Raw genomic sequence first — 72089 nt, forward strand, 5'->3', positions numbered from 1 at the left:
ATATGGAGAGTCTGCTCCATTTTGCAATTCAGAACCATGCTGGCATACTCATAACAATAGCAACCATTGTGAATATTGCCTTGGTGATACAAGAACAAATCCTTTTATTAAGGGGATTTGTTCTGTGAAATTTGGATTCAGTCAGAGGGCGAAACTTGAGGACTTAGAGGGCCAGGTGTGGCCTAAAGGCCACAGGTTCCCCACCCCTGGTAGAGGTTACAGGACCAGAGATACATTCTCGGATGTACCACAGCTTCTACTATGGAAGGAAATGAACTGGGAGGCAGTCACAGATATGGGAGGGAAAGCACATAAAGCTTTTAAGTTGAAAAAACTCTTTTGGAAAAGTAAAAATATTTTATAAAAATATTATTCCACCCTCACGAATATCAACTGATAACAGCATTATGGAAATCCTTATTTAATATGTAGATGGAATTATTATATTCAAATAATAATTACAAAGCATATTTAATTGGTTGCAAAGATGCATGTTACATTTTTATAGTAAGTTGCTTAAAATGAAAAATAAATCATTCCTGAGAAATTTCCATCTTTCCCCCACCTCCCCCATTCCCATCTTTCTCCCATTCTATGCCCATGCAGTCTTAACTTCACAGTATTTCCGAAGCTGAACACAAGTGAAAAGAATCCAGTTCTGCCACAGTCCAATAACTGCCAATACCAAACCACTCTCAGGATTATTAATGTGCTAATGTAGTAAGAGACAGAGGAGAGAGAGAAGTCACAAACGAGCTAAACCAAACACATTATTGCTCAATATCGACCTTAATGCTTGTTTTCTAGAATTAGTTTAAAATGGCTATTTTACAACATATCCCAGATACTCAGTCCAATTTTTATGTGTATATGCATACACATGAATATATACACACGTGCATAGTATATATAGCATACTTGTACACATGTGTACATATACATATATACACACACATACACAGCAGCTGGGTGGCACAGTGAGTAGAGTGCCAGGTCTGAAGTCAGAAAGAGCTAAATGCAAATTCCTAGTTGTGTGACCCTAGTCAAATCCCCTAACCCTGTTTGCCTCAGTTTCCTCACCTGTAAAATGAGCCAGAGAAGAAAATGGCAAAACTACTCCAGTATTTTTTGCCAAGAAAACTCCAAACAGGGACACAAAGAGCTGGACACAACTGAACAATTTTTATACACACACATGTATATCTGTACACGTGTGTGTCTGTGTGTATACAGATAGAGGAGACACAGACACACACACACACAGATCCTGTGACCAAATGTGGGTTGTCCCTGCTGAGGAAAAATATGACAATGTATCCAGGACAGCTAGCTGATTCCTCCCATCAGTTTAGCACTAAAGGGTCCAACCAATATGATGAGGGCCTTCCGTGATTTCTCCTGCCATTGTAGGGCAGGCACAGGCTGGATTTGGTTGTTCCTCACTCATGCCACCTGGCCAACCTATCTTCAGAGACTGTAGTGTTCCATGATTCATTGCCAAACACAGACACCATGAAGAGATTGATTTTCTAAAAAACAGACTTCTTATTTCAACAAGTTTTGTTTCATTATTAAGAGTTTTCAAGGGGGGAAGAAGGAGGGATGAGGAAGAAAAAAGATAGTCAATGAATTATTTTTAAAAATATACAGGAGAGAGCAGTAAAGTTCATATGGGGACACAAACAGGGTAATTTTGTTACTACTGGGTTACATTTAATTTATACTAAAAAATAACACTAACAGAAGCTCACTATTTCATATACATTCTTCTGTTCTTTGTATGTTGAAATGGTCATGTCTGTTGATGTCTAAGTGTGCAAGAAAAAAAATTTAAATAAGAACCCGTCAACAACCCATTCAGTTTGCTGTACATAGTTAGCTTCATAGCTAGACCCTTATCACTTGGTCTATCAAAACGGAAGCCAGCTACAAATACAGCATCTTGAAAGTCAAGCTTTAAACTACACTCAGACTTTTGGGACACATTGTACTGAGACCAGCCTCCCGGGTGATGTCCAGCAAGGCAGAGACCTGGTGCTCCAGGCATACCTCCTGCAACTACAGGGAACCTGGGCAATAGCTCAGCTGTGAGACAGAAGAGAGATCAACCTCATTCTGGGTGGGAACTTATTTTCTGTCCAACATCTTTTTGCTTCAGGAGGGCAGTCAAGGCTGAACATTGATCTGCTTCCTCCCTGGGATGCTGGAGGTTGGTACAATGAAGAGACAAGAACTTGGACAATCACAAAAAGGAATGGTTGGCTATGAACGACCAGTCTTGGTTCAGGAAGTTCCCTGTGGTAGCAGGAGGCAGGAATTCCTATAGGTCTCTCACCACTCTGAACTCTCATGTTGGAAATGAGAGATGATCCTTTCAGAGGCTGACCATTTACTGCCCTTTCTACATAGACCCTGGCCCCCCCAGCCCAAGTTTAAGGTAGAGTGACCCAAGCTCACCACATCAAGGCTGTCGCTATTCATTTAAGAGAGTCCAGCAGGACTTCCAATAAATAAAAGGAACTATAGATCATGACTGCCCAGAGTTATTCACCTAAGACTCAGTGAAGGACTCAGGGTCACCCTTAGATTAAGTTTTGCTCCTGAAACCCTATTTCCAAAAGACTTGGTTTAAAATAAAAAGAATAAGAACCATAACATTTTAGCTCTCTATCAGGGTCCTCATTCATCAGGTTTCTTCCTATCTGATTAGCCCTCACCCACTACTTTGGCTTTTGTTTTGATAAGCTGAGCACAGGGGTCTACCACCAGGGGTGCCTTACATATAGGAAACCATACTGGTTGTTATCGGTGCCTTGTTAAAATTATAAACAAATATTTCAATATAAACAAGAATGAAGAGGAATGTAAATGAAACTGAACTTCTGTTACCTTCAGGTAGAAGAGACAAAGATAATGGAGGACATACAGGAGAAAAGGAAGAGACATTTAGGCTAAGTCAAAACTGTCATATCAACAAATCACTAACAAATGATCACAGATCTCCTATTGCTCATTAGAGAAGACTGAGGTTCCCTTTCTTCTCTAATGAGTAATGGGAAGGATTTTGTGTCAACCATTTTTTTAAAGCACCTTAACCTTCCTTTAGTATAGGACCGTGCTTTCTCTGATTATGCCAGTCTCAGACATTCCATGGAATCTCTGTAGGAGTGGTTATTTGGAGCTATACCACATAAGCTAAAGTAGACATACCCATTGTCATGGGAGAGTTTTAAAGTATATCTATTAGAAAAAAAAATAGTGTCCAAGCTTAGCCCTCCCTGGGCCTTTGGGTCTCCTGTTTTACCTGTTCTCCTCAGCAAACAGAACCATCACTCACCATCATTAGCTTGCACACAAGCAAGCCTAGGACAAATGGGACTTTACCCAATTTACCCAATTTCCAAGGACAAATTTGGGCAGATAAGCTGCTACCACACTGGAACCAAGGACTGGCGGGGTTATCACCCTCTCCTCCAGCAATTACACTCACTCAAGAAAAGAGGCTCAAGTTGATACAATTCGTGTTTTTTTATATAAGTTTTAAGTTAGCTTAAATTACTTAATTTTAAATTGCACAATTCTTTTGCCAGTCTAAAAAGAGCAAAGAATTAATCAAAAAGACACACCACTGCAATATTAATTCCATTTGGTTACTTTTTACAGATCTGTACAGCAGAATAGTAAAGAATTCCTCAATCCAGACCATACAGCAATCCTGATTATGCCATCCTGTGCATAGTAGGGCAGAAAGCATCTTGCCGAGAGGCTTTGGGAATGACAGCTAGCAGGACTATGCACAGTGAACTGTGTCTACTTAAGCAAAGATATTGGGGGATGGAAAAAAAACCTAGTTCCCTTTCTTCTCCAGTGTTTCTTGTACAAAATATTACAGTGATTTTTTTCTTTATATATTTACAAACTTTGCACAAATAGAAAATGGTTACAAATTACAATTAAGCTTGGCAGTCTGACCGGTGCTCTCCTTTGCCCACTTTTCTAGTCCCACTGGGGGGAGGGGGGACCCGAATCTCCAGAGACCAAAATTGTGGCTGTTGTCCCATACCTAACTTCCTCAAAGTTTGGTTTCCTATTGATCAGCAGATGAAGTCCTTGAGGCGGGTGTGTACAATAGGTCTACTTTTTAAAGAAGCAGGCTGTACACATTAACACTAGACACACGGATTTGGGGAGTTTAAGGAACAACAGATTTTAAAAGTAAAACAAACTCTTTCTTGAGCAGGCAACATAGATCTGCTTAAAATGCTATTGCACCCATGAAACAGGAATAGCCACAATTTGGGGGGGGTGGGGAGGGAAGGAAGGGGAAAAGAAAGTATTTTGATTTTAAGACCCTTCCCTAGTTTGTGGGATGTTTTTAATTTTTTTTTTAAGTTTGAAACCACATTAGGGAGTTGTAAAAGCTATTGCATCATGGCTTTAAAAAAATATCCCTGCTTTCCATCAAGATGAGATTATGTTTCCTTAAAGTGACCACAATATGGACCAAAAAAATGACTATTACTGGGGTAGGACAACATTTTGTATTCTGATGTGAAACAAGTCTTTCCCATGAGTGCCAAGTCCAATTCTAATACAGTGCAAAAAGGGATCTGGGAGGTGGTTGCCGGGGGAGGTATCAAAGGCTGCTGTAGTAGCTGTCTATCCATTGAGCAAGTCCTCTTTCCACCAGCGTTCGGTTTATGGACACCGCCTGGAAAAGAGAAAGATCATTAAAGGCAACAGCCACAATAAACTTCAGACAACAAGATACTGATGTTGTTCTGAAGTCACACCTGTGACTTAAGGAACTGATGTATGGAATAGATTTTGAATGAAGCCATTCTCACTATATTATATACATACATACATTATATACATACATATATAGATATTATCCAAAATAATCTCTCACTCTTAAAATTTAAAGCAATAACTGAAAAACAGCCCAAAAAGAAAGTGAGGTAGTAGCCTCGGGGTGCAGATTGAACTATATATATATTTTTGGGCGCAGCCAATTCAAAGATTTGTTTTGCTCCACTACGCATATTTGTTACAAGCATTTTGCTTTAATTTTTTTATTATTTTTTTTCCCCAATTTGGTAAGGGAAGAGAAGAATAAGATTGTTTTAATTTTAAAAAATTTTCTTTAATCCAAACAAGCTTTTCCAGAAAGAAAAAAGTTAAAGTCACACTAAAATTTAACTCATGAAAGCAAAAGGGTAGAAAGCAAGGACCAGCCAAGTCTAGGCCGAGAATTGAAGCATTTTCCTAAAAGAACCCAACAGCTCCGGTGCTATTACTAGTAGTGAGGCACTTCAGTTAGAAAAATTCAGAAGCTATTACCTCATCCCCAATCATACTCCATAGCTGTACGAGAGGCAGGCCTGTGGAATTGTAATTGGTAACCTGGAGACAGAGAAACATAATAGGATTAAGACAGCCACTCACTGTAATCTTTAGAGACTGCCAGTCCAACCTAGTGCAATGACCGAGTAAGGGCAAATCTCCAGAAGACCCCAAACAGGGACATTAATCAGTAGGTTCCTCTCTAGTGGGATGCCCAGGGGATCTCTGCTTGCCCTGTGCAGTTTAACATATCAATGAGTTGGACAAAGACACTGATGCGCTCATCAAATCTGCATACAGACACAAAATTGGGAAGATAAACAGACTGAAATAAAAGAATCTTCCTCCCCCACTTAGGTTTAAAAGAAAAATCATACTGGTACAAGATGGGGGAGGCTTGTTAGATACCATTTAAGTCTGGGGTACGTGATGGATAACGAGCTCATTCAGAAATCAACAGTATAAGGCAGGCAAAAAGCTAATTTTGCCACATTATTTGCTGCTTAATAGGCTACACTGACACATAATATTCAGGACTAGGGAAGTGATAATTCCCTTAAACTCTGCCCTAGATAGACATCGGTAATAATATTGTCTAATTTTGGACAGCACATTTTAGGAAGAAACTGACAATCTTGAGAACATCTGAACAGACAGTGGCCAAGACGGTGAGGAGTCTCACAATCATGCCATAGGAGAATCATTTGGAAGAACTGGCGGGGGGGCGCAGAATTCACCTAAATAAAAGATGTGGAGGGGGAGAAGGGAAATGGAAGGAAAGAAAAAGAACAGCTGTCTTCAAAACATTTGAAGGGTTGACACACAGAGAGCTTAGAGTGCTCTGCTTGGCCGCAGAGGGGCAACCAAGAAATAGTGGGTGGCAGTTAAAGTGGCAGACCTCACTCATCTAAAGAGAAACTTTCTAACAATTAGAGAAATCTCAAAATGAAATGGGAAACCTCTGGAGGTAGCAAGTTCCTCCTTACAGGAAATCTCCAAGTCAAGGTGCATAACCATTTAATAGTAATTTAATAATAATGTTATAGAGGGGAATCTCATTCGTATATGCATGGGACTAGAGGGCTACCAAGTTCCCTTCCAACTAAGAATCTATTATTCATACCTGAGCAAGTAATGGTGTACCTCTGGTCATTTCATTTACAGCAGCATCAGCTTCTGGTGAAAAATGATCCTCATCTTTAGAAAGAATAAAGGGGCCGGGGGGGGGGGGGGGCGGGGGGGGGGAAGAGAAAGAGAATCCCAGATTAAAATCTCACTTGGAGAAAACAATGATGCTGATGTTCTGTTCCCAGTGCTAGGCGCTCAACCAGAGAAGCCTTGTGTCATGTCAAGGAAAATGCTATAGATCCTTAGGGAGGATTTGATTCTTTATGAAAAGCAACACAAAATCAATCCTTTTTGACCCTCCATCACAGTCCCTACAGCATCTATTCTCAACTGTTTCTTCTTGTCCAACTCCCATTTCATAGATGAAGAAACTGAGGCTAACATGGTTAAGTGACTTGCCCAGGATCACACAACTCCTAAGCATCTGAGGCCAAATTTGAACTTGGATCTTCCTGACTCCAGGCCTGGCATTCTATCCACTGCGCCACCTAGCTGCCCAACTGAAAGCCATCAATGACTATACATCAAATCCAATACCATTCTCTTAATCTTTTTTCACTTTTCTGAAGTACCTTTCCGACCTTCTTTTTCTCTTTCCTATTTTCTGTTCGGCTAAAATTAAAATATACCCAGAACAAGTCTTACCTTTCCTAATTCCATGCTCAAACTATTCTAAGATTAGACTCTACCCCCCTGCCCTGCCTCCACCTCCTCACTGAAATCTTATCTTTCAAGACACTTCCCTGGTAAGGATCTGCCCCTTTGGCCTTCCCTGAACTCCTTAGCTGGAAGTGGTCTCTCCCTGCTATGAATTCTTAGAACTCACTAATTTATTCTATGCTATACTTGTTTGTGTCTTCCTTTCCTCGTACAAAAAGGGAAACTCCCCAAAGGAGACCTACAAAGAAGGGTAGATCAAATTGGTAAATCTGGGCACTTGGAAATGATAAAAGTAACTAGATGGTTCGGGGATAAAGCATTGGGCCCGGAGGATCCAAGTTCAAATGTGGCCTCAGACAACTGTAAGCTGCATAACCCTGGGCAAATTACTTTCAGGGGTGGGGAACCTGTGGCCTCTGGTCCACACATGACCTTCCAAGTCCCTGGGTGTGGCCTTTACACTAGGTCCAATAATTCACGGTAATTCACACTGTATAGATGGGAAAATGAAGTATCAGAGAGACTGTGACTTGCCCAGGGTCATTCATCAAGTATCAACAGGTGGGATCTGAACCCAGGTCTTCCTGACTTCAAGTCCAGTAGCCCTCTCTGCCTCTCTGATACAGATGAATACCAACAGAAATGCTCAGAGGTGGTCAGTCTAAAGACTAGCAAAGGTGGGAGAATCTGGACTATAGGAGGAGGCTGATGCATCTCAAGTTGGGGGGATTCTAAAGTCAGAAACGTGGCAAGAACGAAGGGGAGAACGAATGAAGCTGTTTTCAACTCTTCCTAGAGAGAAATTCTTTTCTATCTAAGACTTGGAAGAAAAAAATAAAGGGAAAAAAAAAAAAGACAGCCACCAATCTATTACCTGACAGAGGTGCCACATTATCCAGTAAGACTTCTGCTCCTTGGAATGGCAGTGTGACAAAATCAGATCTGTAGAAAGGACACAGAAACCTGTTGTGAGAAACTGAAAGGCTTGGCTTTTAAAACATGCTGCTCTGCACCTTCTGCTGTATGATTAGATTTTCCTACCACTGGGTCCTGGCAAGGTGGACCGACCCAGCTCTCAGCAAGTAAACAGAGTACTTGCCTGAGCTAATTCCCCATCCCTGACTTAGGGGAGCAAGATCTATGGCAATAAATCCACAGTCTGACAAACCAGGGCTTGTGAGAGTGACTAAAATGGGAAAATCCCATTCACTTCCTTCCTATCATTACCTTTTTCCCTCCACAGGATGTCTGCTACAGAATTCTTTCTGCAAGAAGAAATCCAGCAGACAGCATTCCCTTAAGATGGGAATTACTTCAAATGAATAGGCATTTATTAAGTATCTATGAAATGTAAAGGTATCGTAATATGTTAGATGTTAGGCATGAAAAGACAAAGATAAAAAATAAAATATGTCTTCCTTTCATAGAGCTTCCTTTTTATTGGAAGGGAAAAACAGATGATGTAAACAGATAGATTAATCCAAGATAATAATCTGAGGAGGGAGAAAGCACTTAAATATCATCCAAGTGACTTCTCAAATTTTTTTTTAAGTCAACTACAGATTATCCACGAAAGGCAGCATGGCTGCCTTTCGTCAGAAGACCTGGTTCCAGTCTCGCCTCTGAGACACACTGTGTGAGACCATGCAGGTAGCACCTCACCTCTACGTGCCCCAAGCCACAACAAGACTACAAGTTACAGACCAGTTGCTGATCTGTATCTGTAGAAGGAGTTCCTGCATCAAAGATTCCCTAGACTAATAAAATGACAGATCTAGATTCTCCCTCCCCAAACCCCTCCAACTAATACACTAATGATAATGGATAGGAGATGGTTCTGAAGAGCAAAGTATCCAAGAATTCAAAATAGTGTGTTTGACTTCATATCTAGGTCCCAATTAGTGAGAATAATGAATCTCCTGAAGTGGTCACTTTACTTGAATTTAGACTGCATATTTCCATTGGGATAAAACCAATGACCATATTTTACATAATTCTAATTTTAAATAGTAAAAATTCCCATACACATAACTATTTCAGGGGGATTCATTTTGCCACTGATTAGGACCTGGCTGTATTCACAATGTTTATAATCAAGAGGGAGGACAGAATAAGAACAGGGGTTATTACTTTAGCATATAGCCCATGCTAAGCAAAATTAGCACCACAGTAAAGTTCTCTTACTTAGGCATAGCTTGTGCTTTTACTGTGCGCATGTGTATGTGTGTATACACACATAGATACATATACATACACAAAGATACATATACATATATATATATATACACACACACAGAGGCACACATACCAATGCGTATAAATATATGCATATAAATATGTGTTTAATTCAGTCATTTTTCAGTCTGACTCTTTGTGACTCCCATTTCTTGAGTTTTCTTGGTAATGATATTGGAATGGTTTGCCTTTTCCTTCTCCAGCTGATTTTACAGATAAAGAAATTGAAGTAAACAGGGTTAAGTGACTTGCCCAGAGTCATACAGTGTCTGAGGCTGGATTTTTCCTGACTCCAGGACTGGTGCTCTATCCACTGCACCACCTAGCTTCCCCAAATAGTGTGTGGATAGGTATACATAGGCATATATAGGTATATACATACATACATACACACACAGACGCACCCATATACACACTTATGTATACACATACATACACAAAATCTTAAAAGTATAAGATCTCTTATAAGAAGGAAGAAAAAGAAAACAGGGAATATGGCAGAAACATATCCTTTTTTTTTTCTTTTTTTTTTTTTGAGGCAATCGAGGTTAAGTGACTTAAGCGGCTTAGGCCAGATTTGAACTCAGGTCTTCCTGACTCCAAGGCCAGCACTCTTATCCATGGTGCCACCTAGCTGCCCCTGGCAAAAATTATATCTTAAGGCAAAAGAGATAAACTTCAAGACAAGGATTAACTGAAAAACTTTATAAAGCGCTGAAGTTTAAAGCAGTTAAATGAATGAATCTGTACTTAAAATCACAACTCCTCTTGGACTGTGTTAATCTTTAATCTGTGTTAATCAAATTAGTACTACAACACTAATCAAACTGAACATTCATGATCTTTTTAAAGTTATTTAGAATAAGCTAGGCAAGGGATGCTAGGGGAGATTACTAGCCTGGGATTCAAAGTTTACAATTCAGCAAAACTTCTGGCTCTGCCGAAAAACAGACCTTGGCTCAGATCCCAGTCAGAAGCAGCTCAAGGCAATGTAACCTGATGTAACCTGACCTGATTTGTCGAAGAATTTCAGTTTTCACTCTTTTGTATCCACCATAGTCCACGTAACGAATCTCAACTTCATCACTCTCCTTGTAGTAAGCAACAACTTGGGCACGCCACCAGGCCCCATCCACCCCAGGGGCAGCACAGATTACGGCTACTGTAGAGCAAGAAGCGGAGGGAGTTAGGGGAAAGACGTCACTAGGTCAAAGGACAGGGACAGGACAGTTTTCAAAGGGACGAATCCAAGATACCAACAACCTTAAGCGCAGATTAAAACAAATGAAGGTCTACCTCACACTCATCAAATTGGCAGAGACAACAGGAGAATATGCACACTGATGCACTGCTGGTGGAGATGTGAATTGGTCCAGTCATTCTGGAAAGCAATTTGGGACTGTGCCCAGAATGTTACCAAACTGTGCATACCCTTTGACCCAGTTACACCACCATTAGGGTCATGTCCTAAAGAGATCAAAAAAAGAGGAAAAGGACCCATATGTACAAAAACATTTATAGCAATTCTCTTCTTTGTATCAAAACCTGTAAACTAAGAGGGAAGTCACCTATTATGGATAAATTATGGTATGTGAATGTAACAGTATCATTATCGCAGAAGTACCACAGAAGTAATGATGAAAGATGTTTTCAGAGGAAACTGGGAAACTCTATAAAAAGACAAAAAGTGAGAATGATTATATAACAGCAGTAACATTAAAACCACTTTGAAAGACTTTATATTGATTAATGAAATCACAATGCCCAGGATCAAACATAAACTTGCCACTGCCCCCTTCTCCTGCCAGAGAGGTGATGGACAACAGATGCAGAAATAAGACACACATTTTAGGACTTGGCCAAATGGAAATATGTTTTTCTGACTGTGCATTTGTCATGAGTATTTTCTCTTAATTGTTCAATGTAGAGGGAGGGAGTAGGAGTAAGAGAAAATATATACTTGTTAACTGGAAAAACAAGATGTTATGTTAAAAAAACAAAAAGAATGAATGCAGAGACACACTGGTGAACTCACTGGGAGGGGACTGAACTAAGGGGACATCACTAAACAGTCTGTCTTCACCTAATTAGCTTCACTAGTGAAACAAAAAGGTGGTTGTTTCATCATGTGAAACAGCTTAAAGTGGGCTGATATTCACCTCCTGCTATACACCCTCCCCCTTCTACCCAGGGGTGGGTATAAATAGGTACCAATATCACCAATATCCCCTTTAATCTTACTTGTCAGGCATTCTATACTGGGTGACAGCTAGTCTAGTCTTTCTCCTCTGGGCTATCCAACAAAAAAAGTCAAATATTGCTAAGAAAAAAAGTCAAGCTGATACGGCTGCTTAGGACAGGGCACTGGAAGACTAATACAGCATCTTTTGTTCACACTCTTCTATTAAATGAGTCCCACCCAAAAATAGTTTTTCTCTTCTTCAAATACTTGCCCAGACCAAGGAAAGGGCAACACTACGGGCTATGTGTCTCACCGAAGGGTCTCAGATGGCATTCCAAATGAAATACCTACACTAGAAAGTGGGTTTCCTGAACCTCATATGTTCCATTGTGTGACAGGTCAATCTTATTTATTATCAAATGTGGATATTTACATAACACTGTTTCAAGGCTCACAAAGGCTACATATTTTTTTTGCTTCATTTGACCCTTGTAACCATCCTGGGAGGGGGCTAATACAAGGATTCTCTGCAACCCATTTTGTATCTCAAGAAATGGAAAACTAGAAATGTCAGAGGTGAGCATCTAACCTAGCAGTCCTAACTGGAACTGCAAACCTGACACTCTGCTAGATCATGGTACCTCCCAACATATCCTGGACTGCCCACCCATCTCAGGTGAACCTATTACTCACAAGGCAAAGGGACCCTCCTCCCCAAGGGAAAACGTGGCCACTTACCAAGCCTTTAGTTACCACAGCCTGCTGCCCCCTAAGCCTATACCATACAGTTTGGAGAAGGCTTCACTGACCTGGCCTCATCTCATCCCAAAGCTGGGCTGAAATGGTCATAATTCTACCTAGAAATCTTCTCATATTACAGGTATTGAGGGCAGACTTTGTGAATGACCTTCAAATTGATCCCCAGTACAGGGACTCCCATTGCAGGATTTCCCTCCACTGATACAAACTACTAACCTTCTGTAACTTAGGAGATAAGATTCAGGGAATGGCCTGAGGCACACAGGGAGTGACTTCCCCAGAGTGGACTCAGTTCTATCCACTAGGCCTGGCTGTCTCTATAGTGAAAGCAAGAATAGCTCAGTCATCAATTCTATCACCAATAAGCATTCCTTCCTGACAGTGATGTTTTATCTGTAATGGAGCTTTAGTCAGACATTCTCTCCACACCTTGTCAGAAGGCCCTATTTTCAAAATAGTATTTTAATTTTTCTCAATTACATGTAAAAACAATTTTTAACATTCATGTTTTAAAATTCTGAGTTTCAAATTCCCTCTCTCTCCTCCCCTATCCCTGAGAAGGTAAGTAACTTGATACAGATTATACACATGTGCAATCATGCAAAACATATTTTCGTATTAGTCATGTTATGAAAGAAAACACAGACCAAAAAAAAACCATGAAAAAACTGAAGTGAAAAATAATCTGCTTCGATCTGCATTCAGACTCCATCAGTTCTTTCTCTGGAGGTGAATGGCATTTTTCATCGTGAGTTCTTTGGAATTGTTTTGGATCACTATATTGCTGAGAATATCCGAGTATTACCATCACTGTGTATAATGTTTTCCTGGTTCTGTTCACTTCAATTTGCATCAGTTCATATAAGTCTTTCTAAAGCTTTTAGGAAAGCATTCTGCTGATATTTCTTATAGCACAATAGTATTCTATTATAATCATATACCATGACTTTTTTAACCATTCCCCAATGAACGAACATCCCCACAATTTCCAATTCTTTGCCATCATATAAAAAGAGCTGCTATAAATATTTTTGTACAAATAGGTCCTCCTCCCAACCCCTTTTATTTTAAATTTCTTTGGGATACAGACCTAGTAATGAGTGGTATTGCTGGGTCAAAGGGTATATGCACAGTTTTATAGTCCTTAGGGCATAGCTCCAAATTGGATCCGTTCACAACTCCACCAATAGTGCATTAGTGTCACAATTTTCCCACATCCCCTCCAACATTGGCTAATATGACAGAAAAGTAAAATAGTAAATCTAATAGGTATAAGGTAGTACAAAGTTGTTTTAATTTGCATTTCTCTAATCAATAGTGATGTAGATAGAGCATTTTTTTATATGACTATAGACAGCTCTGATTTCTTCATCTGAGAAATGCTTGTTCATATCCCTTAACCATTTATCAATTGGAGAAAGTTCTAATTTTTAAGAGAGGTTTGAGATGTTGCTTCTCATTCTCTTCCTTTGCTAGGTCTCAGGACCACACAATTCCTCATCATCTTAGAACATCCTTGGCAAGTACTTGCCTTCTACTGGTGTAGGTAAGGTTGGAATCCCTGGCTGAGAGTAACAGAGGTACATCTGCTGGTCCAAACTACGGAGCGCATGGAAAGTGGGGTGTGTATGCTGCTGCACAAACATGTGCCCAGCATTCACCTGGTTGACCACAATCACTTCCACTGTGACACCATCAGGGAGCATGAGCTGCCAAGATAAGGAGAAAAACAAGAATGGATTGAAGAATGCAGGTGTTCCAGACCTGCAGGCATTTAGGACTTGGGAGGCAGCAGCCCTATAAACGTATAGTTAGACTGAAGAGTCAGCATCTCACTTTTTCAGACATCAAGTTTTCAATCCATTTGTCCCAAGTCTAAGTTTTTATAAGCCTTCCAATGGATTGGGCACCATAAGCACAAGGGAAATGGATCCAATTTCTCTTGCAAAGTGTCCACTCCTCCCAAAACACATTTAATGCCTTATCCCCTTAGAGATAATATTTTCATTAAATTCTCATCAAGAAAGAAGAGCCAAAGGCTCCAACTTAGCCACAATAGCAAGACCTCTCATAGTAGGCTTGCTGATGACCCAGGATGCTCTTTCCTTCCCTGGCATCCTCACTGCTGCACAAAAGAGTTTATTGCCACCTTTCCCCAAGATGGGAAGAGAGTTCCATTTGAAGATCTCCCATCTGGCCTTGGAGAAGATGGCAAGGGACTAGGACCTGGCTGGGCCCTCAGAGAACATGTGGACTTTCCTTTGGATAAATCACTAAGCAGTTCAAGACCCTCTTAAGAAGTTTAAGGTATAAAGGTTCTGTGGTGGCATTGGGCAGTGCTTTTACTGACAGGAGCATGGCACCAAAAGTCCAGAAGGAATTAGGGTGGAACAAGAATCAGCCCTTTACAGAATGTCTCAGAAGTCTTAGTGCAGTTTTAAGCTCTAAGTCTTTAGTTTGGGGGCATCCCATATACCAGGTCTAGGATACCTACTCTCTATTCTTCTTTAAATTCTCTTCTGTTCCCTGGGGCCTTCCCTCTCATCCCCAACCTCTTCACTTTTCTTTAATTGTCTTTTGTCCCTCTCCTTCTTATCCCTACTGAAATCTAGGGGAAGAGGAGGAGAAACTAGGAGGTTGGGCTAATACTTCCTTATAGACAGCTATCAACAGTAGGTAAAGGAATGTTGCTTTGGAATTTGACCAACACTGATAGCCAGACCACCTCCCTATCTAGCCAAGAGAGTTCTAAAGGTTTTACCCCTACCTGCTGCACATTCCCAGTCTACTGAGGTCCTTTCCAACCACTGAGGCCATAATTATTCTCTTCCATGCCTAGTTATAAAATAGTACAGGGCACCAAGTAGAAATGGTACCTTCTATGAGTCTTGTGCTACCCCTTCCTCCCATCAATGTCCTCCCTCTCTCTCTCTCTCTCTCTCCCTCCCTCTCCCTCTCCCTATCTCTCAAAGAGAAGATGGTAAGGGACTAGGACCTGGCTGGCTATTTCTAACTCTACCTTTTCCCTAGGACTGCTAGCAAGAATACTAAACAACTAGCTCCCCATGCAAGCAATCATAGGACAAGGACATCCTCGGGGAGGATGACTTTTCAGGGATACCCTCCAATCACAATTATCTAGGCTCTGGAAAAATGCCCCCAAGTACCAACAGACGAGAACAGGGAAGTCCATTTCATTAAAAGCAGGAGCAGCACCAAGCCAAGGTTCCCATTAAAATAAACAAGATACTGTTCCAAAAAGAAAGAAGGATCCAGGTCTTATCTGAGATTCTGTACCTTCCCATGTCCTAACAGTGTTCTATACATCAGAGGATTTATAGAGGTTACACTGAATAGATTTATACATCAAAGCATCCTCCATAATACCTATCATATTTTCTTGCAAATGGTAGTTTTTCAAGTTATTTAATGAATAACTAAATTTCCCCTCCATTGCCCCATTAACAATGAACTTGATTGAGCTCTATAAAAATGTATTTCTATTTAGATTTATGAAATATTCTCCTTCACTTGTAATGTTTCAAAATGCATGCAAAATATACCACAATTGGGAGAGAGGGAGGGAGTTTAGGGTGCTCAAGGCAAGCAAATAGCCAGTCTGGCTATACACCTGGCACTCAGTAGCTGGGAGAGGGGATCTGTGGAACGACCATTAGCTGAAATATCTCCTCACCTAAACTAAAACCCATGAAGACAGTTTTCGTTGAGCAGCGAGTCTCATCAGTGGGCCAAAGCCAACTAAATCTCATACCCACAAAGCCCTGAAAGCCTCTTAACACTGAGATTAGGCATAGCTGGGGGGTATATAGAAGCATATCTGAAGTACATTCTGGGAATTCAATTCTAGTGTGCCAACAGATAATACTGAGTAGTCCCAAGAGGTACAGACTGGGCACTCATTATAACATGTGTCAGACAGGAATCTTACACTGGCTACTCGGGGAAGAGAAATTGAGAAAAGAATATCTACTTCTCCTATGCGTTAGGAAATAAAGATGGATACCTCTTCCACATTCTTATTACCCATGGGCAAGTTTAAAAAAAAAAAAGGAAAAGAAAAGCAACATATTATTTTATTGCCTGTATACTTTGCTGAAAAGACTGGTCAAAGAAAGTAAAATGATAACCAGAGAAAATGTGTTATTTATAAGGGTGGCTTATGGTCTAGCAGCATTTCACACTTAGGGGTTTTTTGGGTTTGTTTCCTTTTGTTTTTAAAAGGTTTACAAAGAGCTTATAAAGTTAAGTACAAGAGAAAGTAACCTAAGAAAAATGTATCATGGCCCATAGAGATGTCCCATTTTTTGAAATGTTTTATATTTGCTTTTACACTGCAGTCATTTCTGGATGCTTCCCTAACCCTCGCTCCCTAGGCATCGAACTCTCCCTTGGAACAAAGCTAAGCAAGGTCCCATTCATTCTCAGAATACAGACACCATCAGGTAGTGAGTACCCCCAACTCTGTACAAGGTTAGGCTTGACAGTACGGTTTTAAAAGATGCTGCACTGAGCTAATACAATTCTGTTTTGCTTCATAAATACGTTTGCACAAACAAAAACAGGGACCCTCTTTGAGTCACACACAAACACAAAGAAGTTCAAGTGTTCATTATTTTAAACTACTATATCCCATCATTGCATCTATTCTGGGCTTCTGTCCCCACACTATTTTCCAACCCCTCCAATAAAGATGTGAGTGGCTTAGCTACCATACCCACATACCCACCTCCTACCATTTCCTTATTGCAGAAACATTCCAAAATGGCACATGAGTTCAGATCTTGTCTTGGAACTGGCAGCACACAGCTTGGGGGAAGATAGATAAGAGGAAAGAGAAAAAAATAAGCCCCTAGCTTCCCCCCTTATCTGTCAAAGAAACTTACCCAGGAGGTCATTGGAAGAGAAGGCAGAGTCAGCGAAGGAAGCGGAGGAGCATAAATATTGGTCAGGTTCAACTCCTTGAACTTCTTACCAATTAAACTAAGTGCTTTGTCTACATGATGCTGAGACCCTGAATGGAGGGGGAAGGGGAAGAAGAATGGAAGGGACATCCATTAAGAAACAAAGGAAAAGCTCTTACCACCCATCCAGTATTCTCTTTTTAAAAAGATAAGAGTAATATTTTACTAATGCCTTTTGGTTTTATATCAGTCATTTCTGAAAATATCACCCTTCATAATCAAACCCACCCTTTCAGTGAAAAACAATTAAAGTAAAAATGACACAATGACCACATGATATTGACAACATTTTCCCGGGCCCTTCATTGTTGGTTTTGTTTTTTAATCACTCAGAGTTCAGTTTAGTTTCCAGCTGTTATAGTCATTGTATCTATGGTTTTTCTAATTCTACTCACTTCTCTCTACATCAGTTCATAGAAATCTTTTCATGTTTCTCCGAATTTCTCGTATTTGTCACTTCTTACATCACAATAATATTCCATGACATTTTTGTACCATAGATGTTCAACTGTTTCCCAAATCAATGGGCATCTGCGTGGTTTTTCTTTCTTTGCTATCTCAAAAAGTGTGGCTATGAATAGCTTACTATAAATTGGAGTTCTGACTACCTTGGAGTAGTAGAATGGCTGATTCAAAAGAGTATGGAATAGCTTGGTCACTTTCTTGCATAATTCCAAATTGTTACCCAGGACAGCTGAACCATTGCGCAGCTCAGCCTACAATGTATTTACTGTGCCTATTCTTCCCACAGCTCCTCCAAAACTAAGTGTTCCATTTTTTGGTCACCTCTGCTGACGTGATAGGTATGATATGAAACCTCTGGGTTATTTTAATTTTCATCTCTTATTTAGTGATGTGGAGGAAAACTGTTTTCACATGGTTTACAGTTTGCAATTCTTTTGAAGATCAAGGATAATGTCTTCAATGAAATAGAGAATCAAGAAGCCTTTAAAGAAGAGGTCTCAAGAAACATTCCAAAGGCATTATTATTAAGGGTAAAACTATTCCAAAGACCTTTTCTTCTCAGAACCAAATAGCCTTTCAAATATTAGCCAACAACATTAGTAGTGGTTTGAACTCCTCAGGAGATAGCCGGATGCACACTTCAGAAATCCAATGGAATTTCATATACCAGAGAGGTGAGGATTAAATAGAAATATCCATGAAAGGAAGATTCTGGTTAAAAAAAAAAAAAAGCATTATAAACATTAAGCTAGAAGGGAAAATACCTCTGAATCTCCCCTTCCTTTTTTTTTTTTTGAAAACCAAACAAATTTATTCAAAGATTTGGGTTCTAAGAAAGTTCATAGGCAGCTTGGCAAAATAATCCCAGATCTATTACTTATCAGAAGTGTCACCTTAGACTCAATGTCTAAGTCCCTTTTTCCTGACAAGAATGGATGAGAAAGAATGACTGAAGGGGAAGTGGGGATGGGGAGAATAACTTTATTCCTCCAGGAATACCACCTGCCTTGACTACCTATCTACCTTATAAGGTTCAAATCTTGAGGATCTGATGAGCTGATTTACAAGCACTAAGACAAACCACAAAATCACACTCAGGGTGCATGCAAAGCCTTGGTTGCATTTTGAAAGAGAAACCACGACATAGAGCAAAAGCATCCCACTGACCTTCTATATGGCAGATCTGGAAGTTCTGAGTGTAAGGTAGTGTTGAAATATAGATCTTGGCACCAGACGTTTGTTTCAGGAAACTCACATATCGTCCCTGCTTGCCAATTAGCCGGCCAACCAAGTGCTTCAAGAAAGGACAGAAGACATTTACATGGTAAGCTAATTCCATATCAAAACATGTATATACCATTGTTTTAGACAAAGTAAAGGCCTGTATTTTATTTTATGCCACATACAGCAGTCCAGGCAGGTAGTTTCAGATAGGGAAAAGGACAAGTGTTTAAAGAGTGAAGAGATATTAAGGGGGAAAAAAAACTCCAGAGAACCATTCCCTCTCTCCACCTCCACCCCCCATTTATTCTCAGTTATGAGAGAAGGAAAACAAAAGGAATCACAAGTTACTATCATCCATTCCAACTAAGCAGTGATCATACACCTACCCTTCCAAGTTAAATTACTATGGCCATTTGTTTCTCCTAATTAGCAGAAAGAGAGAGCTCAAAAGGAAAATAAAAATCCAAGAACTGGTTGTCTAATATCCTCAGGCTACCATCATCAATTCCAAGCAGCCTGGAGCCTTCAACACATTTGTCTTTGTTTGCAAATCTGGGCACTGAAGTTAGGAATACAAAACAAACTCTGAAGAAGCCAAACCCCAATCATTACTGAAAGAGAATGACTTAAAACCACGATTTTGGTCCCCACACCAAACATCCCCCTTTCTCCTAAAAGTGTCCTCATATTTTGCCCATGTGTTGAGAGGATAGTCCTCTGAGAGAGAAGTCTGAACAGGAGACTCAGACTAAGGGAGAAAATACACTTATGGGAGATTAAGATTGGGACACACATCTTTTGGTGCCAATATATATGCATGCATTCAATTGGGTGAGTGCCTACTAGGTGTATAAGATACAGCCATGCACTGTGGGAATTCTGGGAAGCCAAATTTCTTTGAGTCAAAGAACTCTGGTAGTGATATTTCATTAAAATGCCACACTAAAATGTGGATCCTTCTAGTCCAAGAGCCAATTCATAGACCTTTCTCTACTTTCCTCCAGCTATCTTTTTTGATAGCAATGTAGCTTAGGGACAATTTTTCTAAGTTTGACCACTGTACTCCCAACCTCAAACAGATTGGGTCCCCTAAATGAGAAGAGACCATGGGGAGATAAGTTGCCCTGCGAGGGGTTAAAGGAAGAGGTTTTTAAATAACTCAGTCTTATTAGGGTTTAGGGTTATTTACAGAAGCATCATTCTCACTAACATCCAAGTGGTTCTAGGATTGCTCAGGACTCTACTTAATATTTTTCTCCTCTCTACAATATTCTTTGAATCTAGACAACCTAACAGGAATGGGGAACCTGATCCACCCCTGAGTCCTGGAAAAAACAGTTGTTATCTATCCCTGTTCTCCAGTCAGACCCTTCAGTTTTCCAAAGTAGCAGGCTTTAAGGTCCATCCTTACCTTTGGCACTTCTATCTCCCAGATTGTGAGCTCAACTTTGTTTGTCTCACTGCCTGCCTGGGTGCTCGAGTGATTTTCTGTCTTCCTAAGGCCACATCCGCTGTCCACAGAATCCATGCTGTTCACATCTGAACCTGCCAGGGGGAAGAAGTTTGTACATTACAGACAAAAAAAAATCACCAATAACCCATAAAGCATGTAATTAAATTTTCTAAGAAGGTACAGAGCCCCACCCACCTCCCACCCCCAACACAACTCTCAAGTGGTGAATGCCATTTCAGTCTGGTAGGACTATAATAAATCTAAGTGCCTAAGTGGAGATAGGAATGGGGGGTGTAGGTAGATCTAATTTTAGTCTGCCACCCACAGTTTTACTTGCATTATTAAGAGCATATCCAACCCGGAGGCTCTAGTTCAGAAATGTTGAAACTAAAACCAAAAATTCAGATGCCTCTTTAAAGAATGACTTAATGCCTCTTTAAAGAGGTATGGTGAAGACGGGGGAGGAGTTCCTTAGTTGAACTTGTTGGTTTAGGCAGGGCCCATCACAATAAACCTCTTGGGCACAGAAGAACCAATTTCTCTTCTTCTTATCTGGGTCTCACTTAAGCAACCCATCAAATAGATCTTTGTCAATTGTTTCACCACCTTTCCCCAACCCAACCACTCTAAGAAGGGGAGATCACCTAACTCTTGGGTACTAGAGCCTGCGTACAACCTCCATCTTCTCAGGAAAGCTTTTCCTGAAGGTTCTGGATTCTTGAGTCCCCCCTTCCTGATTAGAGGCCTTTTCCCCTACCAGAAACAAGGAGAGAAGGAAGAGAGAGGCCAATTTTGGTTTTGGTTTATATTCTACAAGTTCTTCTGAAGTCATGCTTATCCTGCCTAAAATCCCCCTCATGTAGGTATTAAAACTTCTAGTAGGGACCTTAGAGATCATCTGGTCCAACTTCCTCATTTCTTGAGGATGAAACTCAAGCTAAGAAGCAAAATGATTCCTCTAGTCCCATAAGTACTAAGTAACAGAATTCCAACATAAAATCATTACAGATCCTGAGGTTGTTTTCTGCTGCAATGATTCTATTTTAGAGCCCTACCAATTTGAGCTGCATGTAACTGAGCAAGGACTAGTTATAAGGAAAAAAAATCCACTCCCATAAAACCCAGCTTTTACATTGTTCTTAGCTAAAAGTTTACCCAAATCATCCCCAGGTTCCTTTTCGCCCTCTATCTTTCCTTGAGTTAAGCAGAGTCTCCTGTTACAGGTCCCTTCCAAAAGAAAGTGGTAATGACCCTGTACTTTGGAGTTGCCAGATCAGTACTTTCTCCTCTATTTGCTCCACACATATCTAACCTCCTGCCCTGTGCTGTAATTCTAAAGGATTCTGCCCCTTGAGCAGTACACACTTCCATAATGCCAGGCAGGAAGATGACAGGAGGGAATCAGGCCCATCATTTATATACAAATAGCACCTTTAGAAGCACTGCCCAGAATGAGTATTACTTTAGAACTAGGGGTGGGAGGGGTCTCAAGTATAAACACGATCCTTCTCTTGTATCTGTTTTCTAGCTCAATACTGAGGAATCACTGCCTCATCAGGTTTCTTGACTGTAAAAGGATAGCAAGTTTCTGGCAGAGTCCTCCCCTCCAAGGTGGTCAAAAAGAATCAGAATGGGTTGAGGTGTTTCCATCCTGAAATGACTGTCTTCGAGACAGCCTCTAATTTGAGCCTCTAAAGAGAGTTTCTCCTATGTTCAAGAAGGTATTTTACCTCAATATAAAGAAAAAGCTACCTAAGAATTCAAATTGTCAAAAAAAAAAAAAAAAAAGAATGAACTGCCTTGGAGCTAGGTAGCTAAGTTCACAGACCAAAGAGGGATGACCACTGGTTGGGGATGTGGCAAAATAGATTCTGGTCCAGATACAGGACAGATTAAGTAGCTTCTGAGGTCCCTTCCTACTCAGACTGTGGGATTAAGAAAGCATTTCAGATCTAAAGTTAAAGGGAACAGTAATAAGCAAAGACCTATGAAAGAATCCAAGATTTATCTGAAAGATAAGTTATTTATCATACATCAATATTGTACCCAAAGGAGAACGATCTAAGCCATCACATACACTTTTGGAGCCAAACTGTTTTATATCCTGTGGATCAAAGATGTATGTAAATCTAAGAAATGGCCATGTGCCTATCAATTAAAATGAGGGGTTTGCTCATTGTGTCATCCAATGAGATGACCTGACACATTCTGGGAGTTAGCCAATCCAGGATTGGGAATTGCTGATCAAGGAATTAGCCATTCAAACGTTCCACATCTGGATCCATTTTTGAGAAGCTTCAGACAGTTTTTAATCACAGGAAGCCTCCCTTGGGATGGAATTACAGCTGCCCAGTCACAGCCCAGGACTGATTGGCTGCTGGCTAGAAATCTCCACAGTTGCATGTGTTACAGGGACTGGCCTGGAAAGCCTCACTATCTTATTGGCTACCAAGGGAAGTGGCCATCTCTTGGACTTTCCTTCCAATATAGGAAGAAAGGACATAAGAAAGCCATAGAAACAAGTTCAAGTAAAGAAAGCATCAAAGAAATAGACCATTAAAAAAACAACCTTCTCTATATTTAATCTCCAAAAAAGCAAGTATCTTCCTTTAAAGACCATAAAAATAGACCTACAGTCTGCTTTTGGCTTTCAATAACAAGCCTGATTTTCAGAGGTTATTTTCTACAGAGGAACACATTCAACACTGTTCCAGGGAAGGTTTCATCCACTTGACCCAACGAAGTCATCTAAGAGCCCTCAGATATACCTTAATTACACAGCCCAGCTGCTAAGGATACATTATCAGACAGTCTCTTGGGTCATAAGAGTTGGAAGGATGAATTTTAAAAGGCACAATGCAAAAAAACTCAAGTCATGGGTCTTTAAAAAACAAATAAACCACAAAAACCCTTAAAAAAAAACAGGCTTGTTGAGAAGCAGGGGCCAGAATAAAGGGGAACCCACTCCACTTTTGCACTGTACGTAACTTTAAAACATTCCTACCTCCAGACTGATCAGCCTCTGTCTCTGTGGTCCATCTATCCTCTGTCCCCAAGTCAGAGGACTCCCCCTTCAGCACTCCATTGCTATAGGACACAGTCCTTTCCAGCAATGGAGGGGTAAGTGGCTTGTTGCTGGGGCTTAGGTTGGGCTCCGAGGAAGAATCTTCTATCCCAGAAGTGCCTGCAGAATCTGAACAATTACCAGAAGAGGATACTGACTGAGCCCTCTGGCTGTCCTCTGACATGCAGGTGACACAGCTGGTATCCTCTACTCTGATGTTGGCCTCCTCAAATGACTCACTGTGGTGGATGACTTGGGGTGGGCATGCTGCCAGGGAAATACGCTGGGCAGAATTCTTTGGCCTGCCATCAAGGGCAACTGTGGACATGAGACTATTCTTCAGACAACTCACATAGGTCTTCTGCTTGTGAGCGAGGTCCTCCATCTGGTGGCTGGGCAGGGGGCTGGCTACTTCTGGTTCTACTGTCTCTCCTGCTGCCATCGGTGCTTCAATCACAGCCCTGCTGGGATCTGAAGAGTTCTGCTCCAAGACAGGTTTCTGGCTGGCTAGGGCAAAGCTCTCCTCCTCCACTGGGCTTTCAACCCAACTTGCTGAAGGTTGACAGTTGTGTTGCTTAAGGTCACCCACTGTTTTCCCTAGTACTTCTTCCTTTGCTGCTAAGATCACTTTGGAAATGATTTGCATGGCTGCCTGCTCAAAATCCTCTCTGATCTCTAGAGAGCTTCCCTTCTTCAGTTCCCCTACAAAGTGGTCCCCATCTAGGTATCCTTCTCCAGATCTGCTACCTCTGACCTGATCAACCAGTGCTTCTTCCTGAGACAATTCTGCTTGAGTTGATTCTATGAAACTATTCAATACTTTTCCCAGGCACTCTTCCTTCTGCAATGACCTGACTCCCCGAGATCTATTCTCCTTCCCTTTTTCTTCTTCCCTCATGGCATCCTGTTCGGGAACTCTGTTCTTGGATTCAGAACCAAGGTCATGGGACAAGTCACCTTCTTCAGACACACTCTCTCCCATGGCAGCATCACCTGTTCCTTCTATTCCACTTGTCTCCTTTACCTTCTCCAAAGGGCCATGCTGCTCGGAAGGGACCTCCAAATGGCCTGGCCAGTCCTTCCCAGGTAACTGACTGAATGGGGAGTCTTGTTTTTGTAGTTCTACAGCTTCATGGGGAAACGAAGCATCCTTCAGGAGTGGAAGTGAAGATTCTTTAGGAATAGATCTCGTTTCCTCTTGAGATGCTGCTTTTTCCAATTTTCCACTGTCTTCCTTGCGTGAGCTCAGTCGGAGTTTTGTGTCTGTGGTGCCAGAGAAGGTGCTAGAAGAATCTGATTTTCTTGGAACCAGATGTGGCTGTGATGGTATAGTTACAAGTTCCATGGAAGATTTACCCATAGTTACCATCTCTTTTTCTGGAGGCCGTGAACCATCTGATGGCAAAGGCACTACTCTGGTGTAGCAGACATCTTCCCTCAAGAGGGATTCCTCAATTGGGGTGTCTGTCCTAAGATCTTTGGCTGTGGCCCCTGCCTGCCTGTCACGACTGCTGACATGCTCTTTTTTTCGAGAGAAAAACCACCACCAGCCGATGAGTGCCAACACTCCAGGCAAGGCCAAGGGGAAGATTGCACGGAACTGTATGGCCATCCTGGAGATTCTGTAGTTACACCTATAGAAAATGAGAAAGTAGTACAAGTCAGAAGAAGGTCGGTTATCTAGCCAAACAAAAACTTTTCACAAGTTACCTACTCTGCTATTTCTAGCCTCCTACTACAGCACAAATGCAGGAGGGGAAAATTCAGTACTGGTTATACAATGAGCACTATAAAAATGAGTTATTATTCATTCTTTCTGCCCAATACACAGCCCATTCAGAGATTCCTTTACATTGATGACTTAAATTCTAATCTGATCACAACTCTGATGCCAACCTGCCCATTCAAAAATACATCTCAATTCAAATCAATGACCAAAAAAAAAAAAAAAAACCCAACCTGCAGAGGTCAAGATACTGTCCCCTTCTGGAAATTCTGGCTAGTGAAGCGACATCGTGGTATAGTAAATAGAGCTCTGGACATGGAGTCAGAACTGGCTTCCAAATCCCACATCTGATACTAACTGGGGAAGCACCGGCAAGGCTTTTAATGTCTCAGTCTCCCTTTCCCCAGCTGTCAATTGGGGCTACCTGGAGTTGTGACAATCAAGGTGGTAGTGTGTTTTGTAAATCTTCAATCACTGTATAAACATCACTTGTTATTGTCTGCCTATTCAATGCACTTTCCATTCAGATATTCCTCTACAACATTCTAACTTATACTCAGATCTCATTGCAACTGACACTAACCTCTCCATCCAAAAACTTGGCTCAAATCAACATATTTATTAGCACCTGCTATGTTTCAAGTATTAGGAAAATGAATAGAAAGAGCAAACAATCCCCACCTTCAAAGGGGAGAGGCTACAACATGTACAAAGAAGTTAAATACAAAAATGTCAAAAATGATGGGGGAACATAAGGCAAGCTCTTGACAGCGTTCTAGGCACATGGATAAGGAATCTGAATAAAGCAAGAATGCTATTATAGCCGGAAACAAGGGAAAGGGAGGACACAAGGAAAGACACATGAGAGAAGCAGCACCTGAGCTGGAAGAGAAGGATTCTGGGAGGATGATACATATTCCAGGCCTATGCAAAGGCTCAAAGAACTGGTATCTTAAGAGTTCAGGCAACAGCCTGCAACCCTGGATGGTTGGAATGCAGAGTAGATGGGGGAGGCAAAATAAAGATGTTAAGGTTCCTAAGGGCCAGAGTGAAGAATTTCTATTTTCTTCTAGACACAACAGGCAGCCTTTTAAGCACAGTAACATGGTGAGATCTGTGATCTAGGAAGATTTTGGCAGCGATGTGGTGAATGCACTGGAGGGGAAGAGACTAGCTGTAGGGAAAACAATCCTCAGGTTCTTATGATAGTCCAGAGGGGTAGTAGCAAGAGACTAAAATTAACATAATGGGCAATGAATCAGAGAGGAGGGGACAGAATTGAGATATTTTATAGAATAGGACACAACTGATGGCATATGAAGATGAATAGTCCAGGATGAATCTAAGGTTATGAATCTGGATGTCTGAGAGACTAATAATGCCAGGTAGAGGATGGGGGAAGAGAAGATATGTTTGGAAAAAGGGCTAAGTTCAGTTGCGATGTCGGTGGGGACATCTAGGTATTCAGGAAATGCAGACTCGAGTTTAATAAAGATGAAGCTAGATATCTAGATCTGGAAATCAGCTGTGTAGTGATCACTGAAACCAGAAGAACCATGCAGTGCTAATTGAACCCATAAGAGCTAATGAGATCACCAAGGGAGAGAATATAGGGAGAAGAGAGCCTTCTGGATTATTTACACTTAAGGGTCAGGAGACATATGATGGACAATGAAGGAGACTAGAAGGAACAGAGAGACAGGAAGAAAACCAAGAGAAGAAAGATTACCTAGAATGGAGTAGTCTGTAATAAATTGCAGAGATCAAAGAAGACAAGGACCCAGAAAAGGTAACTGGATCATTGTTTGGAGAGAGAATTTTTCTGAAGAGTGAAAGGCTAATAGACCTGAGTGACAGAGGTTGAAAAGTGGACAGAAAGTAGAAGCAGAGAATAGAAATTCTTAGGGTTTTAGCAGTGAAAAGGGACAGAGATGGGGTTTGTTTGTTTGTTTTTACAAAGGTAAGCTCTGAGTATGTGCTTTTGCTTCCTTGAACCAATCAACAAATGAGAACTTCTGGGGAGAGAAATACATGCTACTACAGTCCTTGAGCTCCAAGAACTTACTTTTTCTTGAGGCTGCTGGTTAACTTGCCACCTTTTCTCTGCTATCACTCACTTGATTCTCTGAATTCCTCCTTAGCATTTAATGCCTACATGCCTTATATCACACCAATCACAGGCTCAGATACACATGTTCTGTCTCCCCTATACACTTCCTCGGGTATGGACAGCAACCTTTGGTATTCCCCATGTGCATGAAGTCATCAGTCAGTATGTGATAATGGCTTGGTCCATCCTTCTTAGACAACTTTCCTCATGTCTTCTCAAGGATCCCTAGAGGTTAGGTTTTATAGTCAACTCGATTATTCACACTAACAGTTGAAACAATCCCAGCCAATTCATAATTCAAAGAACCCAGGTCTCATCTGGGTTTTAAATGCCAATCTACTTCTAAAATGAAGTTAAAATAAGTTAAGTTAAATATAAGACCTCTCAAGGGAGACATTAAGAAAACTGATTTCTTAGTATTTGCCTAGCCTTCAGCCTTCCAAGGAAGCACGGAGGTTAAAGACAGAAATTCAAAGGTCCAAGATATACCATACTATTCATGGCATTCTTCTGTGGTAGCAAAGCAACCAGACACAACAACAGCGAAGGAATGTTTTGCTTGAATTTCCCTTTCTTATGGAGGGCTGTCTACGGTTCTATGGGTAGAGGTATTTTTAGTGCCAAAGGAAACTCTCCTAAGGAGCAAAGACCCTCCATTCATGTAGATTAAGCATCCACTCAACAATTTATAGTCATAAGGAGCTGTTTCGGGCTAGGAGGTCAAGTGACTTGCCCAAGGCCACATGGCCAGAATACCTCAGAGGCAGAAAGTAAATACGGGTCTTCCTAATGCCAAGGAGAGGCCCTTGTTGTCTCTATCAGAGTTTATAAAATGCTACTAAAAAATAAAAAAGGTAAGATGACTAAGTTATAAAACTTCTAAGGGATTCTACCCAGCTAAAATTGAATAGATTAAGTACAGTCAAAGTCAAGCCCCCAAACAAGACCTGCCTAGTGTGAAACCAAAATCTCAATAGGCAAAGAAGACTTACAGGTATCATTAGTATATTATTCAGCATAACAAGTCTTTATCAAATATTCTCTTTTTAAAGTCATATTTTCCATCATCCAGGATCTGGCAGAAATCAGGCTGCAAATTGAAAAGTAAGGGAAAGGAAGGGGCTAGGGTCATAGGCATTTATAATCTTTGCCTGAAGACTTAGGTAGGTTGGGTTCTTGAAAGTTTAGATTTCACTGGATTTGGAAAATCTTTGGGGAGAGTCTAGGTATCTATGGGTAGGGGACACAGAACAGAGAATGTGGAATCTCCTGGGGGAGGGAGGAGACTTTTTTTTCCCCCTTCATAGACCCCTTTTTTAAAAAAAAAAGTCACTGACATTCTAAGGATTGGGAGAACAGACTTCAAGAAGTTAAAGGATAAGAGAAGAGAACCCAGAGTGACTGTGATACCACCTTCATTTTTCAGGTGATCAACCATATTTCCCTAAGCATCAGTCACATTTTCTAACTAGAGCCACCATGCCTTCTCTCCCTCCCTCTCATCTCTTTCCCTCCTCCGAGGTTGCTTGTCGCTGTAGTTTCAGTGTGAAGGGCATAGTTTTTGTTCAGCTCTCCTACTTTGCAGTCACTCAGTGCAGGGCTATTGCCAATTCCAGATTTAGACTGAGGATGTCTAGAACCAGCTGTCAGCAGCTGAGACAGAGAGGTATTCGTGCACTACTTCTCCATGCAAGCATGATCACTGTCCCATTTATACTTTTACTCAGCACTAGGCTTCTAAGAAAGGGTTAATTCACCTACCCACCTCCCCAGCCCCCATCTCCTAGTCTGACTGTTCTCTCAAGAAGCTATTCTTCTCACCTAGTGCTACTTTATCAGGCCAGAGCCATCTACGGTACACAGCTGCTCATGTTCACACTGGTGGCAGAGGGAGAACTACACCACAAAGCAAAATAGCCTCATTCTAACAGAACAGTGATCATGGATCTAGAATGAGGAACTTTAGAAGTTACCTAATCCAACACCTCCTCATTTTATTTCTCAATTTCTGATAACCATTTCAGGTCTGTCAATCAGGACCACTTCAGGCCTGTAACTAGAATGTTATTCCATTACACAATGCTCCTCTCTAGGGCAGTATTTCCTATCTATAAATCCTGATCATAGCAAGGAAAGCCTTTCCTACCTTGCCTATGAAGAGGATCATTCCTGCTCAAGCACAGCCAATAACCCCCTAAACCCCTGCCCCTTCCTTCTATCCTCTGGGATCAGAGCCTAAGCCTGGAGAGGTGTAGCATCTCATCTAAGTAATTCTAATACTGGGCACATTCACCAGCCTGGACAAACACTGCCTGGAGGGTTTTGTCTTTCTCCAAGTAGATGCAGGCCCTTACTTCTACCTCATCTCTTTTGTCTTTTGGGATGCCCCTTTCTACTATGAAAAAGTTAACAAGGGCCCCTCTCTCCACCTCCTTCCCATGGAGAAAGGCCTGAGGTTTCTGTTGTTTGCCACTAGGGAGTTATGGGGGCAGTGGATAAAGCACTGGGCCTGGAGTCTGAAATATCAGAATTCAAATCTGACCTCACTTACTAGCTGTGTGACCCTGGGCAAGTCACTTAACCCCTGCCTGCACATGCATAAAAACCAGAGAAAGAAATGCCAAACCACTCCAGTATCGTTGCCAAGAAAACCCCACAGACAGTTGGTCCAACAGGGTTACAAAGAGTTAAATATGACTGAACAAGAGAGTTATGATCTCTCAAAAAAAGGATATTTAGCTATATCTTCTAGTCAATCTCCAGGGACAAGTTCAAGTCAACAAACATTTACTATCAAGGTAAGGACCAGGTGCATCAATAGATGCAAAAGCGTTATAATTTTACTTTGAAATAAAGATTTTTATCTTATCGCTCTTTTCTTCGAATTATGGACTTTTTAAATATGCACTACATCAACAGAGATGGCTTGATCCTAGGAGATAATCTTAAATTCAGGTCCTTCTTGTGTCAAAAGGCCTACTATGAAGAAGGCACAGAGAGAGGATACCAAGACTGCCCTCAAGGAATTTACTTTCCATCAGGTTATGCAATTAAGACAATCTACTCTCTGTGTTCTTCCTACAAATAAAAGGATATTAAAGGAAGACAGAACCCATTTCTCCAAGTAACTAACTTACCATCAAACAGAAAAGGGATTAGATTTATCCTGCTCAGCTCCAGATGGCAAAACTAGAAATAGCAGATAGAGAAGATTTTAGGCTTGATATGAGGGAAAGCTATCCAGGTGTAGAATTAGTTGCTTGGGGAAACAGTCCTTCAGTAAAGAGGTCTTTGACTATCCCAGCGATCTTTATCATGAACTTCATGAAAAGAAACACCAATAAGCTTTGGAAAGATGAACTTTTTTCTTTTTCTTTTTTTTAAGCTCCATATGTCTTTAAGATTAAAGATACATTATCCCAGATTTCATGGATAGAGTCTTGGATTGGTGTTCAATTTTCTCGCTGAGCCAGACTTGGCTTCGCCCTTAGAAGTAGTGTTTTCTTTGTATTTATGTTTTAGATTTGTCTCCCTTTTTCCAAAGGACTGAATGAAGCTATCACCCAATGCATTCTCTTTAATCTAACTTGGTGCTATTTCTTGTGTCCTAGAGAGGACTACTATAAAGGGAATGGCTTTTTGAGAACCCTTCTCAGGTTCTAGGAACTCAGTAGGGCTGTGGCATTATCAGAAGAAAAAACTTCTGGTTTTCCACTGCTCTTCAATCTTCAGAGACAGCAGATACAAGAGCACTGGACTTGTGAATCAGGAAGACCTAGATTCAAATCCTACCATAGACAATGATTAGTTGGGTGGCTTTTCTATAAAAAGTCTCATTCTTCACCCCCATTCCCACCCACCCAAGGTTGAGGGACAATCACTTCACATGTCCTGCACCACACACCTAAAAAGAAAGATACCTGACAAAATGAAAAAGTGGGAATGCCTCAGAGAAACTCAGAAAGCAAAGTATATAGAATGACCATCATGAGGTAAAAACGCTAAAAAAGCTGCCCAGGAGACTAGGGGAAACAGTTTCTTCTCCTGTTGGTAGAAAAGTTGGAGGATTATATATAGGTACAATACTGAACAGCAGTTGGGGTTGTTCCTGTATTTCACTTACCACTTTGTTATGAAGGAGGGCATAATGTGGAAGAAGGGGGTACAGGAGAGGAAATGACCGGCTTTAAAAAAAAAAAGCATCTATAAAACTTTAAGCAAAAGGCTCCTAAGATAAAAATACTAGGAAAAGCCCAACTCTAAGGGAAAGATTAGGCTGTTTTGGATCTGAATGCATTAAGTTTTTGCCTGCTTATTTTTAGCAGGACCATTTGCCTGGGAATGGAAGCTTGCTGACTTGACTAGTTGCCAAAACAGTCCTAGAAGCCTAAAAGCAGGCCTGTGCCACGCCCCCAGTCTGTCACACCATTCATGTGCTTACTAAGTTAGAAGGAATGCCCCTGAAGAGGCCTTGTACAGCACTAAGCCTTAGAACACAGGGCAGAGCAATCGTCTGATGCCACAGGCCTTCTCAGAAAAGCATCTGTCAAGAGACTGTCAAGACTCTCCAGAAACTACAGTTTTGAAAGCAATCCACTGCCTTCGGCTACACTGAGGTATTAAACTGGCAGAAGAATGAAGCAGAAGAGCCCTTTCCCATGTGACTAAGTCAATGTGGCTGTTGAGTTATTACCAAACATACAAATGCATGTGACTGGTGGGACCTCAATGAGTAAATATGCAGAGTTAAGGATTAAAGAGTAATAATTCTTGCCTGGTGGCAGCCTGTACAAATATAAGGGGGAACACTTTGTATTTTGTGCTCTAAATGAGAGCCGTCAGATATTGGAAACAGAATGTTCCCCCCTTAAGTAGTCAAAGCACAGAGGATTGTGTCCAGAGGCTCCCCAGAGTGGAGTAGAAAGATGCTCCACAGTTTGGCCATTTCAATAGTATCAAACATTTAGAACACATCAGGAGAGGCAGTTATTTTTATCTTAAAAAGTTAGCAAAATTGTTACTATCTTGCTAAATTTAATATATACTTTCCCCCAAACTAACAGAAGTTCAGATTCATATGTAGAAAATAAAAGATGAAAAGTGGGCAGAATGACTTCATATATATAATCGACACCATATTGCTTTCCTTCTCAAGGGGTGGGTAGGAGCAGGGAGGGAGAGGATTTGGAAGTCAAAATTTTAAAAAATGAATGCTAGAAAAAAATTTAATGTAATTGGGAAATATTTAATGAAACAAATTTAAAAATATACATTTTTTAAATGTAGCCAGGAAGAGAGCAAAGGACCAACTTTAGAATGTAAGAAGTGGTTAGGAGGGAAAGCAGACTTAGTCTAGCCCTTTGATTTCACAACTGAGGAAAGAAAGTAGGGCCCACAAATGTTCGTTAATTGTCCAAGGCTACCTTGGTGGAAAGGACACTAAATGAAGATCAGGGTTCTAATCCTAGTCCTGCTATCAGCAAGCCATAAGACAGAGAAAAATCACCGACCCCTCTCTAGTTGTTTTTCCTCCAATGATCTCTTCTAGCTCCGATTCCGTGGTTCTAAAATTCCATGTTCTAGAGTATTTCTGCCAACACTTGTTTTAGGAGGCTAATAACCTCAACAACCGCTGTAACTATTACAGCATCTATGCACCTTTTCCTGAAAATCTGAGAGAACCCTTTGAAAAAATTTCCAAATGTTAAATCTGAAGTATAGAGTAGTAGAAATAATGCTGGCCAAGAAGAAAGGGTGACCCAGCTTCTTCCAAATCCTGCCTCAAACACTTGCTAGCTATGTGGCCATGTTTCTCCGAGCCTCAGTTCCCTCATCTGTAAAAACAGGGATAATACATCTAGTACTTGGAGAGTTATTGGAGAGAATGAGATAATGTATGAGAACACTTTAAAGCATTATTCATATGCTAGCTATCAGTCCTCGAAGACCTGTCAAAATGAAAATATTCAATTGATTTACATCTGAGAGCTACTGGTGAAACCAATGTTACTCTACTTGGACACATGGTTATATCCAGTAGACTAACGGAGATACAAATTTAGAAGTCTGCATTTCGGGATCCCATTAGGGATTACCAGTTAAATAACCCATGCATTCATTCAACAAATACTCAAATTCCGGCTGTGTGTGACAATTAGATATTAAGATCTGGTCCCTGTCTACCATGAGCCTAAAATCCAATACTGGATTTTATACAAGTCATGACAACACGAGGCATTACGTACAACTCCCAGACAGAGTGTGGTGGAGAGAACACGAGCTTGGAGTCTGAACACATCAGCTTACTTCTTGGGTGACCTTAGGCAAGTCGGTCATTTTGCTGCACTGAATTTTAGTTTCTTCATCTGTAAAATGAAGTTAGCCTTTGACTTCTAAGATTTCTTCCAGCTCCTGTTCCTATGATTCATATAAATAAGAGGTAAGAGTGCTAGCCGAGCTCAGAGGAGGATGGGGGTGATTAGGGAAAACTTCCTAAAAGGTAGGATCTGAGATAGAGACTTGAAGGATAGATATAAGTTTTTAAACAGGATTGATAGGGAAAAGGAAAACTGGCCAAAATATTCCAGGTTTAAAACAACCAAAAAAACCCTAACATACACTAAGAGACAGAGAAGCCAAAACAAGACACCTCTGAAGTACCAGTGAGAACAAAAGGGTCAGAGAAAAACAGAACAGTAGAAATCGTGTTGGGGAGCAAGCAGACTGTAGAAAGCATGGAATGCCAAGCTAAAAAGTTGGATCTTCATTCCATAGGCAACTAGAACTGGGAAGGCTTGTAAGCAATGGAAGTAATAATGTATCCAAGTAAATCTTTATCTAAGCCCTTGTGTACAGGGTGAACCCATGAGAAATAATATACTATGTATTCTCCAGGCAAAATGGATGCAAGTCCTTTTCCTCTAAGGAGATATTTTAGAAGATAGTGAGAAGGGAGAGACACGAACAATAATAAATGAAGTAATGTGAACCACTTCCCTGGCAGCAGATGCCTCCTACCTTGCTGGAAATGGTGTTAGATCCTAGTCACGGAGCTTGGGGATGCCACGTTTGGGCCCTTTCCCCCCAGCCACATGGCTGTGGGCTGCCGCCCAGGCCAGGGTTTAGAGTGCCGGAGCCATGCCTCAGGTTTCTAAAGGGACTCCAAGAGCAAGCCTGCTGTTCAGAGTACAAAAGTGGCCCTAATAAACTGACTTATAGCAACATCTTAAAAGTTCCGAACTAGCTCACAGTGGGGCTGTGATGCTGGTTACACCCCATTGTTTCCACACCCTTGATTATGATCACCTAGGAAAAGCAGTCACGCATCTTTGGTCCCTAGCCTGTCCTCTTAGGGGGCTGAACTGCTGAACTTGTTACAAACCAAATGCACCCTATTCACACCAGCCAGCCAGACACATGTACCTCAGGAGCTTCAGATACCTAAAATACCATTTAAAGCTCTCCTCAGCTGGGGCCCAAGTTTAATCTGTAGGCATGGTCAGGGTGGCAAGGCTTGATCAGTTAAACATCTCTACCCTTCACTCCCTACCAGATGGAGATATCGGATGTCAACATAAAGGTTTAAGGAAGGCATATCTGATGTGATATGAAGACCATAAAACTCTTTCTACTCAGCCATCTCTGAACAAGACTAGGGCTTTCGCAAAGCTTGCGGAACTCTCTCTAGTCCAGTACTATTTAAACTTGTAACTAAGGTAGAACTAGAACCAATAGGTAAAATTTACAGGGAGGCAGATTCTAGCCTCGAGAGGCAATGACCTCTTCCTTACCAGAAGGGTTCAAATTCACACAAGAGGATAGAGGATGACCTTGATTGCTGTAAGAAGAGATTTTTGAACTTGGCAGTAGTTGTAAAGTCTCAGATGTCATCTGGTCAAACTGTAAGATTCTAGAATTCCCATTCAGGAGACCTCATCACCATAGGAAGGAACCGTGGTACAGTGGAACACTGGATTCCAAGTCCAAGGATCTGAATTCGAATCCTGAATGCCACTTTAACATTTGTTTTACCTGACCACTTAAATCACTTTGACCTTTAGGTTTATCTCCCCCTCGGTAAAATGACAGTTGGACCAGATGACCCAAGGTATCTGATAGCTCTAAATCCTATTAACAATATACTCATAGGAATTAAGATAGGAGTATGAAGACAATCTTAGGCAGACTCAGAAGTTTAACAACTGAGTCAAAAGCATACTAGCTTCCTAACTGTGCCATATCCTCTCCTTCTATCCCATTGTCTAAGGACAAATGAGAGAGACAGAGACACAGAGAGAGACACACTAATACTTTCTATGAAAGCCATCTTTTACTCATTGCAGGGAAGAGAAATTGCCGAAGCCTTCTCTCTATTCAGACATTCTACTTTCAAAGAAAATACTCAGTTAGTTTCTAACAAAGCTCAATTCTATACTAGCTGTTAGGATGCTTTCTTAAACATTAAATATTAAGCGAGGTCTGTGATCTCATGGCCAGATAAGGCCACATGGGATATTCAGAATAAAAGGAACAGAGGTGTTGGTTTCTGGCAATAAAGGGGGCTGGGGAATAAGCCTAACACCCCCCCAATCACAACAGTATTAATGCTGAAAAGGAGCTGTTCAGAATAGTAGAGACTGTGGGTCAGTAATTGCAGAATTCTTCTGTATAAGGCATCCAGGGTGAATTTGCTGAGAAAGCTGGAAAGCAAGCTTTTTAGGTGAGATCACACTACTATCAATTCTTTTCAGGGTCTAAGCTATAGACATACACCTCTATTTCTCAAGGATTTTAGTGGGCAAACACATGAGATAAGGAAGAGCAAGCCAACTTCTTCAGACAGTATGCTCCTCCTGTTCTAGGGGCACTCTAACCATCTTTGTCTCCCTCTTGTCCGATACATAAAAGCCATTCAGTAGGATGTTTGTTCATGATATTGTATGAAGACTCAAAGCACCTGGATTCCTCATCCCTCGCACCAGCGTTGAGATGAGGTAAAAGAACTCTTATCTCCACATAACAAAGGGACAGCAGCTACCCTACAGCTTTTAAAAAGCAAATCAGAAGAGACTAAGAGAGACCTGTATAGGACAGGCTGTCCATGGCAGGAAAGCTAGGGAAGGAAAAAGCAGGCCCTCGATGCCTCAAGGTCAAAGTGCTGAGGCTGCCAACAACAAGCCCGTTCCCAAACCCCATGAACTTAACAGAAAGATCAAATCAGTTCTTGATGCATTTTAGAAAATCCAAGGACAGAGGCTGCTTCTGAATTTTATGCCAGGAAAAAAAATGGTATGCAGTAGTATACTAACAGCATGCATACAAATGTGAGCAAACAGGAGTTCATCCTATATCACGTTTTCTTGGCAAAGGTGGCTTGCCAAGTAGCTACCACAAATAATTCACTTATCCACCTGGTCCTTTTCCAGAACCTCTCTCACCCTTTCCCCTCTCCACCAAAACCTTCAAAAGTTGTTTCTTCCTCCCCAAATGTCTCCCCTTGCGACAGGTTCTATTTTCTTCCTGGCCCCCCAATTCAGCCCTGGGTGTTTACATAAAGGGGGTAGGTAGCTCGGCTCCCAGCAATGGTTACAAGTAAACAGTAAGGAAGACCTGTTTTTCAGGAAGAACAATAGAGTCGTCCTAGTTCTTTAAAACTGCTCAGTGAAACAGCCTTGGCTCTTCAGCCAACATAAAGCCCAGCGACACATAGCACCTTATATGGCCAGAAGCCTCCCCCACTCTCAGAATCAAATGCATGGGCTGCAGTTCTCAATTCAGGAAAGTAGAGAAGGCTGGGAGGAACAAATACTTTCTCTTAAAACTCAAAGATTTCAGTGCCATCCACCATTTTCAAAGTGTGATATCTGATTCTATTTCTCTGCTCTAATAGCAGCAGAAATACTTCATCTCTGCTATTCTTCAGTCCTTTTGTTTTCCCCAAGCTGGCTTAAATAACTTGACATACACCAGAAACACAGGGTGGGATGGAGGGAGAAGAGAGTCTGTTGAGAATCCTGCTTCGACTTCCTTAATTCTTTTCCATAAAGCCCCAAAGACTATTTCCAGAAGGGAATGGTCTCTACACCTCCTGGACTGAAGCTACTCTGGTCCAAAGCAGCCCTGGACCCTTTGACCACACTCAAGCAGCACTCCTGAAGTGGGGCTCGATGGCTAAAAATAGTCAGGCAGCACATGATCGTAACCTATGTCAAAGTCAGAGGACAAAGCAGAGAAGTTATATTCATAGCTGGTATTCATAGCTAGGCTGTGCTTCCCGGGAAGGATGAGAGCTGAAAACAAGTCTGCATGCAAATCTGCCTAGGTCCTAACCACTCAGTTCAACTAGGAAGTAAGTACACACACCAGGCTCCATGTTTCTTGTGACTGTTCAATCAGTTTTCAAAAAGAACACAAGCCAAGGGTGGGAAGTTATACAGAGACCAAAGATAAAGAGGGCAAGCCTATAAAAAGCACAGGCCAAGTCTGCCGATGGACAGAATAGTGTTTTGTTACCGGCTTACAGGCAGGAAAACCAGCCACAAAAAAAAAAAAATTCAAGAATATAACAAAGTTGTGTAATCCTCATAACTACTCTGGACCCAAGAGAAAAGAGATCAGGAATGTACCTCTCTCCTTTGGGGGAGGGAATAGAGAAAAGCGAGTACATCAGAAAATTACTGGTATAAAACCTGAAAGCATTAATGATGTTTTTAAAAATGATAACCAAGTCATGTCCTACCCCTTTCTCTTCCCAAATCAAGTAGTTTTGAATCTTGGGTCCCTCCACTGCATTTTAGGCCTTATCTCCCTACCAAGATCCAGAATCCTCACACTGGCCTCTTAAAAGTTTGGCAGCTACCTGGATCACTATCATGTCGGTGGCTAAAACTAAGCACGTTGGAGACCAATCTTATGAACCAGATATGAAACTATAGGTATTTATGGGGATAGGGACTGGACCTGAGATTTCACTGTTATAAGCAACTCCCAGAGGAGGACAACACCTTCCACCAATGCAGAATGTTACCTAGAACATTATGACTTACTTGTCCAGAGTGACACAGCCAGGATGTGATCAGAAAAGGGACCTGGATCCTGGACTTAAATATGGATATTTATGTAATATTTTAAAGTTTTAAAGTATTTTAGTTTTCCAGTCTTTTAAGTTTAAATTTTAAAGTACTTTAAAGTTTTCCAAGCATTATCTAATTTAAGACTGATAACAATCCTAAAAGGTCCATACTACAATATTATCTCTAGGCAAATAGATGCTCAGAGATTAAATTGCTTGCCCAAGGTCACCAAGCTTCTAATGATCCAGGTGGGCTATAAACCAGGTTCAGTCTAGCTCACAATCCATCTTGCCTCTACACCTCTAAGGCAGGGATTTTGCACCTGGGATGGACAGATTTCAAGGAGTTCATAAACTTACATGGGGAGAAAACCCCAGAATCTTTATTTCCACTAACCTCTAACTGAAATGAAGCACCCTGAGCATTCCTCTGAATGGGGATCAATGGGTTCACCAGATTTCCAAAGGAGTCACATGATACTAGAAAAGGTTAAGAACCCCACACTAAGGGATGGCCTCAAGATTACCAGAAAACTAGTCTACTGTGTACAGGTGGTGGGTGTTTAGTCTGATTAAGCTGTTTTCAGAACAATTTTCTGGGCTATTAGAGACTAATGACACTTTACAGGCAATAGCCAGTAAGAGCTCAATGCAACAGCTCCTTTTTCAAGTGCCTTAACCTATGGCTAGCACATAAACAATTCATTGTACACCTAGAACAGTGCTTAATAAAATGTCTGTTGGGAAAGAAGGATATTTATAAGGTATCCCTAAATATACAGTGAGGAACATAATATTCCATAAAATATTTATGAAAGTTTTATTTGAATGGGAGAGGTGGGGGTAGAAATGTGAAATGTGGATGTTTTTATTCACAGGCAAAAACATCCACATTTCACATTTCCACCCCCACCTCCCCCATTCAAATAAAACTTTCATAAATATTTTCATCCCTTCAGCTCAGTCATTTTCATAGTCTTCAGGAGTCCTGACAGACAAGACCAAATGACCCCTACTGGAGTCACACTGGACTGGCTCACTTATCCCAGCAACGAACGAACAATCTGGTAGTTTTACACATGTAACACAAATCTGGAAGCAGGAAACATGGGTAAAGCCTTCTTGAACAGTTTTAAGTAAACTGTTAAATTCTTTTACTGACATTCAACTAATCTTAATGAAGCAACTATCATTACCTGGAAAGCACTAAGCTAGACATGCCAAATGAAGTTTAGCTAAGACTGTCCCTGCCTTCTTACAGCTTACAGTCTACACCTATAGTTCTCGAAGTGCAGTATGGGGATCTCTGGAAACCCAAGATCCTTTCGGGGGCTCCACAAGCTCAATACTATTTTCATAATAATTTTTAATTCCTAATACTGTAAATATCTATTAACAAAGCTCTTTGAGGAGTTGGTCTTCAATAATTTTAAGAGATTTTTAAGACAATTTTTAATTTTTATTTTTTATTTTAATTTTTAAGACAAAAAAGTTTTAGGACCACTAGTCTACACCACTATGCTGGATACCAACACAAAGAATTAGAAATGGGTTCAAGTCACAGGGAGACAGTTCAAAGGAACCCAAAGGATGAATTTTCTAATAACCAGAGCTTTTCAAAAATAGAATAAGTTGTCATAAAGTAGTAAGGTCTCTGTCACTGAATATTGTCAAGGATACTGTGGAAAGGAATCATGCAGCCAGGTAACTAGAACAACTTCTAAAATTTATTCCAATTCTTAGGCACAGGGTTTAAACAGACCTTACTCAATATCAGAATCCCTTATTATCTGGAAGTATGATCACAACTGATCCAATTCCAATATGCCCAGTACCCAACCAAACAAGACAAAAGCTAAAAAGTTACTCTCATCCTGAACTGAATTCCCTCTCAGTGACTAGCTGCCAACCACAGTGCTCTGATATCTAAATATGTAAGGACTTAGGCCTGGTTATCAGGGAGGGAGCAGAGTGAAACAACTCAAGCATCAAGTCATATTTCTTTTTATTGTGTATAATCCAACTGATTTAGCAGAAGTTAATCAGACTGGGAATCCTAGTTAGATGAAAGATGTTAAATAAGAAGGGGTTTGGTTTGGTAAAAGGTTAAAGACAAAAGTCTTCACAAGCATCTTATGACTCACAGCCAAGAACCAGAAGGTGTTATCACACTATAAATGGTTACCCAAGCCAAACCTGAAAGCTTGAAGCCTACAGCAGGCTCAAAGTTGTTGTAGCCTTTCATTTGCTGTGACTATTCTGTAAGTAGTTAGTCCCTAACTAACTTGATCTCTCTACTTCATAATTTAATGGCTCCTTCTCTCCTAATCTGTATATCAGGGTTCAGTTGGGGCCTTTCAGTATGTTATCACAGAGGAGTTCAACAAATAATTTGTCACCTAAGCTATCCGATGTGTGCAGTTACTTATTACCAAGTTTTCCTCCTTAAGAGATTTACATATGCAGAAGAAATGTATACCTACAAGGCATGACAAGCCGAGGTCTGTCTACCTGTTTCCCTAGTTACATAAAGAGGGAGGAGGAGAAACTGAAGGAGAAACATTTCTAAATGGCACAGTATTTAGGAGGATCAATGAATTGATACTGTCCTAAAGCAAAATTTTTTCTGCTCTGAGCAGCAGAACATGCCTGTACCAGATGGAAAAACTCACCCAAGAAAACAACCATCTGCAGTTCTTGTTAATAAAACAACAAAGTGGGTCTCAACCACCCAAATCCAGGCAAGAGGCTAGGTGATAAGACTGAATGGGATGTAGGATGCCCTTCTGCAGATGTTACTATGGCAAGAAGTCATTTTGGAAAAACACCCAAAGTCAAGGAACAGAAAGAATGGAAGGAGCTCTTAAACTACAGGAGAAGCTACACTGTGGTTTTATTTTGTTTTGTTTTCCTTGGGGACAGGATAAGTGAGACAGTTTCCAGGAAAAAAATTGTACCTAGAAAAATCCACTTAACTATTACTAGACAGCAGCTGGTTCACAAACAAATGCTGAATATTTTAAAAACCCCTGCAGTCTTCTCCTTTGAGGCCTTAAGCACAAACCAAAGAAGGTAAAGCAAAGAAAAAACCAGGCCACCAGAATAACGCTTTTGATTCTTTGGCAAGTATATATACCACAGTGCCTCTACCTCCTACTTAGGTTAGTAACAACGACTCTCCCCTCATCAAGACAACAAAGAAGGGAAAAAAGCCCATCCACACTGACTAGAACCTAATCTACGGCAAAAATAAAATCTGCTCTTATTATGCTTTCTCTGGACCAGCCTTGTAGGACTCAAGCCCTGCTGGTGGATGCTACTCCTGTCTCTCACTTTCACCAAAGCCCCAAAAAACTATCTGCTACAATCTCACTACCACCTCTGATCCACGACTAGACCCATAATCAAGGATTAGCAGTTCACATTTACATACTGAATTAAGGTTTGCAAAGTGCTCTACAACTATATTATTTGATTCATAAAATAACCTTGTGATATAGGCGCTATTATCCCCAAATGACAGAGAGGAAAACTGAGGACCAGAAGGGTTAGGTGATATGCTCAGAGGTCACACCATTGGTGTCTAAGGTGGGATTCAAATCCAAGTCTTCCTTATTGGGTCTACTCTGTTATTCACCATATACCTGCCCTCACTTCTGAGAATGTTGTTACAAATGGTTTAAAAAAAAAAAAAGCAAACAAAAACCAACTCGTGTTGTTGTCTTTGTATTTTTCAAGAGAGAACTCATAAATTCTATCCACGGCTTGTTAATCTCAGTCCTCCATTTAGGGACCTATAGTAAACCAAAATTTTGTAAACCTCTAGTAATAGCTACCATTCATAGAACATTTTGAGGTTTTGCAAAGTGCTTTACAAATATTTAATTCTTATTTGATTCTCACAACAATTCTAGGAAGTAGGTGCTACCATTATCCGCATTTTACACATAAAGAGACTGAGGCTAGAGAAAGTTGCTTGCCCAAAGCTCACACAGCTAGTAGGGATCTGAGGCAGAACTGGAGCTCAGGTCTTCCTGACCCAAGTCTAGCCTTCTATTGACTCTGCCACCTCTAAATTTTGTACTGTAGGACTACTTAAGCTAAGAGACTGTCTAAGAGACTCTATTAGAGATAAAGAAAAGGAAGTAAAACAAGTCAACCAATGAAAACATCAAGGCTTACTCACATACGGTACACACCAGCTAAACCTTCAAAGGTTCAATGTGAGTACCACCTGCCACCAAAAGCTTTTTCGAATTGCTCTGATATCGTGCATTCATCCAATCCATGTAACCAATTTCTATTTACTCTGTGTGTTACACCCCCTTCATAAGCTCCTTAAAGCCAAGGACCATCTTTTTGTATTCCCATGCTTCAAACAATATCAGACACATAGTAGCACTTGGTGTTTATTGACTCCTTGGAGCACTTCTACTTCTGCTCACAGTTGCCAAGATCAGTGTGGCTCCTTAGGAGAAACCAAGCTCCTCATTCTGTAGGGGAGAGAAACTGCGGCAAAGACAAGTGAAGTGACTTGCCCTAGGTGTCAAAAGTAGCAGTCAGGATTCAGAGGTCTTCTGATTCCAAATCCACTCAGCATATAGCTAAAAAAATGCCAGAAAATAAAGCCAAAATAAATGTGAATGTACTGTCATTATCCCAACATGAAACACCAATATTATATATGTGTGTGTGTGTGTGTGTGTGTGTGTGTGTGTAGTATGCTCTCTACACACACATACACACAACTAAGCCTCACAGCTCACACAGTTGAGAAACTGACATCAAGTATTAAGTGCCTATTACGTGCCAGGAAATGGAGACATAAAGACAAAAATAAAAGTCTCTGTCCTTGGGAAGTTTACAATCTATGTATAATAAAAATGCAAGGTTAAGGAGGAGAAACCAGCTCTTGCCTAGCTTATACACTATGTAATTCTAGCAAGATTAAGGATTGCTATCCAAGTCTGCTCAAGCCTATTCTCCCCTAACACCAAGTTCCTGAACTTTAGGGAGCTAAGTATTAAGTTTACCCAAGCAACCCTTAAGACAAAGCCAACCTGAGTATAGGCTTTTTAAAGAAACTTCATAAACTTCAAGTTATTAGTCAAAAGCAGCTATAGTTGTGTAATCCCAGTCAGTCCAAGCAAAAGGTCCATGCAGTTCACTACGGTTCAAAGTGAAATCATTTTAAATATTAATGCTCAGAACCTGACACTGGAATTTCATCACTAGTGTCCTTGGGAAACCATGATAACTGGGTATGGGCCTTTCAAATCAAGGCAGCCAGCCTCCATCAGCTCCCTAAAGCAGCTACAAAAACATTAAGTTAGTGCTGGGGGGGGGAGAGCGTGTAATAAGATAGAAGTGCTATTCCAGACATATTCAAGTATTTCCCACATTTAAAAAAAAGGAACACAATAAATGTTGGAGGGATTCTGGGAAAAGAGATACACGGAAGCAACGGGTGGAGCTTTTGACTGGCACAGGCATTCTGAAAAGCAATTTGAAACTACACCCTCAAAGTGACTAAACTCTTCCTATCCTTTGGCTTTATGATATTACTATTGGGTATGTTCCCCAAAAAGATCAAATTAAAAGGAAAAGGTCTTATTCTTACAAAAATATTTATAGCAGGCTTTTTTTTGTTTGTTTTTTTAGTGGCAAAGAACCAGACTAAGGGGTGCTGTTCAATTATGCCATATGGATATAATGAAGTATTATTATGCTGTGAGAAATTAATCAGTTGCAGAGAAACATGGGAAGATTTGTATAAACTGATCCAGAGAGAAGTGAACAGAACCAGTAGAAATATTTATACATTAACACTGTAAAAATGAACAATTTTGAAAGCCTCACACAATTATCCAAAGAACAATGAGGAATGCTACTCATCTCCTAACTGAAAGAGGTGATGAACTAATATGAAGAATGAAACATACATTCTTGAACATGGCCAAAATAGGAATTTTGTTTTGCTTGACTATATATTTGTTACATGACTTTTGTCTTGGGGGTGGGGGAGCTTGATAAAAGGGGGAGAAATTAAGCAACTATTTAACCACTGCCAAACTCACTCAAGTCAATTATCTACAATTTCTGGAGTATCATTTAATAGCACACTATTATAATAATTACCCTAGGAATTCTAGTACCTTTAAGTGATTTGCATACAGGTGGTAGGGTTTCAAGGGGGTCTTATTGTTGGCGCTCCTTATTTTATTACCACAATCCAAACAAGTTCTCTTTTCCACTACAAAGAGTGATGTATATTGGACTGAACAGTGGCTTTGAATCCTGGCTATGCTACTTAGTACTCTGTGCAACCATGTCCCTTCTCAACTACCTTACATTTATTCTGAACATAAGTATATACGTACACACTGTCTTCCTCATAAGCTGTAAGCTTCTTGAAAGCTGTAATATCCTTTCCTCCTTTTTTTTTTTGTATCTCCGATATCTAACACATAGTAGGCACTTTAAAAATGCTTGTCTTCAGTTCTCTTTGCCCCAGTCTCCTTTCAACCTTGTACTTGTAACCCCAGCAGCTTATCCAGCAAAGGGCACACAGAAGGGGCTTAATAAATGCTTATTAATTGATCCGTTAAAAAAAAAAAAAGAGGGGGTTCAACTAAAGAATCTCACCCTAGCACTACACTTCAGAGTCACCTAACTAGGAAGAGATAAGGTCCTTTTAAGAACACAATCCCATTTACTTGCACTTTAAATACAAATAATTACAAGCAGATGTTATCTTATTTGGAATAACTATCCTATTTTCTTTGCCTTACGGATCTGAAAAACTGCAGTGTCAAATGATATGGTTTGGTCCTTCTAAGTATTCTTAAATTCTGGTCCTTCTACTGCTACATGGGCTTTGAAAGGATAGAGGGCTGAGACCTCTCTGGAGGTGAACGGAAAGAAACTGCACTTTACTGCTAAAACCCAGAGTGAATCCAAATGAAGACAATCAGGTAATACCAAGTGACACTACAGGGTTTTTATTGTTTTTGTTTTAAATGGTACAAAGTATCATTTAAGTCAAGACCAGTTCTTTTCATTTCTAGCCAGCCAAAGCTTTGCTTTCTACACATAACATGGACTATGAACAATGGAAGAGCCAACAAGTTTTGGATTTAGTTCGTATTATAGATTATAAGTAACTCAGAAGTGATTCCTATATGGTTTATGCTTATCTAAATTGTGAACAAAGGGCCCTTCCCTTATTGGTGATTAAAACGGGGTGGGGGGGGAGGAGATTGCACAGGCTGTACAAAAACATTTCAGCTGAGATCAGTTTCACTTAATGTAACTACTAAAATACCAAGTAGTCTGTACTTAAGTTAAAGGACGATAGTTACACCAGCCTTGTTTCAAAAAAAAAAATCCACACCAACTAAACCAACTTAAAAGGTTTCCCTCTACGTGTTTCTACCTCCACTCAGAGCAAAGGCCACTAGTTATTAGCAACAGCAGATGGGGGAAAGTGGGGACCTGCTGGACAGGGCATCTGCTAGCAGAACTAGGATCAAAATGTCAGACTGTTTCTATTTTGACACCTGACCTTGCCCCCATTGCACACACCTTCTGCTTGCTGTTCACCTTCACTTCCCATCTCTGCCCCCAGGAAAGTGAGGGTGGAATAAGTTTTCCTAATGAAGGGGAAAGGAAAAAACAACTGGATCTCGGTTATATAACGTTCAGGCACTTCCCGTAGGCTCAATGAACAGCACAGAGCCAAAAAAACAAAACAAAACAAAAACCCGTTAGTCTCATACACTTTCTGCCAGCTGCCGTCCAACAGCGCTAAGAGCCACTAGAGAGAAAAGAAAAGGCTGGCCAAACTCAACGCCCGCCCCCTCCAGAAGCTGAGTCGAGTCCTGCCCAAGCACCTTCTTTCTAGCTTTGTTTTAAACTGTAATTCCAAACAGGTGCGTGTGCCCACCCAAGAGACCCAGCACCCGGGTCGCTGCTGCGGATCCTGAGAGAATGAACTCTTCTCCGTAACATTTGTCCAACAGCAACCCTGGGGGCCCAGGGATTGAAGCTTCTCCGATGAAGCACAGAACTCCACCAGCGTTTCTCTAGGCGTCAGAACTCCTCCTTTGGAGTCTCCATCATGTTCCATTTCTTCCTCTCCCCAATACACTAGCCAAGAAGGTTTTTCCTCCTCCTTCTCAGGACTGATCCCCGGGTTCACATGGTCAGTTTTGAAGAATACTTCTCTGCTAACGTCTACCACAGAGCACACCCCACCAGTGAAACTAACAAGGGGCCTGGCTCTCCGTTACCACCTGCCCCACTCTGACCTGGGTCGGGACTGGGGCCTAAGAGTGGATGACATTTTTAGTTGGTTGCTGTTCAAGGCCAGCATCTCTAGAAGCGGGGTGGGCAAGAATGGGGGGAAGCCAGTCCTCGGACCCCCTGGCCCCACCCCATGCCAGGGCTGCGCCCTTGGCATCCGGTTCTGTCCTAAGGCCCCCTCTGCCCGCTCGGGCTGGGTACACACGACCTTTGAAAAGTAAACGCAGACGGGGCTGGGCGACCTTGGGTGGGACAAGTTCAGCTCGGCGGCTTTCTCGGGAGCAGAGCGCGCGGCGCGGGCAGCCGAACAAGGGAAGATGAGAAGCCAGAAAGTGAAGTTACGGAGGGAGGCAGCTGCCCAGAACCGGCCGGGGTCGGGGGCCCCAAGAAGTATGGCCACGGTGCAGACACACAAGGCTGGGGGAACTGGGGGGGGGGGGCGCCTGCTGCTCCGCCCCGGGCTTCCCCCGCACTTCTCAGCAGTCAGGCAGCCCGGGAATTACCCCCACGAGCTGGGCGGACCGGACAGGCGTGGAAGTGAGGAGGAGAGCCCTGGGCCAAACGCCCGCTGACCGCTGCCTCCCAACCCAGCTGGGGCAGAGGCGGGGAGACCCCCCCCCAACCCTGATCACCCACACTTACGAGCTCTTAGGCGATTGCCCCCCCAGGCGCAGTCAGTCCACGTGCAGCTACCGCTGCCCCCGCCCCCCAGCCCCGCCGCCGCCCCCTTCTCCTCCTTGGCCCCGCGGCTCCGCTTCTCTCCTGCCGCTCCCCCACGTGCTCACCCGGGCTGGAGGAACTCTGAGACTTTAAATAGTGGAGGCGCGCGCCGACGCCGTGCACGCGCTGATAAACCCCGCCCCCTTCCTCCGCTCCACCTCCCAGCTCCTCGCGGTTCACCCTCCGCTCCGCCCCTAAGAGAGTACGCAGGAGCAGCCTCATGCTTCCTCCCTCCCCGCCCACACCTAACTCCCCTCTACCTCCCTTTCACGCAATGCCATGTTCCCCACGCCCCCTACCCACCGCCCTGCCTTCAAACACACGCAGGCGCGGGTTCACGCTGCCATCCTCCCTCCCTCCCTCCCTTCTCCCCCGCCCCGACCCAACTCCTCACAACCCCGCCTTCACCCCCTGCGCAGGCGCGGGCCAAAAGTTTCGTCCTTTCCGCCCTCCGGCTCCCCCGCTCCCATCCAACACGGCCTTCACCCAGTGCGCACGCGCGGTTAGAGTCCCTCGCTCCGTATTTTGCCCATCCCTCTACTCCGCAGAGAGTGGAGCTCCTGGTTGCTTTGCGTCTTCGGCTCCACCTTCCCTGGCGCTGACCTGGGAGGCCACGCTAGGTACGAGTCAGGACAAAGTGTTGCGGATGGGGTGTGGACCGGACTGGTTTTCTGAAAGCCTGGAATCTGACCGCGGCTTGAGCCCTCCATTCCTCCTTCTGTGACCTCGGCCGGTAGTCTCAGCTCAGCCACCAACTTGCTGAGTGACCTTAGACAAGTCGCGTTGCCCCTCTGGGCCTCACTTGTCTCCTCTGAAAAATGATGGTGCGCTGAATGGTTTTCCATGTCCCCTCCGGCTCTAACAAGCCTTTCTGCCTGTAAGGAGGACGGGCATTCTCTTAGCTCTTTCTGAAATTCAAAGCGCACAGCGCCATATCCATGAGTCAGTCAACAAACACTGAGTGCCTACTCTGTGCCAAACACTGTGCTATGTGCTAGGGATACAAAGTAAGGCAAAAAAAAAAAAAAAACAGTCCCTGCTGTCAAGGTGCCGGCAGCGTCCTTGGAGAGATGACGGCCAAACAACTGTACACAAATAAGATGTATACGGGACAAATTGGAGACATTAGCATTAAGCGCTCAAGCTACTAAAAACTAAAAGTTCCTGGGGAGCTCCTCGCCCCCAAGATGTTCCTCTGATAAGACGGATGAAGGCTGTGTCCCTGAGGATCACTGGTACCTAAAATCCAAAATAAAGAGCTCCTAGCAATTTGAACGGACTGATAAACGTGAAGATGAAACACGCCTCACCAGTTGTCTTAGTTGTGGGATTATGACCCATGAGAAAAGAGGCTCACCAGAGGGGCATTAGTCACCGTTGACTTCTTGGCTACCTAGGAAACAGGTCCCATGAACATCCCAGGAGGGCAGAGAGGGAGGGATTTGACCTAGAGAAACACCTTCTTACTCGGAAGGCTGAGTTCCACCTTGAAAGTCTCTGGTCCAGGGGTGGGGGACCTGCGGCCTCGAGGCCACGTGTGGCCTCTTAGGTCCTTGGGTGTGGCCTTTTGACTGAGTCCAAGTCTTACAGAACAAATCATTTTATTAAGGGGATTTGTTCTGTAAAGTTTGGATTCAGTCAAAGGGCTACACTTGAGGACCTAGAGGGCCACATGTAGCCTCAAGGCTGAAGGTTCCCCACCCCTTGTCTGTTCTGTTCCACGCTAAGACCAACTAGCTGGCCTCACAGAGAGTTCTGTGAGAAGTAACTAGAGAAGAATTATTTTTAAAACACATCATTAAGATTGAAATCTTTAAATAATTCTTGCAGATCAGGCTTTTATTAAGTGCAAACATTTATTAGGCTTGGTTAAAATTCATCAAAGGATTTTTTGGTTTAATTGCATCCTCCCCTGTCTGCCCCACGTGTTTGTTAGACTTCCTAATACTTCCATAACTTTTTGATACAAAAAGATGCCTGTCTCCAGGATTTTTAATGACAGTAGGTCGGTAGAGTTGGTAAATTTCCTCCGTGTACCATACAATGGATTATATTCTGCTACCAGATTCTAGTCAGCAATGGGCCTTTGTAGAGAATGATGTGGGTCTTAATAATAAAAACCTCCAACAGGAGGAAGAATTGATATTTTTATTAGTGTTTGTGAAGTTGGGGGTATTCTATAGGTCAGGGACAAATGTGGTCTATTAAATTATAAATATTAGGTTTTTTAATGTAGGAGAGATCTGGAAGACTTGCTTTTTAAAAGCAAATATATATACTAAATATAAATATTTATATATTATATTTATATAGGAAATATCCTATATATTAAAGCTATATATAAGATACTGGAAAATGTCTATGTAGGGTAGAGAAAATACTAATGGGTTGGGGAGAAGGGTAAGCTAAACCCAAGGAGTGGAATGGTGAAATACTTATATATGCGGGGTTAGATTGGAATATTCTCCATAAAACTTAATGCTGAGTTCTCCTGGCAGCTTCTGGGGACACATGTATTTCAAGCATGAGGGGGTTGCTGCTTTCTGATGATGGCAAAACCTCAGTGGTCCCTTCATTCAAACCCTGCTTTCTCACTCCCCATCTGGTGTGAGGGTTGAGAATGGGAGAGAATGCATCAGAGGTGATTGGCTACTGAGATAAGAAGAACCATTCACAAAGCAGGCTTTAAAAGGAGTAACTGAGGTTTCTACTGAGGGGTAGAAGAGAGTCCCACCCACTCCCCATCTGGGGCCTGGCAGCATGGCAACTTCAAGAGCAGGGCACAGAACAGGTGTCCTGCCTAGGTGAGCCTGCGTGTTGGGCCCTTGGCTGCCTCATCTGTTCTATGTTCTACCTCTAAGCAGGGGTGACTGGATATTGATCCTTTGATAGCTCTGTCTAGTCTTAGAGGCAGCTTCATGGGTTTAAGAAGTCAGGATCTCCTGGGTCCCCCTGTCGAAGCTGATTCAAAACATGAGGAAGATGACCACCAACCAGAGGAGTCTGACTCCTGATCTAGCTTGCCAGAAGATGTTGACCTGGAAGGAGACAGCGCAGAACTGAGTTAAAGGTGAAATAAAGATTCGTCAGTCCCATGAAATGCTCCTTCGATATTTTAGGTATCAACCTCACAGGAGAACATGATAGTAGTTGTCAGTTACTGCTACTTGCTTAAGTCTTTGTCATCTCTACCCTCAACATTTTCCACCCTCCTAACAGGACCATCCGAAGCCATGCTAGGGAAGAACTAAACCACTTGACTCTCCACTCTCTAGGACAGACCTGCACAGCTTGCCAATAGGTAGGGGCCAAAATTAAAATAAACTTCTTTGGGCAGCAGATGGGTTAGACTAGAGACAGACTGATGATGGTTGGTTGCCTTGGGTCACATCACAAACAGGAGAGAGTGAGCAGTGGTTAACTCTACATTTTTCCCTGGCCACCCAAAATCCTATATGTTGTGAAGGCCTACTTTAGGACCTAGTGAACTCCTTTTCATGGAGGCTATTTCCACTCTGCCTCAGCTCAAGTATCTGGAAGGGGCTCTTAGACCTACACTATTGCCCAGGTCAACAGTTAAGTGTAGGGGCAGCTAGGTGGTACAGTGAGTAGAGCACTGGCCCTGGAGTCAGGAGTACTGAGTTCAAATGTGACTTCAGACACTTGACACACTTACTAGCTGGGTGACCTTGGGCAAGTCACTTAACTCCAATTGCCCTGCCTTCCCCCCCTCCAAAAAAAAAAACAGTTAAGTGTAAGAGTGGAGATCGATTGATGCAAATCAATTAAACCATGCCACCTCACTCAAAAGAAGTGACAAAGTGCTACACCTGGATTGTGCTCAACTCTGTCAGGAAAGGACAATCAGTGAATTAGAGGGGTAAAGTTAGGTGTGACCTAGGTCTAGACTTTAATCAATCGATCATAGGCTTTAGGCTAAGTATGAAAAACCCTTTGGTCAGTTAAGAAGTTCTTGAAAATCATTGAATGAACTGGAGTAATTATGCACAGCAAATCTTTTATAATTGGTTAAGGAAACTTGTTTGTACCATGAGGGTCATTTAAAAAACATCCAGCCAGCTTGGATTCAGCTCCTGGTAACTTAGCGTGAAAGCCTATATAGCCCCTCAGAAAGAATTGCCTGGCATGGTGGGGAGAGGAATAAGACTAGCCAGGGCCTTGGTCTCCTCCTCCTTCTCCTCCCATCTTGGCAAAGAGGAGTACCATGTGAACTTTGAGGGGTATGGAGGATTTAGGATTTCCTAGCCTCTTATCAGTATCACTGGACCAGGCTGAGGAAAGGCAGATTCAAAGATCGACAAGGTGTTCTGCAGACGGGCTACACCATACCTAAAGCAGTCATCTTGAGGACTACTATTAAAAAAAAAAAAAGAAATTCCAGGAGCTGTGAATTACCCCTTCACCATATGTGCTTAATAATGTGAATCCACTTTCACCTGGAACCCTAGTGGGAGAATGTGGCACAGACTTTTAGGAGGAGTATTTTGTACCATCAATACAACTATGGTAAAATACCCCTTTCTAAGTAAGTCTGGCTGGCTAATTGATAACTGATAACCATAAGATGAGACATATTAGTTGTGAGGAGCTGGGGGTGGGCTCATGAGCAATAACACTAGAGGGATACTTCCTAAACCCTCAAGGCTTCCCCTAAAACTTAGAGAAGACATGGTACTCTAGGCATTCAGCTTCCCAGTGTGACTTGGAGTGGAGTGGGTAACTCCAGAGTATATGCTGCAGAGGGGAGTGCTTTTAATTTTTTTTTATTAAGATTTTTTATTTTTAGTTTACAATACTCAGTTCCACAAGTTTTTGAGTTCCAGATTTTCTTCCCATCACCTCCCCCCAAGATGGCATGGAATCCTATATATGTTTTACATATACCTTTGCATTAAACTTATTTACACAATAGTCAAGTTGTAAAGAAGAATTATGACCAATAGAATGAATCATGAGAAAGAAAAACAAAAACAAAAAAAAAAAAGAGAAAGCAAATAGTTTGCCTCAATCTACATTCAGACTCTATAGTTGTTTTTTTTAATTTATTTACTATATTTAGTTTTCAACATTGATTTCTACAAGATTTTGAATTACAAATTTTCTCCTCATTTCTACCCTCCCCCCTCCATATATTCTGATTGCCCCACTCCCCAGTCAGCCCTCCCTTCTGTCACCCCACTCCCTGCCTTTTCCCTTACTTTCTTGTAGGGCAAGATAAATTTCTTTGCCCCATTGCCTGTATATCTTATTTCCCAGTTGCATGCAAAAATGCTTTTTTTTTTGAACATCTGCTTTTAAAACTTTGAGTTCCAAATTCTCTCCCCTCTTCCCTCCCCACCCACCCTCCCTAAGATGGCAAGGAATTCAACATAGGCCACATGTGTGTCATTTAGTAAACCCTTTCCACAATACTCATGTTGTGAAAGACTAACTGTATTTTGCTCCTTCCTATCCTGTCCTCCTTTATTCAGTTTTCTCCCTTGACCCTGTCCCTTTTCAAAAGTGTTTGCTTTTGATTATCTCCTCCCCCTATCTGCCCTCCCTTCTATCATTCCCCCTTTTATCCCCTTCCTCCTTCTTTCCTGTGGGGTAAGATACCCAATTGAGTGTGTATGTTATTCCCTCCTCAAGTCAAATCTGATGAGAGCAAGATTCACTCATTCCCCCTCACCTGCCCCCTCTTCCCTTCCAATGAACTGCTTTTTCTTGCCACTTTTATGGGAGATAATTTACCCCATTCTATCTCTCCCTTTCTCCCTCTCTCAATATATTCCTCTCTCATCCCTTAATTTGATTTTATTTTTTTAGATATCATCCCTTCATATTCAACTCACCCTGTGCCCTCTGTCTATATATATATATATATATATATATATATATATATATAATATGTATATGTATATGTATATTCCCTTCAGCTATCCTAATACTGAGGTCTCATGAATTATACACATCATCTTTCCATGTAGGAATGTAAACAAAACAGTTCAACTTTAGTAAGTCCCTTATGATTTCTCTTTCTTGATTACCTTTTCATACTTCTCTTGATTCTTGTGTTTGAAAGTCAAATTTTCTATTCAGCTCTGGTCTTTTCACTGAGAAAGCTTGAAAGTTCTCTATTTCATTGAAAATCCATATTTTGCCTTGGAGCACAATACTCAGTTTTGCTGGGTAGGTGATTCTTGCTTTTAATCCTAGCTCCATTGACCTCCAGAATATCATATTCCAAGCCCTTCGATCCCTTAATGTAGAAGCTGCTAGATCTTGTGATATCCTGATTGTGTTTCCACAATACTCAAATTGTTTCTTTCTGGCTCCTTGCAGTATTTTCTCCTTGATCTGGGAGCTCTGGAATTCGACAACAATATTCCTAGGAGTTTTCTTTTTGGGATCTTCTTCAGGAGGTAATCAGTGGATTCTTTCAATTTCTATTTTACCCTCTGGCTCTAAAATATCAGGACAGTTCTCCTTGATAATTTCTTGAAAGATGACATCTAGGCTCTTTTTTTGATCATGGCTTTCAGGTAGTCCAATAATTTTTAAATGATCTCTCCTGGATCTATTTTCCAGGTCAGTGGTTTTTCCAATGAGATATTTCACGTTGTCTTCCATTTTTTCATTCCTTTGGTTCTGTTTTATAATCTCTTGATTTCTCATAAAGTCACTAGCTTCCACTTGCTCCAATCTAATTTTTAAGGTGGTATTTTCTTCATTGGTCTTTTGGATCTACTTTTCCATTTGGCTAATTTTGCCTTTCAAGGCATTCTTCTCCTCATTGGCTTTTTGGAGTTCTTTTACCATTTAGGTTAGTCTATTTTTTAAGGTGTTATTTTCTTCAGTATTTTTTGGGGTCTCCTTTAGCAAGTCATTGACTTGTTTTTCATGGTTTTCTCACATCATTCTCCTTACTCTTCCCAATTTTTCCTCTACTTCTCTAACTTGCTTTTCCAAATCCTTTTCGAGCTCTTCCATGGCCTGAGACCAGTTCATGTTTTCCTTGGAGGCTTTTGATGTAGGCTCTTTGACTTTGTTGACTTCTTCTGGCTGTATTTTTGGTGTTCTTTGTCACCAAAGAAAGATTCCAAAGTCTGAGTCTGAATCTGAGTCCATTTTCACTGCCTGGCCATGATCCCAGCCAACTTGAGTTCTTCTGTTGGGGTATGACTGCTTGCAGAGTAGAGAGCACTTTGTCCCAAGCTTGAGAGGCTGTGCTACACAGCAAGCTCTGCCACACCCACGCTCCTCCTCCCCCAAGAACTGCCAACCGGGACCTCAACTTAGATCTAAGCAGGCTCTGCACTCCTGCTCTGATTGGTCACTTAATTCTTCCCACCAGGTGGGCCTGGGGCCAGAAGCAACTGCAGCTGCAGTTCTGTAGCTGCACCACCTCAGCTGCCCCCTGGCAGTGGCCTACCGTGAACTCCTTTCACTATGTCCCAGCAGTTTTTCCCACTAAACTTCTCTGTTGTCTTTGGCATTTGTGGGTTGAGAAGTCTGGTTACTGCCACAGCTCACTGATTTAAGGTGCTATGCCTCTTCCGCCCACCTCCTGGTCTGGTTGGTCTTTGCATGGCGCATGCTGGGCTCTGCTCCGTTCTGCTCCCAGCTCCATGTGATAGACCCTTCCCAGCGACTATCCAGGCTGTGCTGGGCTGTAGCCCTGCTTCCTTTTGCTATTTCATGGGTTCTGCAGCTCTAGAATTTGTTCAGAGCCATTTTTATAGGTGTTTGGAGGGACCCAGGAGGGAAGCTTAAGCAAGTCCCTGCTTTCCAGCTGCCATCCTGGATCTGCCCCCAGACTCTATAGTTCTTTCTCTGGATGTAGATAACTCTTTCCATCATAAGTCCTTTGGAGCTGTCTTTGCACCTTGTGTTGCTAAGAAGAGCCAAGTCTATCAAGGTTAGTCATCACAGAAGCAATATGACTGTGGTTGTGTACAATGTTCTCCTGGTTCTGCTCCCTCACTCAGCATCAGATCATATAGGTCCTTCCAGGTTATTATGAAGTCCGTATCTTCTCCATTTCTTATAGCACAATAGTATTCCATTACATTCATATACCACAACATGTTTAGCCATTCCCCAATTGATAGTCATCCCCTTGATTTCCAATTCTTTGTTACCACAAAAAGAGCTGCTACAAATATTTTTGTACATATGGGTTCCTTTCCCACTTGTGTGATTTCTTTGGGATGCAGCCCTAGAAGTAGTATTGCTGGATCAAAGGGTATGCACATTTTTATAGCCCTTTGGACATAGTTCCAAATTGCTCTCCAAAATGGCTGAATCTGTTCACAATGCCACTAGCAATGTAACGATGTTCCAATTTTCCCACATCCTTTCCAGCATTTATCATTTTCCTGTTTTGTCATTTTAGCCAATCTGACAGGAGAGATGTGCTACCTAAGAGTTGTTTTGATTTGCATTTCTCTAATCAATAGTGATTTGGAGCATTTTTTCATATGGTTATAGATAGCTTTAATTTCCTCTGAAAACTGCCTATTGGGGAATGGCTTTTATTCCTATAAATTTGGCTCAGTTCCCTGTATATTTTAGATATGAGGCCTTTATCAGAGATACTGGTGGTAAAGATTTTCTCCCAATTTTCTGCTTCCTTCCTAATCTTTGTTACATTGGCTTTTTTATATAAAAAATTTTCAATTTAACATAATCAAAATTATCCATTTTGCATTTTGTAATGCTCTCTCCTGTTGTGACATGAATTCTTTCCTTTCCCATAAATCTGACAGGTAAACCATTCCTTGCTCTCCCAAATTGCTTATAGTATCAGCCTTTATTCCTAAATCACGAACCCATTTTGACTTTATTTTGGTATATGGTATAAGATATTGGTCTATTCTGAGAGTGCTTTTAATTCTAAGCAAACTGAGATAATTTCTTTGCTTCTCATTAAATCATTGTCTCTGCTCTCAAGGTGTTTAGGGCTTGCTGTAATAGAACAAGAACTGGACCCAAGTCAGGAGCCCTAAATTCTAATCTCAGTGGTGTCACTAAGTTAATGTTTCTTTAGGTAAATTACTTCACTTCTCTGCTCATCATCTTCCTGGGTCCCTTTTAGCTCTTTTATTTTGTAACTCCGTAAGGGAAAATGAATTATCTGCCCATTAATTCATTCAACAAGCATCTGTCATTTGTTAATGACAAAAAGAAAGGTTGCTAATGAATAAATTTTTTTTAAAAGCATTTATGACGCACCTACTATGTGCAAGGCACTGCTCCAGGTAGGCCCTGGAGATTCAAAAACAAAGAGAAAACATTTCCTGCTCCCACATTCTACATTGATCCACTTAAAAAACATACAAATTAGTATATGATAAGAGGAGATAATACTTAGCCAAGAGCAACATTTTGCTTCCCTGAAATATAATTAACATTCCTAAGGGGTCCCTATTAGACCTTGATTGTGGTTTCTAAAATGAGGATTTAGGGAGGGAGGGGAGGTTTGATGCTGTAGTTCTCCATAAGAATATCCTCTGAGTCTTCTCTACAACCTCTCCACTGTCCTATGTCTTTAGAAAATCAACTGAGATTCATTTAGCAAATTCATCTATATCTACAATTCTGGAAAGGTATGTCAGCTCCTGAGGAAGAATCAAGCAGAGTCTCCACCTGTGCCTAACACTAAAGAGTCCCTACAAAATCCATTTGGGATAGTTCTCAAAGGTCTCCCAAGTGCCACATAAAGAAGTTTCAAGTAATTCATTTAGCACAATGCTTAGAAAATCCCAAAATTACAGTTTCTAGAGAGGACCCAGGCCTATCATAGTACGTGGTGGGTCTCGAGATCATTGCCACCCCTAAATGCAGAAGTTATCCAAATTTGCTCTATATTATTTGTTACCTTAATGTCATAATCTTTAAATATTCAGAGCACTCTCACATCTGCCTCCATTTCCCTAATACCCTCATTGCTGTACTTTCTAAACCCCCTGGGTCAATGTCAGATGCTTCACAGTATTCAAGCACAGCTAGAAGGACTTCTGCCAGAGTCACAGAGGCCAGAGAGTACGAGACTCCCCTATCAGGGCCTCTAATCATCCTGGTCTCCTTTTCCTCTGCATCATCCTTCTACTCTGATGAGGTCATTCCAATCCAATCCTGCTGACTGGGCCAGACCTCACTTGAGGCAGTCCAGTGAGTCAGGTTTAGTATTAGAACAAAGTCACTTTTAAATCAATGATTTGGGTGTGTAACTAAAAAAAAACTAGAATAGTAATACATCATAAAACTCCCAGCCACACACAAAATAGAAATTATTAAAATCAAAGAGATGAGCAAAATAAAAAAGAAACTCCATTGAATTGATAAATAAAACTAGGCACTGTTAAAAAAAATAGTGAAAGAAATAAACCATTAGCTAATATGACCCCCCAAAAAGAGGAAAATTACATTGCTAATATCAAAAAATTAAAAATGAGAATTTGTAACAAATAAAGAGAAAATAAAGAAAATTATAAATAATTTTGTCCAAGTATATCCTAGTAAAACTGATCATTTGAATAAAATGGATGAATATTTATTTTTTAATTAATTTGTTTATTTTTAGTTTTCAACATTCACTTCTATAAGTTTTAAATTTTCTCCTCCTCCCTCCCCCTTCCCTCCCCAAGACATCATGCAATCTGATATGGGCTCTATATATACATTCCTATTAAACACATTTTCACATTAGTCATGTTGCATAGAAGAATTCTAACAAGTGGGAGAAAGCACGAGAAAGAAAAACAAAGCAAAACAAAAAAGAAAATAATCTGCTTCACTCTGTATTCCAACTCCATAGTTCTTTCTCTGAATGTGGATGGCATCTTCCATCATGAGTCCCTTGGAATTGTTTTAGATCCTTGCATTGCTGAGAAGGTCTAAGTCTATCAAAATCAGTCACACTGTGGCTGTTATTGTGTACAAGGTTCTCCTGGTTCTGCTCATTTCACTCATCATCAGTTTATATAAGTCTTTCCAGGTTTTTCTGAAGTCCGTCTGTTCATCATTTCTTACAGCAAAATAGTATTCCATTACATTCATATACCACAAGTTGTTCAGCCATTCCTCAATTGATGGGCATCCCCTTGATTTCCAGTTCTTTCCCACCACAAAAAGAGCTGCTATAAATATTTTTGTACCTGTGAGCCCTTTTCCCATTTTTATGATCTCTTTGGGATACAGCCCTAGAAGAGGTATTGCTGGGTCAAAGGGTATTCACATTTTTATAGTCCTTTGGGCATAGTAAAATGGATGAATATTTATAAGAATATTAAATGCCTAGATTAACAAACAGATCAATAGAAAATATAAGTAATCCATTCTTATTAAAAGAAATTGAACTTCATAAAGGAACTCCCAAAAGAAAAAAAATTCCAGGACCAGTTGTATTTACAAATGAATTCTAGCAAACATTCAGACAAAAATTAGTTCCAATGTTAGATAAATAGTTTTTTTTTAAAAAAAATAGGAATGGAAGGCATACCAAACTCCTCTGATGAGATAAATATAATCCTGATACATGCATCAAGGAGAGATTAAAAAAAGAAAACTATAGGCTAATATCTTTCAATATCAATACAAAAATATTAACTAACATACAAAAAGTCACAACAACACATTAAAAAGATTATCAACTATGCAGGGTTGGCTCAAGATTAGGCGAGCTATAAACATAATAAACCATATTAATTACAAAAACAAAAATCACATTCTCATATCTGTAGATGAAGAAAAAGCTTTTGACAAAATCTAACTCATTTATGTTTAAAAAAATTTAAAGCATAGAAATAAATGGATCTTCCCTTATTGTGGTAAATAATAACTATCTAAAATGAAGAGCAGCTAACATTATATAAAATGAAAAAATGCCAGAAGCCTCTCCAATAAAATCAGAGGTAAAGCAGGGATATTTGTCGTCACCACTATTATTTGATAGTTCTAGAAATGCTTTAAGAAAAAAATTAATGGAATAAGCACAAGCAAAGAAGAAACAAAATTATTAGATATTTTGCAAAGAACATGATGATTTACTTAGAGAACCTTACAGATCTGCATATTTGAAACAATTAATGACTTAAAGTTGCAGGATCAAAAATAAACCCACCAGCCTTTCCTTATATTTCCAACAACATGCAGCAGGAAAAGATAAAAAGAAAAATTTCATTCATAATAATTACAGAATGCATAAAATATCTGGGAGTCAACCTAACACAAAACACACAAAAAGTATGTAAATACCACCTCAAAACATATTAAAAAAATAAAGAGACATAAGTAATTAGAAAGGCATTCAATTGCTCCTAGTTAGGTCCTGCCAATATAATAAAAATCACAACACTACCCAAATTAATTTACAGATTTCAGTGACTTACTACTGATCAAACTATGAAAGTATTATTTTATGGAATTAGAAAAAATAATTACACAATACTTCAGGAGGAACCAAAGGTCAAGAATTACAAGGAAAATAATGGAAAAAGTGGGAAGGAAAGGTACCAGATCTCCAACTCTATTAAAAATCAGTCATCATCAAAACAATTTGATATTGGCTTAAAAAAATAGAAAAGTTGAACAGATTAGGTACACCAGACTCAGAAACTATGAAACACTATAGTAGCATAGTGTTCAACAAACTAAAGGGACCCCAAATACTTAGGTAAGGACTTACTATTTGACAAAAACTGCTGAGATAGCTGGAAAGCAATCTGTCAATAATTAGTTTAGATCAGTATTTCACAACACATACAACAATAAGCTCCAAAGGGATACATGACTTAGAAATAAAAGATCACATCTGTAAAATTAGTAGAGAAGGTAAGCAGAAATCTTCCACAACTATTGACAAGGGAAGAGTTCTTGATTAAACAAGGGATACAGAAGATCACAGAAGATGAAATGGATAATTTTGATTATCTGAAATTGAGAAGTCTTTGTATAAACAAAATCTAGGCAGATAAAATGAAACAGTTAACTGAAAAATCTTTGCAGCAAGTTTCTCTGATAAAGAATTTCAGTAAATAGCAAAGATATGAACAGGTAGTTCTCAAAAGAAGAAAGGCATAAACTATCAACATCTGTATTAAAATGTTCCAAATTAGTAATAACAAGAGAAATGCTATTTAAAACCTCATACCCAGCAGATTTACAAAGACGACAGAAAATGAAAATGATGGTTGTTGGAAGGTGTATGGAAGGACAGGCAAACTAATGAACTGGGGGTAGAGCTGTGAATTGATCCAGCCATTCTGAAAAGCAATTCAGAACTATACCCCACAAATCACTAAACTGTGGACACCCTTTGACCCAGAAATAATCTACTAGGCTTATACCTCCAACAAACAAAAGAAATAAAGGACCCATACGTAGAAAAAGATGAATAGTTTCACTTCTTCTTATGTCAATTAACTAAGGATTAAGGGAGTGCCTAGCCATTGGGAAATGGCTAAACAAATCATGGTATATTAATGTGATGGAATTTTATTTTGCTGTAAGAAATGATGAAGCAGTCAGAAGAAAGTATGAGGGGACACCTAGGTGGAGCAGTGAGTACAGCACCCGCCCTGGAGTCAGGAGGACTTGAGTTCAGATCTGGCCTCAGACACTTGACACACTTACTAGCTGTGTGACCTTGGGCCTTCCTTCCCTCCAAAAAAAAAAGAAAAAGAAGAAGAAGAAAAAGAAAGTATGAAGCCTTGTGTGAATAGATATAAAGTGAGCAAAATCAAAACAACATCTTACTACAACGACTATAACATTGTAAAGGAAAACAACCTAGGACTATGATCAATTCAGTGAACAGCCATGAATCCAGAGGACCAGTATGAAGCCTATTTCCCACATCTTGACAAAGCTGAAAAAAATAGAGAAGTTGGTCAGGAGAATAGATTAGGCATTCCAAATATAGAAGCAATGAAACTGTAATACAAGGAAAATTAGGAACCCCTGAGTAACCCCTAGCTACTGACAAGCCCCCCCCAGAAAGAATGGATTCAGATATCTTTGGTATTTAGCAAACCCCTGGGACTCCATGGCTCCTTCCTGAAATGTCAATAGATAGGACCATCCCACTGAGAGATAACCTGGCAGATCCTGTCTAGCAGATATCCCTGAGACTCCTTGGTTCCTTCCTGGAATGTCAATAGATAGGACTATCCCACTGAGAGATAACTTGATAGACCCTTCCTGGGAGATATCCCTGGGACTCTGTGACTCCACCAAGGAATGTAAATGAGATTATCCCACTAGTACGATAACCTGACTGAATCTTTTGATCAGCCAGGACCTTTGTTCCTCTTCCCCCTTACTCTGTACCCCCATATCCTATATAAGCCAAGCCATCACCCCAACACATTTGCCATTGATTTGTGGTGCCGTACCCCGATGGCCGCCGGCTAATAAATTCTCCAATTAAAACTTATACTCTGTGGTGTGTCTCGCTCGCTTCTGGTACAACAAAACATAGTAGCCTAGTATTCAATAAACTAAAGGACTCCCTACAGATACAAATACAGAATGAGATGCTACATTTTTATTCAATGTGTGGATTTGTTTTGTTTGACTATGCTTGTTGGTTAAAAGGGAGAGTTTTTCCCTGGGGGCGGGAAGGTAGGGTGGGGTTGGAGAATTAGGGAAGCATTCTCCAGATTATGCAAAAAAAGAGAAAAGAATGTCTAATAAAACAAAGGATAATAGCACAGACAAGGTTTAGAAAGACAGCTTTGGAACAAACATTCTGAATTTATATTATGTATGTATATATTACATATCCTATATATTACATATATGTAGCACCTACATGTACAGACCTATTACATATGTGTGTATGCTATGTGTACAGATATATGAATATTTGTGTATATGCTATATATGTATGTATACTGTATATACATATATGAATATGTGTGTGGAAATATTTAAAAGAAATCGTACATAATAGAGATTTGGGGTTCCATGTACAATTCTCTTTTTTTGATTTTCTTTATATGTTAGTCACGGGGTGCATGGGTATTCAAGGAGGATTAGCATCTCAGGTGTGAGGGCTTGCTGAGCACTTTTCAGGGCTGCTCATCTACCTTTGATGTCCTCTTTCACTCAACTCTCACCTGTGGCTCCAAGCAGCTGTAGCAAGGGCAGCAGCCACACCCTGGTAAAACCATCTAGGCAGTGAGAGTAACCGATAGGCTTTAAACCTGTCAGTGAGTTAGAGGGATGTCCACCCCAAACATGTGAAGACTTCCCCTCTTGGAACGGGCAAGATGAAAACAGTTTGTTCCAAAGACTGAAGCAGGCTCTGTGGAGTACTTAGAGCTTGGTCAGATATCAAAGATGCCAAGGTCATCCCCTGCAAACTGGGCCATTGCCAATCTTGATTTTTGTCTTGCCACTTGACTTCAATGATTCTATAAGAAAGACTGAGGCTGACAATTTTATGTAACTCTACCTCACTTAAGTCCAATTTACACTCAAGTCAAGGCGTCACCCCATGATGTCATTGGTCTTCTTCTAATATGAAGGATAAACAACAACAAAAGTCATTCCTGCTAGTGTTTGTCAAATTCAGAATTATAATTTTAAAAATTTACTAAAAAGAGAATTGCCTATTCATATTCTTTGACCTTTTGGGGAAATGCTCTCTTGCTTTTACACCTTTGTATCAATTCCTTACTATCTTGGATATTAGGTCTCTATCAGAAATGTTTACTACAAAGATTCCTCCTCCTCCTCCCCCCATTAACTGTTTCTCTTCTAATTTGGTTAGTGATCTTAAGAAATCACCTAGTTCTCCCCACCCTTGGGATCACATTAATCTACCCTAGATAAAGGCACAGCCATACTGTTTTTGACTATACTTACTTATTATTAGGATGGGATTTGGGGGTAAAATAGGTTGTGGAGAGTGGTAATGATGATGAATAATGAATAATGAATAATTAAACATAGCTGACAAGAATAATAGCTGACATTTATATACTACTTTAAGGCTTGCAAATGATCGTGATGCAGAAAAAGGCAGGGAAGGGGAAGAATACCAATGCATCATGTAAAAAAAAAAAAACAGAAGAAAGCAAATTAAAGTTTAGAAAGAGTCCGACAATCAGGGCAATGATGGAGCTACCAAGTCAAATTTGAAATGTACCAAAAAAAAAAAATCAGGCTATACACAGTTGGGGTAGGGATGGGGAGAGGACAAACTGTATGTTATAGTTCAATTTTATATGTAATCCCCCTGTTTCCTTTGAATATTAAAATGTTAACTTTATGTTTATTATATGCTTAATTAAAAAAGAACATCTTTTTATAAAATAGCAAAGAAAGAAAAGAGTATCAGGGAATCATTTGAAAATATGCAAAAGAGAGAAGGAAGTTCAGAAGGGATATAGTCAAGTGGGGCAGAATTGGAACAAACATCAATTTTGACATCTACCCCCTTTTCTTTAAGATGTAGGTAGTGAAGGTATGAATCCAGGGGTATATAAAAGGAAGCTTATTTGGGCCTTGAAGAGCCAATGTTAAATTTTCAGTGTGAGCATTTACACCTTAGAAATCACCAAATACAACAAATCAGAGTTCTACTTCTTGTTTTGATGATTGTCTAGATATGGGAAAGTAATGGAGAAAATGTTAATAATGAAGATTCAACTTTAAAAGGTCTTACATATTTTTGTGAGCAGCTGATGGTTAAACACTTTCCAGTACAGCCCTGCATTAATTCACATGAAAGCTTCTTTTTCTGTGCTGCTTTGGATTGAGAAATGTCATGTTTATTAAGGTTTGTCAAATTTATAATAAAGAAGAAGAAGAAGACAAAGACGAAGATGAAAATTTAAAGAAACAATTCATTTTATAAATGGAAATCACGCTTAAAAGCCACAGATAACTGTGTGTTTTGAACCCTAAGGATCAATGGGCCTTTCCATCTGCCTTGTAGCTGAACCCTCCTAGATGTGTTGTCTCCCTCTATTAGAATGAAAACTTTTTGAAAGCAGGGATTAAAAGGATCACAAGGTGAGTAGCTACATTTTTAGTTACAGTTTAACACCTCCTTGTTAGTTCCTTGCATTTTATGCTTGTGATCTTGCACTTCCTGAGCTGGGAATTTCTCAGAGGCTAACATAAAGAAAAACATTTAAGCAAAAACAATCTCATAAAGTGACCCAACTGACAATTTAAAACAGCACTTTGTTCATGTAGTTTCCTGTTTCAAATCCAAAGGGAGAGAGGTCTGTTTCATTATCTGCTCTCTTCTCTTATAGGAGCAAATGGGACAGCTATATGGCAGAGTGGAGAGAGTGATGGACCTAGAGTCAGGAAGCCTCACCTTCCTTGGTTCAAATCCTATCTCAGATATGTATTAGCTGTGTGATCTTGGGCAAGTCACTTAACCCAGTTTGCCCCAGTTTCCTCATCTGCAGAATGAACTAGAGTGAAGGAAATGGCAAACCACTTCACCGTCTTTGCCAAGAAAACCTTAAAAGGGGTCATGAAGAGTCAGATACAATACAAACAACCACACTGAGCTGCTATTAGTACTTTAGCATGTATTGAAACTTTATCTCTGAATTCTTTGGGGAAATGCCCAATATTAGGATCAAAAGGTCAAAAATAGAATTTTTCTTGCATAATTCCAAATTGCCATCCAGAACTATTGGACAATTCTTAGTTCTAACAATATGCTGTCACTGTGCCTGCCTTTCCACAGTCCCTCCAACACTGATCACATTTTTGGGTTATCTTCACCATTTTTTCAAGGTATCACGTAAAGCAGTAACTTTTAAAAATGTTTTATTGGTCTTTTACTTTTTTCTATGTTACTGTGACTTTACACTGACTCATCTTCCCCTCTTCCCATAAAATCCTCCTTGTAACCAATAAGTATAGTCAAATAATCAACCTACTGACCACGTCTGGAAATGTATGCCTTGTTTCATCTCTTTAGTCTACCTCCTTTCTGCTGATAGACAGGAAGCATGTTTCACCATCAATTATGATTGGTTGCTACATTGATTTTCTTCTGAAGTCATGATTGGTTTTGGCATTGATTAAAATTCCTGAAGTTTTCCATGTTTCCTTTACATTTTGAAATCGTTGGGGAAATTATTCTTCACTCATGTGACTTATCTTATTAGAAAATACCTCCTCTTTTATACAGGTATCCTAGAAGTCTTAGGCATGCCAAGGTAAGGACTTTATCCAGAGTCTTTTTGGTATATACCGACTCTTCAACTTCATGTGACATCCATATCTACTCTTTCTCATCCACATCATAGGGTGAGATGATGACCTCATCCTCACCTAAAGCTCTTCCAATTCCATGACTTCAAACTCTAAAATTCCTCTCTTTGATTCCAAGGTTCTTCTGGGTTTGCAAATAATAGTGACACAAAAAGAAAAAGGAACAAAAGAGTGCTAATGAACCATTTAAAAAATAAGCAGAAGAAAACAAGGAAATTTAGAAAGGGACTCAGACATTCGGGGCAGCAATGGAGCTACCAAGTTAAATTTGAAATGTAGTAAATCATACTGATCCTCTGTCCTTCAATCTTTCCCTCTGTCTTATTCCTCTTAAACCTATTTTTCTTTTGTGTGTGTGTGTGTGGTGTGTGTGTGTGACAAGAATGAGACTTTAATCAGTTTTAAGTGGACTTTATAACACTAAGAAATAAGGGGTTAACAATAACACAATGATCAACGGACATCTGATTGACATGAGGCATTAATTATCCTGTACATATCATATGGTGGTGGTTGTGTATCCTCAGTGCATCAAATTACACAAGGAACCACTGAGGCACAGCACTAGAGGATCTCAAGAGGCTGAATCTGAGTAAGGCTGTTGAACAGACTGGACTTTTTAGGATATATACTCAACAGGAAAACAGACTGAAAATGTGACTGGGCAGAGTAGAAGCCCTTGGAAGCCCCCATGTTTAAACCTATTTTTCATCTTCACTAGTGTCCCTTCCCCCCAATCCTATGTTCTCTCCCAGTCCCATGTTCTGGCCTTGCTTTTCTCCATTCACAATCTTAGCCTTGTGGTTAGCCTATTCAACAAGGCACTGTCCCAATCCTTAGATGTCTTGTGGCTTTATCATTCACACCCTGCTAGTCCTTAGCCCTGAGTAACCCTTGCCATCTATTTTTTTAGCTCATTCTCCCCAAGCATTGGGTTCTTCAAAGGCTGGCACAAAGGCCATGCTAAAAGGAAGATCCCTCTGTGGAAAAGGGATTAGAAATGACACAGTTAGCCTTCACTGCTGAGTTAGTTGAATAAAACATGTTCTCTGGCCTGAAACAGACATCTATCTAGATGTACAGCATTTCCCAGAATCATGGGAGATCAAAACAGGAAGGTACCTTAGAAATCATCTAGTTCAATTTCCTCACTTAACAGAGAAGAAAACAGATACTCCAAGAGGGAAAGTGGCTTTGCCACTGATTAACAGCAGAGCCTGGCTACCGAGTACTCTTTCTACCACAGCAAGTTCCCTCCCTACCGAAGGGAAAACTCACATAATTAGGACAATTTCCCTATGTTTGTCTCTAAAAATAAAGTCCTAGATAGGGAATCTTTTTACTTGTATTGAATTGGAAGGGATCCTATTAAGGGGGAACTTTTCATGTATGGCAAATAAAATGATGGGGCAGCTAGGTGGCACAGCAGAGAAAATGGTGGGCCTGGAGTCAGGAAGACATAAGTTCAAATCCAGCCTCAGACATTTTCTAGCTGTGTGAACCTAGGCAAAATACTTTACCTTCTTTGTCTCAGTTTCTTTATCTGTAAAATGAGGTGGAGAAGGAAATAATAAACCAGTATCTTTGCGCACAAAAAAAAAAAACCAAAAACCCAAACAAACCCAAAAGGGGTCTGAAGATTTGGCCATGACTGAAAAACTACTAAACAGCAACAACTAAAATGAAATGATGCAGAGCCCAGGAAGGGCACTATGGGGCAGATACTTGCAATTCTATCTAAAGTAGAGAAATAGGGAAGTAGAATAATATATAATGCCAGCAGAAGGTGTGAGTGGGTGATGAGAAGGGTAATAGATGCAGAAGAACTGCCAGCTGGAGAGATACCAAAAGAGATTGTCTGGTTTTACAAGGAAAGTCACTCATTGTGACTGGTTGTTGCTCTTTCAAAAGGAAAGTCCTGGTATCTAGTCTTCTGGGACTTGGCAAATGGCCTTATGGAGCTTTGCTGTTTCTTTCCATTCTGTCTCTAGCAGTAGCTCCTTGTGGATGAATGGGAAGGTGGTTTTTTTTTCCCTTTTTTTCAAAGTAAAGAGGGTTTAACTTTGTTAAATTTTAGTGATGTGCAGCTAATCTCCATCCAACATAGCGTGATATGATAGGAAAAAAACCAGATTTGGAGTCAGGAAATTTGGGTTTGAGTCCCAACTCTGCCAGTCAGTAGCTATGTGAACCTGGGCAGATTGCCCAACCTTTCTGAGTCTTGCTTCCACAGGTATAACATACAGATAATAATACCTATGCTCCCTACCTGAATGAGTTGCTGTGACACTCATGCAGTCTTGGTAGAGCTGTGAATTGGTTTAATTGTTCTGGAAAGCAACTTGGAATTATGCCCCCAAATTTACTAAACTGTGCATACCCTTTGACCCAGCTAAATCACTCCTAGGCCTATACCCCAGAGATCTAAGAAAAAAGGGAAAGGCCCCATATGTACAAAAATGTTTATGGCATCTCTTTTTGCAGTAGCAAAATTTTACATTTGAAATGCATAATTTTGCATTACATTTTGCGTTGAAGCTAATTTGGTGATTTATGTTGCTTAGTTTAATGAATATTTGTCACAAGGACTTTGTTTTTCTTTTTTTCTTGTTTCCCAATTGGAGAAGGGGTGGAAAGGGAATAGAAGGATAAGGTAGCAAAAAGAAAGGGGAAAAAAGGTTATTGAGGAATCCTTAAAAAAAAAAAAAGCAGAGAAGGGAACAGGAGTAAGTCCAGAAAGAAGCACAGACATTCAGGATAGCTGTGATAATTACAGGTTAGACTTAGGTATAAAAAGAAAAGCTGTACGTAACAAACAGCTGCAGCTTTATGTATCCCTGAAGTCTATTGTCCAGGTCATTTGTTTCGGATTGTAGCTATCTCCCAAATTTTTCTAATTCTGCTCTCTTTTGACTTTGCTCTAATATTTTTTTGTTGTAACAGTGAAGTTTTCATCTTCATCTCCTCCATTTTTTTTTTCAGGATATCTACTGCTTTGCTAATACTTTCCAGCTCTTCCTCTAGTCTAAGCCAATGGTTCTCAAAGTCTTTGGTCTCATGACCACTGGACATTCTTAAAAATTACTTCTGACTCCCCAAAGAGCTTTTGTTAATAATAATAATAATTAGCATTTATTTAGTGCCTACCGTATGCAGGTATTGTGCTAAATGTTTCAGAAATATTACATCATTACATCCTCACAACAACCCTGGGAGATGGGTGCTATTATTATCCCCATTTTACAGGTGGGGAAACTGCGGCAACAGAGGTTAAGTTACTTGCCCAACGTCAAACAACTAGTAAATGTCTGAGGCTGGATGTGGGTTATATCTATCAACATTTACCATATTAGAAATTTAAATACATGAATATTATTGTGAAGATGACCTTGCAGGCCCCCCTAAAAGAGTCTAGAGTATCACCTAGCGGTCCCCAGACCACACTTTGAGAAGAACGGCTTTCTCCACTTTTAGTGATTGATGTTCTTTTAGTTAAGTGATACTTTTTTAGCTATTTTGAAGTGATAGGGAAAGGTAAGCTTATATCGGAAATCTCACTGAGCCATCTTGCAATAGTTTCTCCTGGTTCGTTTTCTAAAAAAAAAGGAGGGGGGGAATTATAAATAGTAAGGTCCTTCACAACTTGACTTCATTGGAATGTGATGAGGCAGACATGCTTTGAAGGAATCTGGTGATTAACTGATTTTGATTCTAGCAACATGCCCCTACTGTGTCCAAGTACCTAATATGGGCTTATGTACTCAGTGAACATATTAAATCTTAAATGTTCGTTGCATTTCATTAACATGGTGCATGGATTTTTAAAAAATATATGGCATAGGTATAGCTTTACAGACAGTTTCAAAGAGCTAGACACATTCACATTAGACAGTTAAATGTTCCCCAACCTTTCTCATCCATCCTGGTGTCTTTGTGATTTTGCACCTTTGCACGTGATAACCAAGAACATTAAAAATATGAAGAATTACAATAACAGTGTAGTAAAGAGTAAAAGGGGGGATTTTGATTTCTGATTGTCTAGGTTGTGATTCCACTGGGGTAGAGAACTCCTGGTAAGAGAATTTCCTCTACTAAAGCATATCAATTAATGTTCTATAACCTATATACTTAAAGAGTAGTTTGGCTAACTTTCAGGTTAAGTGACTTGCAAAGGGCATACAGCTAGGATATTTCAGAGGCATATCTTGAAATAAGTGTCATCTTGAATCCAAGGACAGCCCTCTCTCCCAGATCCCATACTGTCTTGCATTATTTTATTTTCATCATGCTCTTTTTTTGGACTAAAACATACATAGCATCTCCATTTCTTTTCAATATACAGTGCTGTAGGGGCAGCTAGGTGGCACAGTGAATATAGCACCGGCCCTGAAGTCAGGAGGACCTGAGTTCAAATATGGCCTCAGACACTTGATACACTTACTAGCTGTGTGACCTTGGGTCACTTAGCCCCAATTGCCCTGCCCTCCCCCTCCAAAAAAACAAACAAACAAATATACAGTGCTATATGTTGTTTTTATAGCTTTTTATCCAATGAGCTTGAGTCTCCACAGACAACCTGAAATCTGCTCAGCCCAAAAGCCAATATTTTTTGCAAATTTATTATTTATTTTTAGCATTCCCTTTTAAAATTTTTTGAGTTCTGAATTCTCTCCCTCTCTGCCACCTTTCCCCCACCCACTGAGAAGGTAAGAAATATGATATCAATTAATTGTCAAACCATGCAGAACATTTCCATATTAGCCATTTTGCAACAAAAAAGGCAAGAAAAATAAAGTGAAAAAAATATGCTTCAGTCTGCACAAAGACTTCTTCAGTTCTCCCTCTGAAGGAGGATAGCAGTTTTCTTCATAAGTCCTTCAGAGTTGTCTTGGATCATTGCATTGTTGAGCTAGCTAAGTCATTAACAGTTGATTGTACAATATTGTTGTTACTATGCATTGATATTTTTTTGGTTCTTCCCACTTCACCTTCCGTCAGTTCATATAAGTCTTCCTAAGTTTTTCTGAAAGCATCTAGCTCATTGTTTCTTAAGAGGACAATAGTATTCCATTCCAATACAATAATATGTTACAACTCATTGGGCTTCCTCTCAATGTCCAGTTCCTTGCCACCACAAAAAGAACTGCTATAAATATTTTTGTACATATAGGTCCTTTTCCTTTTTCTTTGATCTCTTTGAGATACAAACCTAGTAGTGGTATTTGTGTTATTATTGTTATTAGCCCAGAGTCTGAGTTCTTCAGGGCTACTGGACTATTGGCTTATGCTAACTTGTGCAATCATAATGAGGAAACCAAGTGTGGAAGGGACTCCCAAGTTCTCCAGGACAAAGTATGGGGGTCCACATGACATATTGTGTAACACAAACACATTTGTTTATTTAGTTCAATTCAGTAAAAGCTTTGAAATGCCTATGTGCCAAGCACTGTGCTAAGCAGGGGATTAAAAAAAAAAGGCAAAAGATAGTTCCTACCTTCAAGGAGCTTACAACCTAATGGTTTATCAGCAGGGCTGTCCAACCTTAGGTTATCTTAGGGCCACATTAAAATAAATTAATTATTCGAGGTCTATGCCCAGAATAAAAAATACAGTACACCAATAGAAAGTAGGGGAGTGCACGCACGTCATTAATACTACAAGCAAAGGTGCTGAAGTGCGAAAGCAAACACAAAACAACAAAGCAACAACACAACAGTATAAAAAGAGTAGGTGCGTACTGACTAGTCCACATCATACAGACAGAATGCATCCCACAGATCAATTGAAAATTCCATGCAATGTTCCGTCTGTAATGTTCCTTAAAAACACCAAAGAAAATTAACATCGACAAGATTATTTATTAATGATGGAATTAAAAATTCTAATATGCATTGCATGCAAATTATTATTTTATTTTTTCATTCATGAAAATTAAAATCCACAGGCCCGCCACATAAAATCGCACTACGGGCGGTATTTTGGGCAGCCCTGGTTTATCAGCATTCTAGCAGAGAAGGAAGCAGGGGTTGCAGGTCCCTGGGTCTCTTGGACTTGGGTGATATCTTTCTTAGGTTTGGTCATTCATTAGCTCTCCATTCCTATTTTGGAGAGATGGGCAGCTCTCAGGTAGAGCAGGCACTACCTGAGTGAGTATCCCATCTGCCAACATGACTTCCCCCTTTTATGCCCTGGAATATGTCTGGTTTCTGTATATGATAACTACCACAAACATTACAAAATGGTCTGTTACAATATTTCCTTTATAGGGTAATCCAGATGCCTATATTACAATATATTTGACACACAGAGATCATTCCAGAACAAGAAGTGCTGTGTGATCCACAAGGTAGACAGGCAGCTCTGGATACCTCACAATCATTCCAAAGACAATCAGTTCTTAGTCAA

General features: G+C 40.6%; 1 protein-coding gene across 1 annotated transcript; it reads right to left on the minus strand.

The window, feature by feature from the left end:
* Positions 1 to 3509: 3509 nt before the first annotated feature.
* AKAP1 (A-kinase anchoring protein 1) lies at positions 3510 to 47496 on the minus strand. Its single transcript, XM_036754209.1, has 11 exons — positions 47352 to 47496; positions 23439 to 25132; positions 20393 to 20526; positions 18925 to 19051; positions 17215 to 17342; positions 13842 to 14019; positions 10381 to 10531; positions 8009 to 8076; positions 6470 to 6543; positions 5344 to 5406; positions 3510 to 4711 (listed from the first exon to the last, which is right to left on the minus strand). Exons 2-11 carry the CDS (start codon positions 25108 to 25110, stop codon positions 4637 to 4639), a joined length of 2670 nt encoding a protein of 889 aa, XP_036610104.1. The 5' UTR covers positions 25111 to 25132; positions 47352 to 47496; the 3' UTR covers positions 3510 to 4636.
* Positions 47497 to 72089: the final 24593 nt, after the last annotated feature.

The sequence above is a fragment of the Trichosurus vulpecula genome, chromosome 4 (assembly GCF_011100635.1).
Source record: "Trichosurus vulpecula isolate mTriVul1 chromosome 4, mTriVul1.pri, whole genome shotgun sequence".
Classification (NCBI taxonomy): Eukaryota; Metazoa; Chordata; class Mammalia; order Diprotodontia; family Phalangeridae; genus Trichosurus; species Trichosurus vulpecula.

Bases quoted from the DNA above. Each gene is read 5' to 3' on its own strand.
- AKAP1 (XM_036754209.1), bottom strand. From the start codon at position 25,110: ATGGCCATACAGTTCCGTGCAATCTTCCCCTTGGCCTTGCCTGGAGTG. The intron at 10,532-13,841 runs GCAAGTACTTGC...CTTGCTCTACAG, and splicing joins CTTACCTACACCAGTAGAAG to TAGCCGTAATCTGTGCTGCC. The intron at 5,407-6,469 runs GTATGAATAATA...CTCTGTCTCCAG, and splicing joins GTACACCATTACTTGCTCAG to GTTACCAATTACAATTCCAC.